The sequence below is a fragment of the Saccoglossus kowalevskii genome, chromosome 1, assembly GCF_978046115.1.
Source record: "Saccoglossus kowalevskii chromosome 1, keSacKowa6.1, whole genome shotgun sequence".
Classification (NCBI taxonomy): Eukaryota; Metazoa; Hemichordata; class Enteropneusta; family Harrimaniidae; genus Saccoglossus; species Saccoglossus kowalevskii.
The window spans coordinates 4,837,770-4,909,858 of record NC_140641.1 but is presented as its reverse complement, the minus strand read 5'-3'; the positions used below and the strand labels follow the sequence as shown (position 1 = coordinate 4,909,858).

The 72,089-nt window shown below is 34.9% G+C and overlaps 1 protein-coding gene across 1 annotated transcript; it reads left to right on the top strand.

Moving 5' to 3' along the window:
• Positions 1-13,047: 13,047 nt before the first annotated feature.
• On the top strand, positions 13,048-48,594 carry LOC144349700 (uncharacterized). The gene is made up of 23 exons (XM_085502937.1): positions 13,048-13,413; positions 19,491-19,632; positions 21,826-21,945; positions 23,877-23,999; positions 24,943-25,062; positions 25,467-25,676; positions 25,924-26,136; positions 28,968-29,189; positions 29,816-30,019; positions 30,608-30,835; positions 31,437-31,652; positions 31,956-32,243; positions 34,287-34,421; positions 34,677-34,977; positions 35,159-35,262; positions 36,275-36,438; positions 41,663-41,764; positions 42,721-42,826; positions 43,719-43,791; positions 47,518-47,575; positions 47,958-48,028; positions 48,214-48,289; positions 48,403-48,594. Exons 1-23 carry the CDS (start codon positions 13,048-13,050, stop codon positions 48,592-48,594), a joined length of 3,834 nt encoding a protein of 1,277 aa, XP_085359063.1.
• Positions 48,595-72,089: the final 23,495 nt, after the last annotated feature.

Below are 72,089 nucleotides of genomic sequence, written 5' to 3'. Positions count from 1 at the left end.
TTCTGTTGGCTGCAGTGTTATTAGTGTTCTGGCTTGACATGGTAGAAATCATTCACTTTTCACATATACCTGCTTAAGTGGCAAGGTCTAAAGACTATAGAAAGATATTTCTAACTAATCCGTTTATAATTTACTAATTTATCGTCAACTATATATTTTTTGTTTTACAATGGTATTGTTTAAACTAATACTCAATGATTCGATTGTGGCGAAGTGCTTATCTAGGGACTGCAATTGTACATTACATAAATATGCTATTATAGCGACATATAATAATTTATTACATACGCATCCGTAGTGACTAATACTAATATTACTTCTGTTATTGCGCCCTCGCCGATCTCATATCCAGTTGAACTTTACAATTCATGCGAAGCAAAATAGCTCCTTATCATGGCTTACACAATGGTTGTGCGCCCTCTGTAAATTGGGTATGTTTGTCTATGGAATTAACACTTTAGCGACTATTGACATTTTGTGAAGTGGCCTTGGATAAGGTGTGGGTTTAACCCGCACCTTCGCTAATCCTACGAGCTCAAAATATGTTTTTAGGTTAACCTGAATTGCAGATTTACTGGATCCCGGCAGAGCAAGATCCCGGCGGACATTATCTCAGAAAACATGTATTTAGATAATGTACTTTTTAAGTTACTGCCAACACATTGCAATAGAACAGGATCGACAAGGAACGTTGGTGATCTAAAAGGTCACCAATTTCAATCTTTATTTTAAAATACAAATAGTCCTATTGGGGCTTTATAAATCATAAGAAATAATATATAGCTAAAAAATAGGTGGTTTAACAATTAACGGATTATGGTACGCTCACATTAAATGGCCAACACAGCGACAGGCGTATTTATTACTGTTGTGACGTTGCTTCTCTTTCATGGGCTAAAAATCGTTCTACGATTACATCACTTCCGCTTTAAGATCTCGTAATCGTGACAAGCACTACGGTTAACGTTGACGCTGTGACATCACGTCTATTCAGTCTTTCTACTTATAATTCATAATTGAGATTGTTCTAGCAGTTACTAATATTGTTGACGTTTATTATTTGGGCTTAAATGTAATATTCAAAATATAAATGTTGTTGTCAGTAGACTGGAGGGTCTATGCCTAACTTTAGCACGATCATGGTTAAAGTATTGGAGTGGGGGGCTCAAATAACCAGAATATTTTTATATATTTTAATTATATATACATCAAGTATAAATGAGAAAAGATGTTATGTCTTAACATATATATTGAATAATTACGACACCACGATTATCTGGACTACTACATTTATTTTCTATATCGGTCTTAGCAAAGAACCACAAAATGCCAGTACCGAGGATTGGTTCCGATATTCTGATTAGTCCACCACTGTTCTATCTCCCTTTGTTCTATGTCAAAAATTAACGCTGTTTCGTTTGTCATCACTTTGCACAAAATAACGACAAATGCGCAACCATATCAAGTACGAAGTCTAAGCAGGTAGTGTGAATAGATCTGGTGTCGTGGCCTTGGGTGCGAAAACGAAAGGGGCTCGCCAAGGAAGTAGTTTACACCATGGAAGGTCCATGCTTTAACATTGGTCATGTGAGTGAGGTGATCATGTGACCGGGCGCGTCATCCGACTTCATATTGGAGTGCACGCCCTGAGCTGCTTGTGCGTGGATGTTTTTGGCCGAGGTGAAACTTTACATTCTCGAGATTGAATAGTGTAACGAAAAAGACGCTTGAAGCAATGTCAGAATTGCTTCGTCGAAATGAGTTTGAGAACCTTCTAACCGTTTGGGTCCGCTTCTTGGCACATACCAATTTATGTCCGTCTATTCGTTTGGCTCGGCTCTGTTAACAGGGGAAAGAATTTACAAAAAAAGAATAGCAGACTGCATATAAACTTGAATTTTTTTTTCTCGTTGTCAAACCGGTTGCCATGGTGTGTATGAAACAATGCATTCTGGTGGTCCAAGTACGGAATGCGGTAAACTTTTTTTTATTTATTTATTCAATTAACAATACATGAAAAGGAAACAGAACTAAAAGTACAACACAATCACAAATACAACAAATTATCAGAGTAAGGTAAAGAACATAAAATTTGACCTATTCGACTGGAAAATCACCCTATTTATTAACATGATGCTCCATAATATTTTTACGAGTTGCAATATATTTTTCAATTTTATAAATATTCAACACTAAATGTTTTAATACTATGAAACTGGGTAAGGTATCTTGGCATCTAGCAGTGTATATAGCCCGTTTAGCAAGTAATATAACCTGATTTATAATAGTACTAAAATTTCCATCCCCAAGTAGTAATTGATGTTTATCTGGAAGACTGTCTATATTTAAAAATTTGCCCCAGTTATGAAATACTTTACCCCAAAGCTCCTTTGAATATTGGCAGTCTACAAATAAATGTAGTAAAGTTTCATCTGTTTTTTTTTCAAAAAGTACACAGGGGAGATGATGCATAAGCTGGGGACATTTTAAATAAAATAAAATTAATATATAGAATATTTCTCAAAATTTTACAATAAAACGCACGTGACTTGGATTCTATTGTAACCTTGTACGGAAGTGCATACAATTTGTTCCAGTCTAAAGTTATAGTTGGAAAGAAATTTTGGTAGTATATTTCGCTTTTCGGGCTGGAAAATTCCTTTTTAACTAATATTTGGGTAAATATTCTCGTAGACATTTTGCTAATAACTATAATTTTACCATCACTAGGAACACTTACCGGGAGAGTGCGTCTAACAACATGAGAACATTTAATTAATTTAACAAGACCAAACCATTTTAAAAAAATTGCCGTGCCTTCCAAACGATTAACCAATAGATCCCAAGACAGAATTTTACCGTTCTTATCATATAAATCCGTAATATAAACTATACCTATGTTATACAATTCCCTATAAAAGATAGATTTTCCTTGAATAATAATATTTTGATTGTTCCAAATAATCTCACTTGCGATTTCTTGAAGATTTTCCGGGGGTTTATGTAAATTTACTGACGACCATACATGAAGAACAGACTCATAAAAGGGTGGCAAGTTTATCGGTAACATTTCCCTATTAAAATTACACTGGAACAACAAATTTGCTCCACCTACCGAATTAAGATACCAATCAAAAACTTGTTTCCATGGATGGTTATTTTTATCAAAAAACTTTTTAACCCAATTTGCTTTTGCTCCAACACACATGCTCAATAAATCCGGCATAGCCAAACCCCCCTTTAACATATTACCAATCACAGTGTTTCTGGCGATCTTATCAGGACCGTTCCAGAGGAAATTATAAAACATCGAGTTGAGTTTAACTAATACTGATTTAGGAACGGAAATAAGATTAAAAGTATACATTAGTTTGGAAATAGCTAAAGATCTAATAACTTGTACTTTACCGAGTAAAGATAAATTACGACAAACCCAAAAATTTAAAAGCTTTCCAACTGACACAAGATATTTTTCACAATTCATTGAAGTCGCAAAATCATCGTTATATGAAAAATATATACCGACAATTTTAACAAAATCTGAACACCATTTTAATTTTAAAGGTTCGTCTTTTCGGTGTCTCCAGCTACCTATCCACATTGCTTCCCTTTTATTCGCATTTACCCTCAGCCCAGATACAGCACTAAAACAGTCCAATTTGCTAAATAGTTCCGTAGCAGAAGCCAAGTCTCTAACAAACGTGGTGAGATCGTCTGCATAAGCAGTGTATTCCACTTGATTTGGACCAATCTGAATACCATTTATTTTATTATTTTCAGATATAGCATTTAGTAAAGGTTCCAAACTTAAAATAAACGCAGGAGATAAAGGGTCACCTTGTCTTACACCTCGATTCATGTTAAAATACCCAGTTGAAAAGCCTTTGTCCATTGCACAACTTGAAATATCAGAGTAGAAACAATGAATCCAGTTAATAAATGACTCCCCAAAATTATATTTCTTCAGAACAGTAAAAATATATTGCCATTCCAAAAAGTCAAATGCCTTTTCAAAATCAATGCAAAATAAAATTCCAGGTATATTCCTGTCTTTTGTGTAGTTCATAAGGTCATCTATCAGACGTGCACAGTCACCTATATATCTACCTTTAACAAACGCGGACTGGAGTTCAGAAATAAGGGAGGGTAATACTGTCTCCACTTTCAAGGCAACACATTTAGCCGCAATCTTATAATCCAAATTTAACAGCGATATGGGGCGCCAATTTTAATGTATCTGAGGTCCTTTCCTTCTTTAGGGAGTAATGATATCACTGCCTGTCTTTGTTTAATTGATAATTTACCCACCTCATACCCACAATTCAATGCTTTCACCACACAGGGTCCCACCAAAGCCCAATTTTTTTTATAAAATTCTGCACTAAGACCATCATTCCCCGGTGTTTTATTATTTGGAATTTTTTGCAGAGCTTCGTAAGCTTCCTTCAATGTAATTGGACCCTCACAAAGATTTTTGTCAGATTCTTTTAAATGGGGAAGTCTCAATGGGTTCAAAAATGTCTCAATGTTTGTATTATCAGTCACAACTTTTGATCGGAACAATTCTGGATAAAATTTCCCGATTTCTGATAAAATATTCTTTTCCCCATGTATATATCCTGATATATCAATTAAATTATTTATCTGAATTTTAATCTGGTTAGCTTTTTCTAGGCCTACAAAATATTTTGAATTTGTTTTCCCCAAATTCGTAGCAATCTGCTCTCGACCTAATTATACACCCTTCCGTTATATAGTCATATTCTTCTTCTAGTGATTTTCTTTTGCCTTCAAGCCTATCCAACAGCTGTTCCGATGGATCCGAATTATATTCCAATTCCAAGGCTAGTATTTCAACATTTAGTTTCTGAATCTTCTTTCTTTTTTCTGCAGCTCTTTTCTTTGAATATTAAATCCCAAATTAGAAGGGGATTTCTCAGATTGTTATATTTTTGTAACCATAATGGGAAATTGTATGTGATTTGTTAGATATACACGCTATCATTCACTAAACTAGAGTTAAATTTCCAATATGAGGGCTCTCGTTTTGATGTTTTTATTGAAATGGAGAGAGTTATTGCCAAATGATCTGACTCCAATCCTGGTTTCATTGAAGAGGATAACACAGAAGATTGCAATGATTCACTAATCAAAAAATTATCGATTCTACTCTGTGTGAGTTCAGGTCTGTAACGATTCTATGTAAAGCAACGAGAGTTTGGGCTTTGTATACACCAGATATCAATGAGGTTAAATTTTTCCATTAATTTCTTATACCAATCTAATGATCGTCGCCATACGCCATACCCCCCTTTACGATCCAAAACAATATCCAATGCATAATTATGGTCACCTCCCCAAATTATTTGAGTATCAGGGGTAATATTCATTTTGTGTAGATTTTTGTTAACGATGTTTAAAAGATTACAATGATCAAGTTCGTAATTCGGACCATATGTATTTATAATAAGAAAATTATTATTTTATTATTATATTATCTGAATAATTAGTAAAGGACCCTCAGAATCCCTAAAAACACTTTTCACCTCGCATTCTACATTTCTGATAATTATTATGAAACCCCTTGATCCCCCCGTCCCGTGAGAAAATATCACATTACCTTTAATCTGTGAGCACCACAAATGATAATTTTTTTCTAGACTATGCGTCTCTTGAAGCAGAATAATATTAGCTTTCGAGTTCCTAATCCAGCTGAAAATTTTCATTCGTTTTTTATATCCCTGTAATCCCCGTACATTGAAGGAGATAAAATTCAATTCTGGCACAAGTCACAATGATTACATATTTCATAAAAAAATACTCTGATAATAATACACAGACTACCACGAAACAAAAACAAATAAAACAAAAAGAGAAAAAAACGAAACATTAAAGAATAGAATGGGTTTAACTATCCATCCGCTAGGCAAAATTTAAACATAATACTGTAAAACAAACCAGCAGTGATAATAATTACACCCGTCTGGTAATTAATATAATAAACTCCATACAAAGCGAAGACTGTATTTTTGTTGTCCCCAAAATCAAATCAGCAGTGGTAAAAATGCACAGATAATGATTCTGAATTTAATTATTTGTCACATACAGCTTACCGTTGATAAATAAGCGACCATTACTGAAGTATGGTTTCTGTCCCGTTTTATACGCATTTTCCATTACTGATCTCAACCCACGCTTTAATTTATAATCGGCTTGGCAGTAATCTTCCGTCACGAATATGTTACCACGGAGACACGTTTTCGCCTTTTTGAACACTTCTAAACGCTGAGGCCTACGCAAAAACGTGACAATAATATGGCGAGCAGGTCTATTCGGATCCGCATTGGTAGTTGCCCGTTTAACTGTGGGGACTCTGTGAGCGTTTTCCAGCATGTCTTTAGCATTTTCAAAACCACACTGATCACATAATATGTTGGCAATAGTTTGTAAACAGTTTTCGTTTTCAGCTTCTTTTACCCCTCCGAAACGTAAATTATAACTCCTTGAATATCTTTGTTGCCGTATATCCTCTTCTCTAATCTCTTTATTTTCGGTTTTAAGGTGACAAATTTCTTCTTCCATCCTTCTAACTTTCTCCTCCAATGCTATTTTATCCTTGTTTAACTGTACAACACTGTCGTGAAGAAATTCCACAGACTTTTCAACTTCGGACTGCTGTTTTTCAATCGTATCCACTCTGCTTGTAACACTAATCTGCTTATGTACGCCTTCTTCGATTTTTGTTTCTAAACGTTCAAACGCATTTCTCACAAATGTTTGAAAATCTTCATTATTTCCGACCTCAGTATCGTTGCTAGAAGCAGTAGTACTCACGCTGGCTTTGTCTTCACCGGCAGCAGGTGGGAATGACCCACGTGGCACATTTACAGGACTGGTAATGAATGGCGTCAACGAACGTGCACCACTCAAATTTCGCAAATTTGTCCTTCTGCCTGGCATAATTGTTGCTAAAATACAGCTTCGGGTATCTTCTGGTGTTATTCAGTGTCTATTGAAATACGCATTCGCTTACTGATATCACTGTTGGTACTGGTTAATGGTTAGCCAAATTTGAATCAACGCGGTTACGAGACCCACTGAATTTTGGGCCCATAATAAGAAAGATTTTTGCTGGTCACCTTTGTTTTGGCCAATTAAATTCCCATAATATTCAAAATTATTGTTTTGAAATACAAAAATTAAATGTTCATCATTGTCGTTTGTAAAATACTGTATAATTCTCATTGAAAGAATTTCATATCCAAAAACAGAATGTCTTCATCATAGTGTTTTGTGAAATATACCTGAAAGTCCCGACAATCTTCAATGACAATGTTTAATGAAAGGCGTGTAATTTCGACTCTGATTCAACGGGCAGTGTTAATGTCACAGATTACTCAGTAACAGTTTTCGGGGAAATTTGGTTGAAGCGTTTGCATTTTCTGAAAAGACGACCGACAATTATATTATGGTCAACGAGTTGAGTTACGAGATTTATAAATACTGCAGTCATAGTTTTTGGTTTTGTTAACCTATTGTCCGATTAAAATGGCCTTATGAATAATAAATTCTTTGTGTCAGCTATCAACATCTTATAGCTATCGATTCGTCCAAACTATCGAACAGTAACTTATACATTGTAGCAGCTTTGTGGTGCCCATTACCGATGCAGGTAGATGTATTCTTTTTTCAAAGCGTGTTTTGTGACGACATATCTGTATGGCGCCAGCGGTCTCTGCTTATGAATAATAAAAGCTCGCTCCGTATCAACAGCATAAATGTTTCCCCCAGAATATTACATATCAGGTATCAACGCAATCTGCTTAATATTCGAAACATATTTGAAATTAAAGTATAATGAGCTTGGAGTTGAATATGATGAATACATAGACGATCTCAGATCAATGTAACTTGTCTGACGTATTCTTCAGGATTTTTTCAAAGAAATTATTTGGTGGGTACCACAAATGGAAAATGTGCTCAAACATTTTTAAACATCGGACATCACCATTTGGTTGTCAACCATGTTTTCTGATGTTTTGATAAACAATTTATTTCTGGATGAGTTTAAGAACACTATCAGGGGGAAATTTCTGTACTCTCTCGGGGTCTCCACACTTGTCAGGGGGGGAAACTCGTCTCGTCTCTCTATCTCGTCCCCTTGAGGTACGGGATCGGGAAAGTCACTTATACTTTACAGTCAAATAAGACACACACAACGAAATACGTTTCAGCTCTTGTCTTAGTCGATCAATCGAGCACTCTATAAGACACAGCGCCCTGGGGAAAAATCCCCAAGACTCTCGCAAGGCTGAACCAAGACTCGCCCAGGACTGGACTGCCTCAAGGCTCGCCCCTGGACTCTCTCGGACTCTCGACTGCCCAGGACTGCAATCTCTCTCTACTGCGTCTATCGTGGAGTATTCGCCAAGACCAACTCAAACTCTCTTTATTCATTTTCAAAACTCTAACCAATTACAATGCAGTAAAAAGACTCTAAGGCGTAAACTTCAATCATAAAGCCAATCACACTAAGTACTGAATACGTCATATCTTTTGATTAATCGTTCACTACATTAATAACTACGGATGTCAGAATAGCGACGGTATCTTGTAATTAGTTCCAAACCACTGAGCCAAGTTCCGTCCAAAACTTCAAATAGACCTAAACGATGACAGACATAACACAGCAATTCAGCTAATAATCAGTTAATTAAGTCGGTCAACAGATACGCGAAAACAAATTCATGACACATCCCTTCACCCAAACTGAGATATGCCTCTTGGCATTGCACGTTCATAAATCAAAGATACCGTCCTCTACTCATCGTCATACGGGTTAAATACAATACTAATAAAAGGTATAAATCAAAAAGAGTAAAACACACTAATTAAGTACAATGATTATAAAGTCTAAATACAATGGTTATAAAGTCACAAATATCAACGGTTATAAATCAAAAACAGGGAAAGGCTACCAATCGACTCACTTTTCTCAAACTGTCCGCTGAGGGTAACCCGTCGCTGCACTGTCTCCGTTACTAAGGTTACAAACTCTATATCAAAAGGTCAAAAAACTAAGGCGTGGCGGTGTAACCAAGCGATCAGCCAATCGCTGCAGTCGACAGCATGATCACGTGATTACCAGGGATGCGTCTCTCGGTTAAAGCATTGCAAAGCAGTAACTAATAAAGAATGAATGAAAAGCTAACATATACGCTTATAAACTTCAACTGAACTCACAATTCGTTAATCTAAACAAAAGTCATACGGCGGGGAAACAGAATGCAAAGACAAATTCGCTTTCATAACACATTACTCCTCTGGCAAAAAGACGGAAAAGCAAAACGATAGAAACTACTAAGTTACATATAATCCTGTCAATCATGAACAAAAGCTTGCGTTATCAAACAATACGTATATAAGCGCACCAAACTCTCACCTCAAAAAGACATTAAAAAACGTTACAAAGGCGCTCTCAACTCAAAAAGCGTCAGAAGTATTCCGGAAACAACACGTAAACAAAAACAACTCTTAAAACGTCGATATCTCTGTACTCGACAAATCTCAAAACTCTTAAAAAAAACACATGGGGGCATCATTCCTCCCATCATAATACGTACTCATAAACTCATTAAAACTCCATAAAACATCACACAACTCAAAACACTGTGTTGCAAATACTAGTCCACTGAAACGCGCTTAAATCGTTATAAAGGACCTCGCACGTCACTAAATATCATTTCAAAACAAAGATCTGGGCGCTTACATACATACAATTCAACATCACAAAAAGAAAACGGTAAAAACAATAGAAAAAACCAGCAATACATTACATTACTGAGCAATAGGGTTAGGGTTCTGGAAAAGAGTTCAACGTCCTTATTGAGTTACACAGTGTCAGTTACAGTGTCCAGCGAGCAGTTCTCTAAGCAATACACAGATAGCTAAAGTCAAAGTCTATAAGCGTCTCTTCTCTTGTCGTCGCGTTAGTCCGGGTCGTTCTTTCATCTTCTTGTCTTTAATGTCGCTCAATTCTTAATTATACAGTCCTATCCGATACGCGTCCTTCAGAAGGGGTTCAGAAATCTTCATCTCTTCAGCGTTGTACATCGGTGTCGTTCGGGTAAAGTCGTTAGTCGTCAAGCGCAGTTTCGTCTCTGCCATGGAGCCAGTTAGTTCGGTTCACAAGAAAGACACATCTTCGCCATTTCACTTCTCTTCACAGGATGTCAATGTGTGTTAAACACCTGCCCGGGTTCTCCACCACGTATCAGGGGGAAATTTCTGTACTCTCTCGGGGTCTCCACACTTGTCAGGGGGGGAAACTCGTCTCGTCTCTCTATCTCGTCCCCTTGAGGTACGGGATCGGGAAAGTCACTTATACTTTACAGTCAAATAAGACACACACAACGAAATACGTTTCAGCTCTTGTCTTAGTCGATCAATCGAGCACTCTATAAGACACAGCGCCCTGGGGAAAAATCCCCAAGACTCTCGCAAGGCTGAACCAAGACTCGCCCAGGACTGGACTGCCTCAAGGCTCGCCCCTGGACTCTCTCGGACTCTCGACTGCCCAGGACTGCAATCTCTCTCTACTGCGTCTATCGTGGAGTATTCGCCAAGACCAACTCAAACTCTCTTTATTCATTTTCAAAACTCTAACCAATTACAATGCAGTAAAAAGACTCTAAGGCGTAAACTTCAATCATAAAGCCAATCACACTAAGTACTGAATACGTCATATCTTTTGATTAATCGTTCACTACATTAATAACTACGGATGTCAGAATAGCGACGGTATCTTGTAATTAGTTCCAAACCACTGAGCCAAGTTCCGTCCAAAACTTCAAATAGACCTAAACGATGACAGACATAACACAGCAATTCAGCTAATAATCAGTTAATTAAGTCGGTCAACAGATACGCGAAAACAAATTCATGACAACACCATGCCAAACAAAAAAGCTTGACAAAAACGTAATACTAACACTGTAAGAGTAAGGTTGTTCATCACTTCAGCATCTCCATCTAATTATGCCTTGAATATGGAGAAATTTTATCGCTCAGAGAATTTATGAAAGTGATGTAATCATTTTATATTGACTATATCTGTGATGTATTATATCAAACTGACGCTTTTGCAAGTGAAACCAATTTAAAACTTGTATTGATCATGAGACTATTGCTTAGTGTCACTAAATAATTGATTTGTTATTTGAATACCCGAATGAAATGAAAGTACAGTTAGTAAACGATTTCAAATTCACCATGCCATATGTATATCCCAGAGCGAATTCGGAGGCGCCTGTGCATCTCTACTGTAGAACATGTCTCAGGATTGACTCACATCTTCCTATACATCATATAGCGTGATTGGTAAGACACAAAATGTGTTGGTGCATGTGTTATATATGTAATGGCGGTTATGTCTCATTGTATTTGATATTTAGATTGTATATTGCGAGTCCAGGACTTAAACCACAGTAGCTGGAGTAGTTTCTATTGCTTGATGGCAATTATGAAACACATAGAAGTAATACTGCTATTTAGTAAATCTGTTTGTGATTGTGAGCTTTGTCTTTCGCCTACATGTGCAAGCCACAATATCGCAGTCAGATGAGTAATTTCAATACTTTTGAAATGAACTTTATTTAACTGGATTCAGTCAATGTGTTAGATACTACTTTTTCGCATACATGTTCCTGTTCAATGTTACTACAATGGAAATTAATTTCTAGAACTATTTACATTTACATCTCATTGGGTATTAGTTGTAATAGGAACTCGTTTTTATTTTGTTGTTATAACACCATTTTAACCTAAATAACTTATCCACCTACATACCTACCTACATCTAAGGCACAAATATTTTCGTGATTCTGGGACATTTTACAGAATAATTAGTGAGAAGTCACAAAATAATGAAAATCAAGGCTTAAAAAAGACAATTATCATTAGTGAAAGTGAAGAGTAGTCTAACAATTGGCTGTATTGGGAACTATTTTCAACAGGCAAGTTTAATTGTGCTAATCGGTCACTGGTAGCATAGTGGTTATTGCATCAGACTCATGATCGGTAGACCCAAGTTCAAATCCTACCATAGGCTGAACGTCAAAAAGGTCGACCCCTACCCTGGGTGAGTGTGCCACAGACTCAATGGGTAGGCCAATTCCACTGGCCGAGATTCATTCACTAACGAATGCGACTTTGGGGGAACCTTGGTTAAGGTCCGCAGGTGCTTGTGTTCGACCGGGCCTGGTTGACGCCAGGATAGCGCATTACAAATTGCCATTTGACAGAGGGATGGCGACACAGCCCTGTCATGTAGTCCCAAACATGAATATGACTTCTGTGGCAAAATGCACTATGTGTCGTCACTAGCACTTGCAATTTGCACATACAAAACAAAAGTCAGGAGAGACAACAGTGACACTCAATGTCCGGAACTGTCGCCTGGCACAAAAAATATAACTTACAAAAAAAAAAAAAAAAAAAAAGTTTAATTGTGCTTCAAACTTGAATGAAGTAAATAACATCGAATACGGGGCAAGGTAAATACTATGTTATATGAAATTAACTTTTTGTACGGATCTCAAAGATGTATCAATACATGAAAGCTAAATATTGAGCTCATAAAGTAAAAAGCAGATGGCAAATAGCACTTGTCAGAATGGTTTCATAATCTTATATATATGTTCTACTAATTCTCAGTGATGATCCTGTGCTGTGCTTGCATGCTTCAACTGAAATGGTTACCATGAGCACATGAAAAAACTTGAGCAACAAAGATCTGAACCATATACTCTAACTTGGCATTACGTTTCTACTATTACGTAATAGACATGCTTTTGATAAAAGAAATGACATTAATTTAAATTTATATGTCTTACAAAGCTTCTAGACAACACATAATTCTTAGGTAATCGCCCTAAAATCTTACGATTAATTGACGATTGCCCCAAAAAAGTACACGATACATGACTATTCCAAATGTTTACATTAACATTAATTATGTCAATTTATATTTATAGGTATTTGTTCGACATGAGTGCACGAGATGAGCATGGTGAAATGAATAATTCTAGACAATCATTATTGACAATTATAAGTTCAGAAGCTAGAGAACAACCACTAATGCTGCTTAAGAAGCGCCCTAAAGACACGGGAAATACAATGCATTTGTGTAGCACCAGTCAACCATGCACTATTGAGAAAGGGACAACTTGGAAAGACGTTGTTAGAGATTTTGGACTGAACACGACTGCCCATGGCATTCCTCACATCGTGACGGCCTCAAACCGCTGTGGAAGATTGGCTTGGATTACTATCGTTTTCATTTCATTTGGTGTTCTTACGTTACAAGTGGGCCTATTGATACAGCAGTATTTTGAATACAACGTTAATGTTCAGGTAAGTTGTATTATCTATAAAATAATTAAAAACAATAAATTAATACAAAGCAGAGACTCGTGTTTACCTATGATATGTTTTTAATACATCACCTGTGAGAATGTCATTGTTGTCACATTGTACATTACAAACTAAAATTAAGGGATAAAACCAATGAGCGAGAAAGTAGTGAGAAATGAAATAATAATAACACAAGGAGTGAAGACGTTTAAGGTGAACATCCTTTATCAGTGACAGTTATTTATTTGTTACCCACATCAAATAGAACAAATATTTGTGTTTTTGTATTGCTACAATCCTGCTCAAATTATAATAAGGTCACGGCGGGTGGGTTGTATTTATAACTCAAGCTTGTGGACACATAATCCTACAAATTAGGATTGATTTATTCTTTAGCTATATCTATATTTCAAGAACCACATAATAGTATCGATGACGTTATTAATGTAACCTAATCTTCTTCTTTTTTCAAATAATTAATTCAATATTTATGTGAGGATTAGTAACAAATTGAGCCTAAAATTCAAATAAATAAAAGTTCAAATCGAATTAATTACACTTGTTATTGGCAAAATTTATTATATATTATTTTACGTCAATGATAAACATTAGTAAACAGTCATATTCAAAACAACGAGATCACGTTCACATTTCTTGTATCACGGTTGAATGTCACTTCACAATAGTTCAAATATTTTTTATTGTACTACCTGATCCACAATTGTCCCTGTCATTTATGTCTCAGGATCAATGATTATCTTACGTCAATCAACTAATTTATTTACTCATTCATCATTTAAATTAGAAATTATTGATGCATGCCTGTAATTTACACATACAATTAAACAACTGCCCTAAGGGCCGTCAAAGTTCCTACCGGGAACCTTGGCCCATTTTCTTCATTTGTTTGGGCACAAATACCACTTTTATGGGCGCTTGCCCGGAAAATTGGTTGCATACATTAATTGCATGTGCATAGTTAATCATCTTTTATTGCTTTTGCTCAATGTCGAGGTTGTTACTTCCATGTTAGGTAAAACAAAAACATTATTTTGAAAATTGCATTGCTTGCATAATCCTGTGTTAGTAATATATTAAATGCGATACATGTGCATAATGGCTGAAACTTTAAATTCACCTAACTTATTTGGAAAATTGTATAGACATGTATCTAACGTTGAATAGTTCAGTGACTCATAATCAGTAAGGGACTGGATAGAAAAAGCAGGGGGATGTGCCGGTGTTTTTTTAAAAGTCGCGTATATAAAAATATATGACCCTTCTAAAACATGAAATTTGCTAACCCCCCCTTCAATGGTTCATGACAAATTTGGACCTCCCCCTCTAAATGTAATGATAGTACATGTATTAACACTATATATACATACTAATTGATGTTTTGCTACACAGCTTAGAACTTTTCTATTTTAATCATTTAGCCCAGCTCTCTCTGAGAAGAAAACAATGTATGATACGGTTTATGAACCACATTAGGGTAATACATAAACAATTTTACTGACACCTTTTATGATTGTTGTGTGGTAAATCGTGTACATTCTTTAAATATTTGAGATACACATGTTCACTGCCACCATTAATTAATATTTTTACTACAAACTCTAGATATAAACTTTTTTTATAACAACACTGAGGTTCTGCCAAGTCGAACGGGTTCCAGTAATATTTGCAAAAAGTATCGCAAAGCCTTTTATCCAAAGCTTGTTGGAAGACTTGCCCACCACACAGTATAAATATGTATATATAAAAGTGAGAAAAAGAATCTTATTCACCAAATCATCTTCAGTGTATTTCCGTCTTGAATCAGTGTGATGTTGAATAAAATAAGACATATGATTCAAAACTAACTTAAACAATAAACCTGTAAAAATGCACACGATACCAAGATATAAGTTTGGCAACCAGGAACTGCAAGCTTTAGAATTTTGTCTCCGTCTGTCCACCCGTCCGTCCGTCCATCCGTCCGTCCAGAGTCATATTTCAGAACCCTGTGGACCAAATCTGTTCATTCTTTGTACTTTGTTCGTACTTTATCTAGGACATATGCACATACGGTGGTTTACTGTTCACTCTAACATTTCTAAGTGGCAGCCTTTTTGTTATATGAAAATCTGGTATTTTATGCTTGCTTTGTAAGTTTTTGTTCTAATTTGGGACATACATTACATATGATAGGATACATATCTATGTCGATTCGTTCCAGGATTGAATCAAAGATGGCCGACTAGTAGGCATTTTGTTTTTTGAAATATGGTATCTTATGCATGATGTACGAAAATTTGTTCCACAATCAGATTATAAATGGCCGATTGGCGGCCATCTTGCTTTTTCACCATACTACTATATCTCCAAGTCTTTTAGATAATTTTTATTCATGTTTGGCACATACATCATAAATATAAGGGTACATGTTTGTATAAGTTTGTCCCATAATCAGATCAAATATAACCGACTGGCATCCTTCTTGTTTAAAAAAAATGTGCTTTCTTCGACAGAATTTGGCGGTTTTCGTTTAAATTTGATACAAACATTGTATATGCTGAGATACATGTTCTTTAGGATTTGTTTCAATCGAGTCAAAGATGATTGACTGCCTGCAATACTACTATATCTCTGTACATAAGCCCCGACAAAAAATCAGTTTGGATACGAGCAATGCATGAATAGCATATTCTGTTTAATTTCTGACTATATATTTCGATTCTGCTAGAGTAATTTAATACTATTTTCTGTTGATACTAAACCAACTATTTATTCACTCTGAACTACTAATTATACTTTTGGTCCGTAACTTTATTTTTGGCATGAATAACATTTCCCCTAATTCCAACAGACACTATGTTAATTATGCCAGCACAGCCACTATTCCAACAAAAGTTTCCCCTCGCTTGGGGTAAATATATACCTGTGAATTAAATTCTACAATCATACTATAAAAACTACACTGAAAAAATAAAAAGTATAACAAAGATAGCCAAATATACTGTGAAGGGAATGGTGAGTGGGAAAAAAAGGCCTGCCTGGTAACCAAACATTGCAGTGGAATGAGAAAGGATAACCATAGGTTGCACCTTTATAGTAGAAAGATGCTTGCAACAACACTGCTAGATCAAATATTATTATTAACTAGTACTGACTGGGTTTAATTCCAGGATAATTACATTTTAAAGATCATATTTGAATAATCATGGTATTAAGCAATGCTGTGTACACGTTATATTTCCATATTAATTACAATCTGCTAAAATACATGTAAACAAACAGTGGTTATTGATATTGTAAACACATATTATACCATGTATAATAAATATGTGTGTTTAATCCAGTAATACTCGTACATAAATATTATTGTCCCCCAGTGGTGAATTGGTATTCGCCAAATAACTTTCTATTTCATTAACTTATTGTTCTTCTCCCAGATCTGGTGTATAGTACGGACTGGAAACTTTCATTTTCACTGTCAGATGGATCATTATTAGAATCATCAGACAGGGGGTCCTTACCATAGCTCTGAATATAAGTTGAGTTTTAAACATGTCATTCAATGTAAATACAACTGTTGAATGAGCAATAAGAATTCAACAACAATGTGTTTTTACTGTGGTGTCATGAGGCGTTGATTACACCGAAAATCGCGACCCCTCTCATGCCAGCACAGAGTGTGAATGAATGAATTTAATTACATACATACACACCTCAGTGTTCACATTTTTAAATGCCATAACCCGATTTCGTATTAAGTGTGCTAAAGAATCATTCATGAATTTGCAGTGTATTGTCTAAATATCTGACAATACAACATCATTACACATAATTACATTGTACCATTGTTTAACCCAATTAAGCTATGCAGTGTATGTAGCGCAAAATTGTCCAAGTTATCTTTCATTATATTATATCGACAGTCTGAGTAAGCCTTTCTTATCTAGGTTGATTATTTATAGTGAATAATTATATCTTATCACACTACAAGAAAATTATTAGACATATGAATGTTAAAGTAAATGACAATTTAACTCAAGTGCGCTCAACTAGGCTCGAAAACTACAGACAGACTAGACGTAGACGCCAAGCGGAATAAAAAATGAAAAAACAAACAAACATATAGTTGTTGACAAATAAACTTGTTCACCCCTATCCCATGTCTTTTTTAATTGTTTACTTTACTTCTTTTTTTTAATATTTTTCTATGCCAAACGACAGCTCCGGACATTGAATGTCACTGTTGTCTCTCCTGACCTTGTTTTCCTCTGTGCAAGTTGCAAGTTATTGTGGTGACACAAAGTGCATTTTTACCACAATCAATCAAGGTCCCCCAAAGGCGCATTTGATAGTAAATGAATATCGGCCAGTGGTAAATATCGGCAACGAGATGCTGTTTTTAAACATCGGGCAATTCATGCTCTTCAGATGCTGTATTTATTACCTTGATCGGAAACCCTTCGTTGCGCGTCGTGTTCGTCGACCACTGGTATTGGAGCACTCTTTGAATAAGACATTTTCTAAGATCGATGATCCTCTCATTTTTATCGGCCCTCTCGTCTGCAGTTGAATAAAACCTGCATCTCTTTAGTGTAGTTTTATATATTACTGCCCGAATATGGGCGTTGTTTTTTGTCCCTACAGAGGGCCCAATGAAAATTACTTTATTGTATATTGGCCTACTTTCTTTAAATAAAGTGTTAAATAAATAAATAAATGCTTCCAATGCGACTTCATTTCGAATTTTTGTCACCGGCGTTTGAGGAATTGAGTGGTAAAAACTGCAAATAGCTGTCGTGTAGCAAAATCGTACTACAATATTCTGTGTAACGGAATACATTACGACCAACAAATCAAACTGTATTACATTTTTCTCTGCTTTTTATACGATCCAGCTCCAGTCCATTACAACAGGTGTCTGACTGAAACTAGAACGCGTTTTGTTTCACCGGGAATCAATAAAAACAGTGCGACATAGAATGCATGTTCTTTATCATTAACAATTTGTGGAAAGGTAAATGTGGACTCACTTTTGAAGGTAAACCACATTTGGCGATCGTATCTGTTCATGTGACTGTATAGGGCCGTTGATAACTCTACGCCATGATGTTCGTCCGTTTTCCTCAGCATGTAAATGTTTCTATTTTAGTGTTTAGCTGACAATTGAACATAAGCAAGCATTTTGGTCGTGATGCGATAGTCATTGTTTGTGGACGAGAAAGCTTCATTTGCATAAACGGTTATTATCTCCGTCTATGTTTCCCAATTGGTCAAAGAGATTGATACTCAATTAGCTCTCATAATTTTTTTGTCAGTTTAAACTGATTTTTTTCGCTATTGCAGCCAAGTCTTCACGAACAAAAGAGCTTCCGGGCTAATTTTTAAAGCTTCGTATTCTCGTGCAATCACAGTATGTGGCGGCACGAAATTTTGCACAGGGGAGGCGAGATCTGCTCACCAAGCAACCACCAACTAGGGGATCCGGGGCATGCCCCTCTTCAAAAATATTTAAATATATACCCTCTGAAACGCTATTTCCTGCATTTTGAGTATTTAAACAGTATTTAGCCAAGTCTGTCTTAAGTAGGAAAACGCCACAAAAAAGTACTCACGAAGCTACATTAATACTATAATATTTCCTGCGGGACATGTATGTGTCAACCATCCATGCAAATGGCAATACGAGAAGGTTGTGATTCAGCATGACACATATTATATGATTTCATTACTGACACATACAATGAAAAATGACAGAAAATATGAAATAACTTTGTGACATTTTTATCACATCACGTCAATGCATGATTCAATTTGTTGGCCATGAATGAACAATCTATCTGCGAGTTTTCTATGTGATATTTTTATATATTTGTCATTTGCAATCGCTTTTAGCATTGTGTGATCCAGCATGTTATGGTATTTGATATGAACACAACATATAATTGAAAATACTTGATAATCGTTATTCTGACTTATTACACGTTTCGGGCATAGGTTTCAGTAGCATATGAATAATTTTGACAAAACTTATTACGTTCTATTTTATTCAATGTTCCACAATTCTCTGTATATTTCAGATTGCCGTTGTATCATCTAATCAATTGCAGTTTCCCAGTGTTACCGTTTGTAATACTAACAAACTACGACGATCCGCTATACGTGATTCCATTTATAGTGATCTACTGATTGTGGATACAGACTTAGTTTTACCATACTATGGCAAGTTATGCTACACACTTTGATAACGATTGTCCGTTTTCAATATTGTGAAATTCTTTCGTTTTTATGCAGAAAAATAGAGTATTTTTAGGAAATAAAATCATATTTATGAAAGTTATTGCTCATACATGAGTTCTTGAACAGGCAACATAGTTTGTAATTTCATTAAGCTTTTTTCAGTCATAATTCAAGACAAATAAATAGCAAAAATATAAATGATATAACAAATTATCTTTTTCTGTACCATTCTTGTGTAATCGGCAATTATGAAAAATTTATGGGTGCACAGGAAATACATTTCGTTATGAATTATTCTCCCGAAAAACGAAAGAATTTCACAATGTCGAAAACGGAAAGTCTTTACCGTGATGTTGCCTATTAAAACACCAAGAGTATTGCAAAACAATGCAAAACATGCAATATTCCTATCACAGTCTTGAACTTGTTGATTGTGTCACTAAAATAACGTCCCGTCACAGTAACTCGTAGTTATAGTAATGAGTTGTAAATACATGGAACAAGCGAGAAGAAATTTATATTTCGCAGACACTACAAGCGAAATATGCGAAAAGTAACCCAACAAAAAACTATGCGCCTATTCGAATATGCTTGTGAGACCTGTAACCAACCACTAACTTGTCTCCTGACCCCAAGACAGACGTCTCAAACTGCGATATACTAAATTGTAGCAAATAGACTTAATCGTCAATATAGTCTTCTGCCTGCCCAGTCGAATGAACAGCAAACACTTGGTTACACCCCGCGTTAAGTGTAGAGAAAACCCCGGCAGATGGCCTCAACCACGTGGCATAATTTCCACTATACTCCATGACGCTTATTTATTATTTAGCAGATTTCATTACCCAGCTGTTTGAGTTTTCTACATTATCTATAAACAAAGAACACAGTTATGCCACACAATGACATCATGAACTCTCAATTGTCTATGCACAGAATGTGACGGTTCTCCAGTGAGCATGTTATTCAAGAGAGGTTGTGCGCAGATATTCATCAAACTGAATCAGAGATGGCAACCAGATAATGTTCTTGTTCCCAGACAATTTCGAACAGACACACAAGGCTAACTGTTATGAAAGATGCACTGGCAGAAATGCGCTCTCACTCCAGTTACAGGAATACTATGTAGAAACTGACAAATTCCCCATGTAAGATATCTACTGTCCAATGCATTATTTGACGCACAACACTGTAGGCAAATGAGGCTTGGTATTTGGTATTAACAGTCTCAATGAGTGCGAATGTATGTACTTAACAATAAAATAGCAGCGCAAAGTATTCGACTAAGAACTAATTTGGTGTGTATTTAAAGCTATCTAGGTTTTATTACAACACTACTAAACTATGCAAAGAAATGCACACTTTGACAGTGGACTTATCAATGTTGATGATGGAACACTTTTTAAACACGGATTTTCTCTATTTCTTTGCATACACTGGAAACTGTAAACACTTTTGAGTCTCTGACAAATGAACAACTCACTTTCCTCTGTCGTCTGCAAATATAAAAAGATAAACAAATATTACAGAACTGTAATGTGGACAGTTTTGTCATAATCCAATTGCTTCAGACAGCTCTACCTACTTGTTCACATATAACCCTTGTTGGTGATGATTGATATTGGATCTGAACGATACATGTATATTCATTTGCTTGCCTGTGATTACATGTGTAAATCATATTATTTGAGTGCCTTTTATTTTGTTTTGTAAACACGAAGACATTGACGACTTGCTCAACTTGTTTTTTATACCCTTACCCAATAAAACACCAACAAAGGCTAGATTTATTGCTGGATCATCTAAATGTTCAACCAAGCATTTGTCTAAAATAATAATCTAATAATAAATCCATTTTGTCTTCTACTAAAGAGGGTCTCAAAATACTGTGATGCCAAATTTGCTGGAAGTCGCATAAAATTGAAATCAAGAACATTTTAAATGCGACTTTGATTAACACTTTTGATTCCACATAAAATGCTAGATGGAAGCAACATCTACCACGCCACTGTATATTGACTATTATGTTATGTGAATAAATTCATACGCTGTGAACTAACTAACTTCAAGACTTAGAATGTTAGAATGACGACAGCTATATGGAATAATAAAAACTGTGTTATTCCCGTTACAACGTGTATACGGTACATTTCATAAAATGTTTTATTTACACAGTGCCCTGTATGGATGGCGATTTCAACTGTTCCAATGGAATACATTGTATTAAACCATATCTGGCATGTGATGGAATAATTCATTGCGAAGACAAAAGTGACGAAAATGATTGTTTTTATGGTAAGAAAAAAAGATTTTATTCAAATCTTGCAAGGAATAATCTGTAACTAGGTCGTCTCAGTTTACAAATTGCATATACTGAAATGATTATCGAGGTTAAACACGTAGCGGCTACTATATTAACGTTCATAAAAAGACGTATCTCTACTATCCCATTTGTGTTCTTTACAACCTATAGCGGCAGTAAAATAGTATGTTGATCTATTTAATAAGCTAAGTTTAATGCAACGCACAATCGCGCATTGGAACGCACTATTCAATTATTTATTCGTTGGGGAATTTAACCTTTCATAGATCTTATAAACGCATTTCCCTGTGATGTAAATTGTGAGATTATTTGAATATATGGCACATCTGTGAAGGAATTTGATTATACACATAGGTCATGAGTTCAGTTATTTTTACATCTGCATCGCTTTTTACAGATTGTGTTTTTGCTGTTCACTGAATTATTATTGTCCTGCTATGGTATGGCATATCAAAACATCAACTATGTGTCTCGAGGTTCCTAATAATTTCTTTCTCGAAAATCTTCCTTGTGGGCACTTTTCACTCTGCCAAGTTGATACGACTCCACTTGCCGTGGTTGTGGGAACTATAATAACAATGACAAACAATGCACCTAGACTAAAGCTTTGCACATTTTGAGTTAAGTACTTTACAAAAGAGGTTGACATTATCGGTTTAGAAGTAATATACAGTTTAATATAGTACTCTTTGTCTTGTGCCCAGTGTTCATAGCATAGTGTTTATTTTTGGTATTTTTGGTTTTCGTCTATCATTGTTTGTCAGAATTTACTAATTGTTGCCAATTTACTAGTCATTTACTAATGACCAGAATGTTTTGTTCGCATACGATCAAAGTGAAAAGTGTAACTTTAACTCTCACTATTTGAGCAATATGAATTTGTTGTGCTACATGTAGTTCATTAAGATACATACATATATTAGGTGAGATATATACAGCCATTGGTCCATTGTTCTTCTGTACAAAATGACTTACATAACACACTACACTATGACACTACACAACATCGGGATGGAGAAAAAAACATAATTAACTTCCAAAATGTGTGGTTTAAGTCAATAAGAGTGCTTTACTCGGATGTAAAGATGCAGTAAGGATGTAGTAGTAGGATTCTGGAAGTAAAATCCATAGAAATCGTTTTAGCATAAGAGTTTGTTTAAACCATATCAAATTATATATTCACAGTTCAAACAAATTAAAAATCGTTAGATGCAATCTGCATGTGGAATCTTAAGTAAATGAATCCGACTATACCTTTTTGCAAAAATATTTTGTTCATTTTTACCTTTTATTTCTAAATTAACAACAAATGCCGACAAGGTATCATTCATATTGATATCACATCTTCATTCACTGGAACAAGTGAAGAAATCTTATTAGTGCATGTAAAGTAATACTCATATATATATATATATATATATACGGACAATATACATTACTTGTTTCATCGATTTGTACTTAAATTATACCAAACTTGACTATGTTACTAATTAATCATACAAAACACTTGCAAATTTAGTCAACATAGCAATAATTTTAATGTTTTACCACTGTTTTTTGTATGTTTCCTATATAAATTTAATAATTAGATATGGTTATGGATTCAATAAACCATGTATTAACACTTGCAGAATTTTAATAAATTGACTGTTGTACGTCGCTTATAAGTCGGTTATGCTTAGCATTTCGAAAAAGTACTCACAGTTATTTTGATTCCTTGTAGCCTTTCTAACATTTCAGTGCATTCTCTATCAAATCATGTTATATCGTCAATTTTTTGGCATTAATTATTCTGATCTACGTCTTTTGTGTCAACTCTAATTAATCAGTATGTTAAATGTAGGTAATTTATGTTTTGCAAAAGCTATAATATAAACAGTAGTACATGATTCAATGATTTCAGAAGAGTGTGGACAAAACAAATTTCACTGTGAACATGGTAGCGAGATAGGGGTGTGTATACCTGTAAATCTGGTTTGTGATAAAATAATCGACTGTTACGATGGTCAAGACGAAGATAATTGCGGTAAGATATAAATGATATTATATGCGTTATATATATAAACAAATGTAACAAAATACAAAAACCTACGTATATTATCAAAACCAAACTACCTTAAACTAATGTAACACATATTTTAGCATAAAAATATCTGAGCAGACGATGGATAATTTAAGAGTCAACGTCAAACTGTTTTTTAGATGTTTTACATAAATAGATGTCATTATATTTAAATCAAGTGCAAATTATGTATATCCATTCTAAAATGACAGGATACATGCCATGAAACAATGTTCAAGGTGATGACACGAGTGACTTCACACATATGTAATATGTCATGGTGCACTAATGCTTGTACTTTTGTACAGATTTATCTTTGTACAATCCACATACATAAATGCATAGATTTGCTATAAGTGTGATGCACAGTGGGAAAGTAGAATACAACCATCTATGACACCTCATCCCGAAAAGTGACATACAGCATTCATTGTATCAATGAGAAAATAATACCTGTTCTGAATGTTAGAGTATGTAAAGTCAAGGGATATATTTACCATGGAAAGTACTATAATTTTCAGAGCATTAAACAACAACAGAAATAGTGCCCCTATTTTCAAATGGAAAATGTTATTAAAGTCCGAGAATATAAATAATGCCATTATGCGAATTGATCTTTCGCAATGTGCATCTCATACAACTTGCCTCCGCTATTGTGACCAGATAGATTATATATGCAAAACCTGCATAAACATCAACTTATAAATATCAATAATCTTCCTAGAAATATCATATAATCCATCAGCCGATAACATACATTGTGTTTCAGTTAACTCCATAAACAACACTATTGTATACAATCCTTTGGTCGATTAGTCGATACACACTAAGTGTGTTTTACTAAAAAGTAATATCCAATGTCAAGGCGTATATTGAATATTTCTAAATATTATTTCAATAATTTTAGAATGTGACGTGACAACAGATTATAGATGCATTCTGTCATTAGAGTGTATTTCCAATGTGAAAACATGTGATGGTATATATGATTGTCGAGATGGCAGCGATGAAAGCAGTAATGTATGTGGTAAGAGTTACTATTTTAACATATGTCTGGAATCGTACAAGCAGATCACAAATTAGTTCGGCAGCTGTTCACCACGGTTTATTTGTTTGGTCACCTCACTATTATTCGCAGAACTCCCAATGAAATCCTGTATTCCTGTATTCCTGAAATCGGTGCATGATCTGGCGCATAAATGGAACACGAAGTCAAGTGGTGTGGCCCGTTTTGTTCAGAAAATCGAACGCGAAGTCGTGTGATTTTTTTCAGTTAACATATAACTTTTTTTAAAATTTGAAATAGATAAATAAAGGAATCGAATCATTCAATTGAACTTAAAACCAATTGAAATGTTTCCTTTTCATGAAACAAATATATTAGTACGTTCTAAAATGAATATTAAACAATGTATACTTGCTTTTAAACAGAAACCACTTTGGTAAATGTTTCTCCAATGAGTCGGTTCACATGGCAGAGTAATACATACTCAAGTAATACAATAGCTGATCTGGCGAATGATGGAGATATTAAAACGTGTTCTATAACAATGTATACATATGAACCCCATTGGTCGATTGAAATTGGCATGAATGTATTGATATACGAAGTAATTATAACCAATAATGGAGATTACATGTGTAAGTATATCTGTTTGGATGGAAACTGAACAAACTGATAAAAAAATTCTATCACCTTAAATTGCGATTCATATTTTCAATACAACATAAATGCATTGCTAATGGCTGTCACTGAAGTAAAATATTTATACAACAGATGACCTTTACTCATTTACAGACGGGCTTAGTGTGGGACAAAAACTGATCTTATTTTTCTTGAATAATATTGACATATATCATTGATATCGGATATAATTATATATTGAAGATGCAAGCCTGGCTGGCGCTGAAATAAGAGCTGGCGGAAACATCAATATCATGGACAATGAATTGTGTGCGGACAGACTTACGGCAACTCAGACTTCAGCCGTGACTTTCACAGTGGTATGCAATACTCCACTGTATGGTCAATTTCTAGGTATCGTTGTTAAGGAAATGACCCAGTTTTTAATATTATGTGAAGTTGAAATTATGGCTGTGGGTAAGTTTGTAATTATTATAACTAGATGTAGTCAGATTACACTACTAACTAATATATGGATACGTTATAAATGGGAATACATCGCTTTGGGTCATAATATGATATATATGACGCAATACTGTCACTATCTATTTACCCAGTAATAACTTTGATGTTAAACAGTAGATTATATATGCTAATTGTCTCCGGGGTTCTGCAAACACGAAAGTACAGCAACAGGTGTGGATTAATTGTCCTCAAAACTCACTGGTCCCACCGCAGTGATACAGTGCCAAGCACTTACTTGTATAATATGCGGGAATTATGCTACCTGGTATTTCTTTTTATAAAAGATGCCTTGTAATAGAAAGTATTGTGGGCAGGTTGTTGCATATGCTTGTTTGTTTATTGGCTCTACAGCTCCAAGTATAGTGGATATGCGTGGATATTTCATGTATAATTGATAACAATTAACTTCGCTTATGTGAACACTGTTCTATTCTTTATCAGTGTTTTACTTATACTGTCGTCATAGAGACCAGGATGCTATTTCGTGAAATATCATTTCTCAGTACAAGACAACCATATTTTGATAGCACCTATTTGTAAGCAAGATACTAATTTAAAATGTTGATACACCATATCAAAGTCTCGAAATCCACTAGTTGAGTAAATATCGCCGAATGAACCATTTCGCAATACATACTTTTAGTCTCATTTTATTATCATGGACGTCACCGGATAGGTTTCAATTCTTATTCTATCATTTTGGAGACACATTGAGAACCCGACACTTGTGATTGTGATTGATTTAGATTTTGTGACTCCTAAAAACTAATTTTTTTTGCAGTATGTCTGTATTTCCAGGTTCCATCATGTCATCACTCAATTTTCATACTACTACTGTAATACTTGTCATTGTTCTGAGTACATTCCAGTTCTGGTAAATCTAAGTGGTGCTAGATGCGTAGCTGACGCACATCCAATTCACTACGCTGTATTACGGTGAAAGTTATTTATTGTTTTGACAATACTGGTGTGGTTGACAACAATAATTAAAATCAAAATCAAATTAAAACTGAAAAGTAGAAAGCATGAATACAGTACTAGCATGAATACTATTAAACAAATGACATGGAACCCGCTCTCCAAGCAATATTGACATACTGTTTGTTAGAATTATTATTTATTAGATGTGTGTATTGGACAAAAGGTTGGCATAAATATGTGGGATGTATTTTGGCACGTCATATAATATTATTATTCTAGGACGATCTAGCTACGAGTTTACTCAGTCATAAAAGTAATAGGATGATATCATGGCCAAGTAGTCGGACAACAGTGTGCAGTTAGTCGATAGCCAATTGCTTGTAGTAATTGAGAATTGGTCTGAACTTTAGTATATTTAGATTGTCTATAAAACCGGGAATCGGAATAAGTGACATTAGATGAATCGATTATTTTTGGTCAAGATAATATGATTTATACTTATAACACAATAATTTTCAGTTTGGCCAATGACGTAATAAGGTGTCAATCCATGTCAATCACTAATTTACGCGTATAATCGGTAACAAAATAATGACTACTCGAATATCATTCAATCCCGCATTCGTTCGACAATGTACCTGTTATTTCTGGTAGAGTGGAACATTGTATAACACTTTAATAGTTTCCGCTTCTTCGCTGTTTTTCTAAATGATTTGTAGTTACGTCATTGTGATATTATTGTGTTATTATTTGCCGATTTTGAAGGAAAAGAAAAAAATTGCCGTGAAATTATGCAGTTTTGCCCTGACAGAATTGAAGTGTGCCTTGCAATATTGGAGTTTTACCGTAAAATGGTTTTGCCGTTATCTTATTAGATTTGCCGTTCAATATTGTAATTTTGTCCTGATGAAATACACATGTGTGATGTAGCTTGTAGGCCACCGTACTAAAACACTGGAAACCATTTAATATACAGAGGGGACAGTGTATGCTAGTTGTTCTATTATATTTATGACCACTGTGACGTAATACATGTTTATATACACTTTCTGACAGGACACTCCTATTTGCAAATGTACTTCTTTGGAGTAATTTGGACTTTCTCTAAATTGCATTTGACCATAGACATCGACATAGCCATTGCCTATTACCGCAAGTGCGTAGTAAAACATTTACACTTACTGACGAGGTATATCTGCTAATGCCAAGTGTAAAGTCAACAGCTATACATTGTATTGCTCTAGAGGTTAACAGCATCTCGGGTCGCAGAGAAACATATAAATCTTTTTTGAGAGATTTCGAAATTATTAAATTTGCACAAATGTCGCAGACGCATACATACATACGCTCAGATTGATGTCATATGCGGATACTTGACAAATTGAAAGTAGCGCGAATTGTTTCGTATTTATCTAACGCTATTTCTAAAGGTAACATGGTGTAATAATATTAAGTAATTATGTAATTATTATTATCTAATTCAAGTGTAAAACATACACCATCTATCAAAGATTATCCAATCAGAACATGCATGTGATTCATGCGACATGTCACACAATGGTCACGTGACACATATATATGTATTTGAAATTTGAACTCAGATTCAGTTACACAAGCAAGATATGGTCGTCCTCTCCGAGCACTGGCCATTCAATAAATTATCAAATATTGCTTTCGAATACGGGCAATAAAGGTTGATTTGGAACATGAAAACGAAACAGAAAACAAAGCATTAGCCGAATCCATTAGAAACTTCACGTAGATCACATTTTATTGACACATTATATAACATGAAACGTGGATTATAGTTGTATGTAAATAATGAAACCCCACTGACGAATAAAAAACACTCCTAATTTCAGTAAATAAGGCTTCAAATGTGGCATATGGTAAACATGCTGAACAAAGTAGTCAGTATAGAGATGGAAGCGCTATTAAAGCAGTAGACGGCGATAAAAGTAGTGATTACTCTCATCATAGTTGTATGCATACTCAGTTAGAATATGAACCGTGGTGGAGAGTTGATATTGGATATCAATGTGAAATACAAGATATTGTGATTACCAATAGACAGGATTGCTGTAGTAAGTACATATAACGTTCTGAAATTATATTGACTATAGTTGTTCCTTTAATTAATACTCTTCCATCATTATTTCGTCAAGCTTTTTGTATATGCTATTGGGCCGATCACCTTCAAATTTGGCATGTTGTTCAAGGTTGAGATCTGGTGAATATCCTAAATTCAGCTACAGTTATATCTCATCTATGACAATGCAACCAGTGCAATAATATAATAGTCATTGGGAAAGATGGTCGTCATTACAACTGTTGCCATGCGATATCATTAATAAAATCTTGATGATGTTAATTTTGTTATATTTCTAATAATCCACACTAGGCTCGAAACCTGAAATTGCTGTAAGGCAGCTATATTTTAAAAATATAACTAATAATCTTATAGAGATTCTCCCAAACGAGTAAAGAGAAGGTAACTGATTCAATGAATACGTGATTTATGGGTGAATAAAACACAGACCTAATGTATGTCGCAGTCATACACGATACAACTAGGAAGCGCCTGCACTGAACGACCTATCGGCCTGGATGTATATTAGTTGTTACGGATACAAACTACCTGGGAATTTGATTAAGTAATTGTGAAAATTGTGTAAACGAAAGATTGTATGTGTGGCATATATGTTTATAGGTGACCGTTTAATTGGAGCTGAAGTGAGAGTTGGAAATAGTAAGTCGCTGAACGGAAGTAACATATTATGTGGCACAGTGACGCGTGATAATATTGATGAAGTTGTCATTTCCTGTGAAGATGTTGTAGGACGATACGTCAGTATTCAGATAAAGAACAGAACAGATCAATTACATTTATGTGAAGTGAAAGTACTTGGAAAAGGTAATCGTGTTTAAGAGCATGATTATTTAAAATATTTCATGTTGATAATTTAACTTATTGCCCTTCCGGCTCACCCAGCCCGATTCAACATATCACAGTCCGTTTCAACACATAGGTTACGTGGATGGATTCGTTACATGATTACTAAATCGGTAATATATTCAAACCGAGATCATTTCACATGACAAATCTTCATTAGACACAGAATAAAACAAATTTCTGTGAGCGAAGAAATTGATATAGGGATAATTTCAGCCATTACCATATTCTCGGTTTCGAGTATGCGTTAGTAATATAATTACTAGTTTGGGAATAAACTCAAACCATAGGCGTTTCTCAGCCACTATACACGAGTAAAAGCCATTTTTGTACATGGATTTTTATCACATTTGAGTTTCAGTTGGCATTTGAAACTCACAAACGTTTTCGGATTATTATTTAAACATAGTGTGTCAGTATGTTTGCATAAACCAGAGAACTAGGATGTTTATTACAAAGTAAGGAAATATCGAATTATTATTAGACTAAACTGCCATGATATATAGGTATACATTATTGATATTACATCCCGTTTTTTTATTTTTGCAGTTTTTGTTTATACACTTTCTAATGTGGCGTTAAATAAGTCTGCGTATGAAAGCAGTGTTTGGTATGGAAATACAGCTGATAAAGCCGTAGATGGTGACACCACCCCCGATCTTCATTCAGGAACGTGTTTCCACAGTGCTGAAGAGAGTGAACCATGGTGGAGAGTTGATCTTGGTGGTATTCACTACGTGTACAAAGTGTATATCTATAATAGACACGACTATGGTAGTATGTAGTAGTAATTTGTAATAATGTAATTCACTATTCAGAAAATGTGTGCTATACAAATTGACACTTATTATATATAAATTTCATAGACCCTTCGTTGTTGTATGTTTATAAGTTTATAGTGTAAATGATACACATGTAACTATATGTTTTATTACGCCCATCTAAATACGTATCCACACACATATGATCATTTTTAAGGCGTATGGCCCTATTGTGCAAAATAAGCTCATCGAATTCAACATTATTTGATACCAGTCCCGCCTGTTAAATATGCATGACTATATATATGTTATTATTAGTGACATGGATGGGGCATGAAGCGTTAGTTGGAACATCATTGCATATTAATCAATGTATCAATATTGGGTGGACGTTCGTCTGACTCATTGCGTACTCACAGTATCAATACATGTAGGGAGGGAGTTCTAATAACTATTTGATTTATAATTTATAAACTGGCAAATTAAATTCAGTCTGTATATATGTCCTATACATTCTAGTCTGTGTGAGTAGACCCAATGAAAATAACAACTGTAACATCATTATACGTTTAACTGCTGTTTTTTGTGTTTATGCGAACCTTTACTTTTTAACGTAGATTGGCGACTAGCTGGAGCTGTTGTACGTGTTGGATACTATGAAGATCCAAAACAGAATTTAAGATGTGGTGAACAAGTAGTCCCTCAAATTACGAATTGGAAGAAAATACCGAGAACATGTTCTGTTCCTATTTTGGGCAGATATGTTAGTGTGCAATTGGAAGGGGTCGATAGTGAAGTGTTGCAACTATGCGAGGTGCAAGTACTTGGCAAAGGTATGTGAAAGTGAACATTACTTGATTGTAAAATACAGGCATATGGCAAAGAAATATGGACAAATTATTTATTAGTATATTCAATCCGCATTTGACAAATATGGAGATAATGTGTACTTTGTAATCAAAGCCATTTGTTATTACTACCCATGTTAAACTAATGGGGAGGTACATTTGTCTGTTCAGTATGTAGTGTTTTATTAATGTGTTTATCTCACACTTGAATTCGAACAGTGATTCAGCATGTATTGTACTGTAATGCACGGGTCTATATTTATATCAAACATTATTTATTGATTACAGAGCTACTGATCGACCCTATTGAAAAGATAAAACAACGTGCACTGTTTGCACTTTTCGACAAAAGACAATATAGACGCCTTATATCGGATGATGGAGAAGTTTATACTGATGTTTCACTTGAAACATGCTTAAATAGATGCTACTTCCGGAAAGCGTTTGCATGCAAATCATTTGATTACAATGATGTCACGCACGTATGTACAGTATATAGCGTTGCCGCCGATAATATGAATACTGACTTGATAGTTGATGCTAATGTAAATTACTATCAACGGCTTTTACAAGGAGGTAAGTACACTCTCATAATAATATAATATTAAATACGATAGGCATGCCTCATGACAAGATTAGCATTGGGAATAAAACAATCAATGCGAATGCACAGCCCATCAATAGTAGCGATTCACAATTAATGGGGTTATTTGTGGCTATACTGAGGTATTCTGTTGTTCAGAAAATATTTGTCTTTATTGAGTGATAAATGTAATGTTTGCATCTCAAAAACAAATTGGTGTGCTCCTGTACCCCAAAATGCATGATTATGAATCAAAGTTTGAATGAAATCGACCTGTCCATCTTCGATAAAGAGTTCTGGACATGTTTAGAGACTGCGTATTGCAAAAGATAGCCTGACAAGATGGCCGACCTTTGACCGAATCTGCATATCTATTGTGTAACGGATGCAAGTCAGACGCCATAGACATAACATTAATTGTCAATGTTTATAGAGTTGCATATGCGCTTTTTGTCGGCTTGAAATGGATAGCCGAAAACCCTAGCAATCCTGTGATAACAATCTTTAATGCATAAAGTGTTTTCCCAAATGCCCATATTGCCTTAACTATTCGTGTCTTGTTTGTGCCTTATTGCAAGGAATTCCTGTGTTAAGCAGATGCGTGGTGGTAATTTTAGGCGAAATATGTGATTTTAAAACTGATTTAATATGGTTTGGATCTAGATACTCAGTGTTTGATCGGCTCTTGATGTATCAAGGAAGTGACAGCACACACAGCTGGTTTTGCTTGTTTCATAGCGGCTATATTCGTAGCCCAAATTTTCTTTTAACTTTGTCGATTATTTAGGGTTATCGAGTGCAGTTCGTCATTTTAGAATTTAGTTTATAATTGGATTAGCAACAGGAAGTGACAACAACTGTATTATGAACCGCTGTATTTAGAGAAGCTTAGCAAGAATTGTTCAAACTCTAGGACTACTATCGCCATCTCCTTTCTGTCATTGGCATGTGTCGGCATACTCGGTCTGTATTGATGATCTGCTTTAGTAAATATTCATTGTTTTTGGCTTATCCCCACTTGAGGACTCAATGGATAGAAACAAAAGACCGGTGTTTTCCTTTTGGCGGGTCATTGGTGGAAACAAAAAACGGTCACCTATCTTTAAGCTAGTCATTGTCCTCGCTGTTACGTAACATCGACCTAAGTTACATTGAGAAGATTTCGCCAGAGTTGAGCAATACCGTATACCAGTGCCACATATCCTGAGATTCGTTTGTGCTTATTTCTACATCAAGAAGATTTATTCACTTCTCCAAGCACTCTTGTAGCAGCAACATTTGACCCATCTATGCGCCATGTTCGTCACAATTATTCTAACTGATGACTGTAGTAATACAGTATATGCACTGAACAAAAGATTACCTCATCCTCTATTGTTCACAATCCCAAGCTGTGCGCTATTTAACATGAAAATCGAGAGGAACAAAAGATCTATAGAAATCAACAACTTTTTCTGTTTATTTGAATAAATTTGCATGTAATTAAAGACCCAGCATTGGAAGGGGAAGGAAATCGCTAGTTGACCAAATTCTAATGTTCATTTCTGACGATGGATTAAACGATTTTATACAAACTGGCCAGTTCGTCAAATGTAATCAAAACTTACAATACTATCTGTGAGGATAGTATTTTGTGTGCAAACTTTAAGCTGAATCATATGATGTATTAGTCATGAATAGATACAAAATGGGAGCGCCAGTCGTTAAATTAAAAAAAAACTAATTGACGTACTCCTGTTACCCAATATGCATGATCATGATACAAAGCGTTAATGAAAATAGGAATTATTAGATAAAAATGGCCACCAGTCGGCCATATTTGAGCAAATTGTCATATACACTGACGTGCATATGTAAGTCCTTATATATTATCTTTACATTAAGCTTGGTCACAGCATGTATGAGAAATGGAGCCGGACGCAAGGATACACAGACGCACGAACACATGGTCGGCACCAAATTAATAGTCTCCTATTTCGGACTTCGAAAACAAACAAAAATACTTACACATATGTTTCTAGTTTTCATTTCATCAGATAACACCTATAATTGTCCATCTGGTATGTGGCAATGTAAATCCGGCGAATGTCTCCATCCATACAGAGTATGTGATATCATCAAAGACTGTCTAGACGCATCTGATGAAGATGATTGCATTTCAACAGAGAACAGTGAGCAAATGATTTTTCCAAAAAGATATAACATATCTTATCTTATCTTATCTGATCTGATCTGATCTGATCTGATCTGATCTGATCTGATCTGATCTGATCTGATCTGATCTGATCTGATCTGATCTGATCTCATCTTACAATTGAAGACCTCCTTTTCGAAAAATGTTTGACTAACTATTATTATTTATCGTTCAACTGTAATATCTCCAAACACCTATTTCTATTAGAACATTATTGAATTGTCACTTACAGAAACAGAAGAACTCGGACATAAACGTCTCTCATTGTGGTTGGATATTTTCAAAGATATCACGCTGGATCAATCAGTGTATCATCGCTTCCTCGAAAATATATATCAAGACAGCCGTTTTCATCGTGTCAAAGGTGAAAATCCGCCTGACTGGACCCGATTCAAGACTTTTAGCAACATACCAGATCATAGTGACCTGAGACATGTACTTAAACCGACAGGAGAAGAAGTTTCCAGATATGGGCATCAAAAAAACAACTTTATTTTGCAATGCACTTTTGCATCAGAGCAATGCGGGCCGAGGTATGTTTATTCTTTGTCATCTTTTACTTATGTAGTCCCGAATGTTTAACATTAAAACATGTAACATGACGTGTGGTATAATATCATATTTAAATTGCTAATAACCAATTGACGTTATTTCAAAATGAATGAGATGATACTGAACAGACCTGAATTGAACTAAGAGTATTTATACTTTCAGTGACTTCACACAGTTCCAGGATGACTTTTATGGAAACTGTTTTCAGTTTAATATTGGAAGTGATGAACAGATAAAGTGGGTTATGGGAACAGGGCCACAATATGGTACGTAATGAACAAATTAAATTGTCAAGGCGGAAAGGATCACAATACCATACAAACTTAAGCTGGTGATTGGAACGTTATTACAATGTAATAATGCGCAAATGAAATTTGTCAATTTTAAAACAGATGTAATTAACCGATGAAACGCTCAGTTGCTAAAAAGTAAAATACATTTGCCATTGGCATGACAGTTTCATAATCACTGTCCGGTTCATTTCTCAAATCAATTTCTGACTTCAAATCCAAACCTCAAGTCTGGTTCATTATCTAAAACATGCACAAATCCTGTCAAATCGAAACACCGAGTCAAATACTAACATTGGGACTGGCTTCTAAATTCAAAATATGTTTTCCATCCCGAAATGCAGTTTCCAGTTTCTTGAATGCAAATCATGAGTCAAGTCTATAAATTCGGTCCACGCTTTTAGTCTCTGAATGGAAACCATTGGTCCAGTATGTATATTACAACCATGTTTATAGTCTCTTAATGCAAACCTTGAGTCTGTCAATTCGACCCATGGTTATAGTCTCTGTATGCAAACCATCTTTATAGTATGTCAATTCAAACCTTATTTTCTAGTCTGTGAATGCAAACCATGAGTCCAATATATAAATTCAAACCTTCTTTTCTGGTCTCTGAATGCAAACAATGAGTTCAATATATAAATTCGAACCTTGTTTTCTAGTCCCTGAATGCAAACCATGAGTTCAATATATAAATTCAAACCCTGTTTTCTGGTCTCTGAATGCAAATCATGAGTTCAATCTATAAATTCAAACCAAGTTAGTTTTCTAGACTCTGAATGTAAACCATAGGTCCAGTTTATAAACTCAAATGATGCGTCAAGTCTATAAATTCAAACCATATTTACTAGGCTATGAATACAACCGGTGAGTACAGTCCTAAACCCCAAACAATGAGTACTGTCATTGAACCCATACCAGACGTCCATTCCCTAAATTCAAACCATAATTGCATTGATTTTTAAAATATTTTTGTTGTTCATTTCAGGTTTACAATTAACGCTTTTTACTGAACAAGAAGAGTATCTCAGTATATACGGACAAGATTCAGGTGCTAGGGTTTCAATCCTCCCACGTGACATTTTGTCTTTCCCAGTTGATGAAGGTATTACTGTAAAACCTGGAACGATCACTTCCATAGCAATAAAAGAGGTATTGTGTTATAGTTTACGAGTAATGCGATTTTTTCTCTTTCTATTTGTCTACTCTAAATTTTAATGTTATATTTATTTCTGAGTGCTCTGAGAGAGCTTGTAATTCAACAAAATATTTTTGCAAAGCGCATTTACTAAATCATCTCTCCGTCCACTGACATACCGTTGCCGAGAATAGATTTCACCTGTCAGTAACTCAGACACTACAACTACTAACTAGCTAGTGCCTGTTTTATTGACCTTCGAAAAACGTTTCATAGTGTTTGGCATGGTGGTTTGCGTCTGACATTACTCAAGTACGATATTACATTGTACTTCATACTGCTTCACCTAATTGATAACATTGTCAAATAAAATATAAAGTTTTCTGTAAAGAAGTTTAACATAGCAATTGTAATTCTAATGTGGAGTTAAACAGGCAGACTTCTTTCAACCCGTTTCTAGATGACTTACCTATCAGCTTTAGCTCTAAAAAATGTGACCTTCAAGTACTAGATAACTCATCTGTCAGTCTATGGTCATGACACTGTGATACTTTGCAGGACAAAGCAATGTCTATAGAAATGTATTGACAAGAATTTGAGGCTTACTCTCAATACAAAGAACCAAATGTCATTGTTTTCAATAAATCGATTGGATGCTTGTATAACTCATTCTTAATTGAGGGTAGCGAAATTAAAACAGTGAAAGCACGAAATAATCATGGTTTAACTATTAGCGCTAATTGTGAGTTTAAGGAAGGGCTAAACAAATTGTGGTAATTCCAAACCTGAGTATCACTTCATCTTCATATATTTATATGATGAGTTTTCGACTACATTTCAATTAAGTATCTTAATGTTGGATTCTGCCATTACGTTCTCTATATATAGGAGTATCTCAGTCAATCATGGGGCTATCAGAGGCTCCATTGGCGCATCCCGCTAAATAACAGAATTTATGACATGTTTAACGAGAGCTGTATTGAGAATGAATTATTACTTGTTGTTGCCAAAAATAGGTTTATGTCAGTAAAAGTATGGGATGTTTGATTTTCTTGTTTTTTAGCTCCCATAAAACGACTGTGACTCTGTGACTCAAATTTATTCCACTGATAACTCAAGATCTACAATTTCAATTTAAATGAAATTTGGCACATACCTAATATATGATAAGTAGATGTGCTGATTATATTTTGGTGCCCTTCCATGCATATTAATTAGCTAATTGTTGCATTAAATAATTTATAACTTAGTGGTTTTTGAATTGAACAAATAGTTGACTTGGGTGAATAGCCTAATTTGAATATAGCGATAACACATTCTGCCGCCAAATATACTGGTAGCATTTCATTGGAAGGTTTGAAAATTTGCAAGTTTTAATATATAATCATTTTATATGTTACGATGGAAGTTATTTACACAGCGACTAAAAACATCAAATGTATGTTCCATGTGTGTCTTTGTTTTGAAAGGATGAATAAGTGATTAGCGTAAGACAGTTTGTTTTAGGTGACTGAACAGAACAATACGTGTGAAATGATCGATGCTTAACAAGTGTCCTGATACCGGTATTCACCGCCAAGTTTGTGGACCCTTCGGCCTACTTTCAAGCGCGAATATAGAAAACCGTTGACTTTTTCAGTTCCAGACATTGCGATATATATATATATATAATAATAATAATAATAATAATAATAATAACAGTGATCACTACTATTTTGTTCACAAATTATTCACGATCATTTAACTGACTGTACTGACCTTCACCGCTATTGCGACGCCACGAGCAGTAAAACAGAAGGCTACACTCCATGGATTAAAACACCCGACAGCAACGACAAGGAAGTTTGTCAGTTTTATTCAAGATATGAATTTGCTGTTTTATGCATTGGAGCTACACAACGTGACAGAAAACCTTACGATGTGATCTTATTTGTAAACAATCTATTTGCACACGACTCCAAGTGTCTTCTCCCCGAGAAGCATTTCCAAAATCTCTGGAAAAATTAACTTGAAATAAATAAATTTTACGTTTGTCCGTAAAAAAATGTAGAGAGTACCGATAGCTCTATACAAGCAGCTGTTTTTACGGTGATAGTGTCCTCACATGTTTATTATTTTTTGTTCTTTTTAAAGCGATCTTTCAGATTTTGTCTCTATTACAGTAAACTTTCACAGTGCCCTTTGTTTACAAGTATAGTGTTCTCACATGTTTTTTTTAAATACCCACATCAAAATCTATTGTTTCCATATATGTCATAGTTTCTCATACATCTTGATCAATTTTATTGATATTTGGTAAAAGTATGGATCGACCTACACGCAATTACATTCACTTATTATGCAAAGCCTATACCTTTATAATACTCGCTCTGATCGCACGGAGCTATTTACAGTTTAACTTTGACTGTTCATTAGTTGGAACTATTTCTCTTCTGGGGATGAATTAAGTGTTAATAAAGATTGATTTGTATGCGCATGCCGAGACAGCGTACATTAGCTGTTTTAGACATAGATGAAACCATATGAGATTTTTTTCTTCTGCACTATGTTTCCGGTCACAAACCAAAGAATTAATTGCTCATTTGTGCCTGCACAAATAACCCCTGATCCATGATCAATGACTTGTAAACGTCGATAGCATGTCTGTCCTAGATAATTGCGTCGCAAAATTCGATGTTCATTCCTCAGCTGATTCGACCAGCTTCACAGGATGTAATGAACGCTACTCCAAGCGGAAGTTGAATAACGAAATCACAAACACAGACAACGACGTCAAATGTGACTTTCCATGAGCCGCGATCGGGTTTTGCCTTACTGGGGAATTTCGTCAGAGGACCTAGCCTATATGGAGCTCGTTTTATCGACAATTCGGCGGGATATATTGACAGGTAAGAACATTGATCTAGCCTGCCTACTTATCCCTGGATTTAATCATAGTGCGACTCAACGCCACGTTGTCACTTCGAATGCCCTTCCGGGTAACAAACTCTCGTGTTCTCTGTCTATTTTTGAATTTATTTACAAAAACGTGATGCGTGATGCCTATACTTTACGCCGACAATAGCTAGATGGCACGAACGTGACATTGTGGAAATGAGTTCCCGTTTTGGTGGTGCAACCTTCTATCAGTATTGTCGTGAATTCTGGGCGAGAGCTGCAGCACTATTGTTAAAGCGTAATATGAATTTACTGCTCTATTTTATTGTTCTACTTGTGGGAGTGTTGGTTATTCTGTAAGAAGATGATGCTATCACCGTGATTAATAAAGCTGGTGCTTGAGCCATGTTATGCAAAACAGATATGGTGGATGCATTCAAGCTCATCTAGATTTATCCCTCCTTATGGCATTTATATGAAGTTTATTGGAAGGAGATATACTACTTTTTGTGCGTTTGGCTTACGGGTGCCAAGAATTTTGATCACCTGATCGTGGAAAACAACTATGACAACGTCCATCTGCTTGATGACTTCCTCGCTGTTGACTTACCAACTGCCGATTCAGAAATAACCATGGCACGTCTAGGCATACCACTAGCACCCCACAAAACAGTAGGCCCTAGCTGCACGATCAAATATGTGTTTTAATTCGAATCGAATCGAATTGGACATGCAAGCCCGCTTTCTCATGAACACATTTACCCATGCTCGATAAATGTTACTTACATTTATTATTACGAGTCTGAGTCTACTTGTCACTCACGGCCTTGTCATTCTAGCAGCCACTAATTTCAGGCTGAACATATTCGTTGGCCCATTAACATTATTGATGATTATCTATCACGTTTGCAGGTTCGTCGTTTCCAAAAAGCAGTCCTTTTGTTGCCTTAGCACCTGCATATATTTGCATCTTGCTCCACTGGTGTTCGCACCTTTGTCACCTGTATCATTGACCACACATGGCTGTCCCACAGGCCCCTGTGTTTCACAGATTAATGCCTTCTCACCATCATTCCTCTGCCGCCTTTGCTTGCTACGTTTCCCTATGTCCCTCATTTCATGTCCCCTGGGCTGCAAGAAGTTCACAGTTAAGTTATCTTATTTTTGAGCAGATGATGCAGACCGAGAACGTCTGTTCCTCCTGGACCACTCCCTGTTCTGTTCAAGTTTGAGTCACCCCTACTAACCGTTCATTTCTCTTTCAGGTGTTTTGCTTTTGAGTGTTTTATTTTCATGCAGGGTGGGGTGGGGCTCCACTAGTTGCCCGTTATCGTTCGGGCATTGGATTTCATCCTGAAATCCATTTCTAGGTTGGCGGCCTCATGCAAGCTTCCCCCCTTATTTTGATCTCGAAATCCATTGCTCAGGGGGATGAGGCTGTCTTGGTAGGCAAACGTTAGCCCCCTGCCCAATTTTGTATTTTATTGATTCTGTAAATTTATTTGGCGTGCAGTATTTATCTGCGTCCGTAAGCTCGTGCTGATGTTTGGTATTTAACTTGCCTTTTATCAATTATTTTGTCTTGGTCATTGGCCTGAATTCTGCGTGGAGTGATTTTTACAAATGCAGTGGGTAACGTTTAAACATACTATAAAAGACACGTGTTTAGAAGCAATAGTAATGATATTTTCATACGGTACGACTTAAATCACAGTTCAAATGCAGCTGCGTGGCGCTGTGAACATATGGCAGTACAGTGACTGGTGAAGCAATGGAGCTTTACCGTCTGTAAGCAAATCTGCCAAAAATATTATAACAATTTGAAGCAATAAATTATCAAATATTTGTAAATATTTTCTACTGTATTTTTCGGAATACTGTATGTATGACTTCACAGAAGAAACATCTTAAACTAGAAAATAAATAAAAAATGTCATGTGGTACTAGCACATGTATCGATGAATTATACCATGTGGAACTTTTTAACACTAATTCACTTGTTAGTGATGCACATTGTTATATTAAATACTAACAGTGTTTCTTTTACATCAAGTAAATACAAATGTAATAGTTACTGATTACAATGTCATTGAATTTTTTGTCACCTCTAGAACACTATTCCCAATAATACCAACTTACCAAATCATTCGGAATGTTAAAGTGACTTTGTTTTCTCATTAATGGTTGCATTATGGCAATAACCGTCTAAATTGACACATAAATTATGTTTTGGGACGGGTTATGTTGCTTTAACTTACACCAAATAGTTAGCATTGATTATTGCATTGCATACCCGCAACATATATTTGACATATTTGAATATAATTGATGCACGTCTTTGGTATGCTACACACTTTTCAGAAAAACACAGCTCGTAAGGCATGGCCATATGGCAATTGTACACATGGACACACCGAACAAATTGTGCATGACAAGCAACGTAACACTTCATACTCAGTGCTGGTAAGTATGTATTCATAATTCCATTGTGTTCAATTATAGAAATTAGTAATAGCTGAGAAAGTATGGCCTCATCCTGATGCTTGTTGTAAAGTATTATTTTGGTACAAAAATATCGCAACTCATCGATTTTTACTTTTGACTGATTAGTGGCAATATTAGACACAAGTTTTGAACATGCCATCAATCGTTTCATGGGCATGCGTACATGTATTTTACATATATACTGCCCACGAATGCATGTCGATTTGTTTCGTTATTATTGAGTCGTCGACTGCACCCCTGTTAATTTCATTTGCAAATAATGTGTTTAGTGTTGTACGCATTTCATTTCAAAGTTCTCAGGCGAGACATAATAATATATACATGTTGATTTCTTCAGCTTTTTAACAATTTTTGGCTGGCAGCCGCTTTTGCTTGTTTAACTGCATTTGAAGATGCCAGCAATCGTTTCTTCTGCATACATTTAAACATTAAATCCTACAATTTACATGCCCCATGATGCATTTCTTATGCATGTTATTTTGTTTCTCGATGTTTTTTAAAAATTACCAACTGGTGGCCATTTTGTTTACTAATAAACCGTTTTTCAAGCATGTCCAGGCCGATTGCATTCAAACTTGGTATGACCATATAAATAGAGCAAATAGTGGCCTTGTTTTTATTTGCATGTGTTCTTAATCATTTATCAGATATAGCTTCACATATAGTGTTAATTTGTACTACGATATTTTGCTTAATGTGTCAACGCATGTACCACATTATGATCATCTGTCTTGTTCTGACCACGTAATTGAACCTCGTATGTTATATATCCATGCTAACACAGTCTAGAAATGTGTTTTACTAAAGTTTTGTATGACAGTATGTTATTTACCATATTATGTTTTATTCAGGATTTTATTGCGCGTGATAGGTCACGTTGTAATACTACTAATATTTTGAACTTTTGTTACTAGTCATGTGAGAAGGCATGCTCAGAAAATGCATTGATACGCTACTGTGGTTGTGCTGAGTACATATTCACTGAAGCACCACGCTGTCAACTTCTTAATAAAACGCAAGGTATGTTAGGTTGAGTGTTGACGCGCACATTCGGCTGGTTCCCTCCTCAAGTGTTATGGCATACCAAGTCCCAAGAGACTAGTAACGAATCCTGCATTTTTATTGGTCCATCACTTTGTTGTTGCTTGTTCTATTTCCTTTGGTTACTTGACGTCAGCGCTTACGCTCGTGGCCGTTTAGGGTTTCTTTTTACTTTCGTAAGTTAGGCGTATAAAAACTGTTTCTTTTGTTATAAATTTACACAGAAACATGTAAATACGTAAGTCTACGCAGGCGGAATGTATGAGCATGGCTTTATTGTCGTATTACAGACACATTTACTCAGAAAGGAACTTGGAATGTTTTCAAATTACGTCACTCAGACACGTGGAACAATATGGCGATTACTAGTTACGTTCGTCTTACTCGCAAGGAACGCCGGGAACCAGTGACCGTGGACATACGGCGACGAGCCGAATCTGTGACGTAGCAAACGATTACATATGTAGTCAAGTAGTCATGGTCAATATGGTCTACTCAATTACGATTGGCCGGGAGACAATTATATATCTAGTAGCAGACAACAATCTATTCTTGATTCTCATTGCAGGCAAAATGTTGTTATAAACAGACGAACAATATTTCGGGCAGTCTTCAATAATATTTGTTTATACATAATTTACTGAAAAATAACAAAAACAATAAATACTGATATGATGTACAATGCGGACATAACCAACAAACCGCAAAAGTTACATTCGATATCAGGTAGTTCGCCTAACAATAATGTACAATAGGAATCATATTGATATAATACGTAGAAAGTCGCACTATAAAATGACATGGATTCAAAAGCTTATTTATTTGAGAAATGTTATATAATATTATATATCATGTTGCAATTATTCAACAGAGTTATGTCGACAGTTGACCAAATATTTGAATAATATCGGTAAAATTAAATGCAGCTGTCCTTCACCATGCAAGTAAGTATTACATTTCACCAACAGATAACATTAACTTGTAGTCATTAACACAAATTGTTAATTAAACATCTAGATATAATGTAAGTGGAGTTTTGAAAAAGTTAACGTGGTTTCCAAAATATGGACGTGGCCATTGTTGTAACTCATAACATATCATCTCGGCATTTTAAGAAACAAACGTCGAGAAACACACTTACTTATATGAAATGCGTAACATTTGACCTCATTTTCACTGTATAATGGTATAAAAAATACACATATCCTTATAATATATTATCGTAAATCGAACAGTGACATCCTTTGTACCATATAATAGTTTACAGGTATAAGGTTTAATTTGAATTGCAAAATAATTTATTAGCACCACCCCCCCATTAAACACACAAAAATACACTTTTCTGAAATGAAACATAGGTGTTTTACGGTGACATAAATGTGTAATTAAAGTGTTTATTGATAGAACATTTAAGGACTAATGCATACACATTTATACAAAATTGAGTGAAAAGTCTCTGGACTCGCGAGGAAACATTATGGTATATATGCCAACTAGACAATCATGTGACGTAATGATGCGATGCGATGTCACGCGCCAACCTATATGGTCTTGCCAAGTACAACTAAAAATATAGACACGTGGTGAATTAAGTACCTCGTTGCCTAACGGATTTTATTAATCTGCATTTGGTGAACATTAGTTGTAGTTCCAATCACATCTGAGCATTCTCACATGTTATTGTTCTCGACAAATGTTAAATTTGAACCACTTCAAAAAGCAAAATCACCAACGATGTTTCAACCCAAAACACCAAACTATTAATGTTTTCAAAGTGTTAATGTATAATACACATTTGTGTTCATGAGAGTAACACACTAAAACACTTTTCTTCCAAATTGTTAAATTGTTTTATTATGGAGCACTTTCTAAAAAGGAAAAACACTCGACTATGCATGTTTTATAAGTGTTTATGTATAAGACATGTACACAATTTCATCAGTGTAACTAAAACACTTTTCTTACAAATTGTTTTATTTTGAAGCACTTTCTAAAACAAACACACATGTAATGTTTCAAGGTAAAAGACTCGACTATGCATTTTTCATAAGTATTTTTGTACACGACATGTACACAATTTCATCAATGTAACTAAGGCACTTTTCTTACAAATTGTTTTATTTTGAAGCACTTCCTAAAACAAACACACATGTAATGTTTCAAGATAAATCACCCGACTATGCATATTTCATATGTGTTTACATATATGACATGTACAAAATATAATAAGAGTAACTAAAGCACTTTTCTTTGAAACTGTTTTTTTTGAGGCACTTCAGAAAACAAACAAACATGCAATGTTTCAACCTAAAACACTCGATTAAATACAGGACACTTTTGTATGCCGTCTACGTTATGCATCTATAATAGACACACTACTTATTATCGACTGTATGCAGCATATTTATTGGAAATAAATACTCACACACGTCAAATTTGACAGCAAGTCATACTGTGCATGTAGCGATAAATTCACCGATTTTTGTTAGTGTGCATACCATGTACCTTTCCACAAGTTTAATAATCGATGGAATTAAACATGCACGGTGTTGTTATCAATGTTCGAGTTAGTAAACTGGACGACGGTGCGCTAGACAAGCAATTATTCCCTGTAATCTAATCATTAGATTCAATTTCTTAACAGCTCTTATTCTATTGGCGGAGCCTCGGTGTTGAATTCCATTATGGTGATTACCACGCACATGTGCAAATTGTCGCCTAATTTAAACGAGCTCCTAATAATACATAACCAATGAATTGTTATTCAGAAATTTAATTAATACAATAAATACAACATGAAAACTAATATTGAACAATAAATAAGTTTGCTACTTCTTTGCAAATATTTTGAGATACCATTCCTAAACGACGGCTGACATTAATGTGTCACGCAACGTGTTCTAACACGCAACGTGTTCAAGTAACTGGTAACTTGTGTCGTGCGCACGCTCATTCATGATTAAATTATACTAACGGGAGTGTGTGGACAGGTGGCATATTCGTTGAAGAAGCAATAACAACTTGAACCGAATGACGTCTTTTTTGAATTTCTGAAGAAAGAAGGGAACTGGAAGCTATTCTAAACAAATCTGAAGGTACGATGATATTGTTACTCCGTTACGAATCGTGTGGAAATTGTAATTGATAAAGCCAGCGTCGGCAGTTGTGTACTACATTGATATTTGCAGCGGCCTCCATTCATTTCTTCATGTGCGGGATAACTGATTAAATCAAGTTCATGAATTTACAGGACCAGAGAATTCCATACCCCATTACGTCCATGCCAACGACCCCCAAATCAAGATCTGAATTACCAAATAAAATCATAGAAATGTTGCAGAATTGAACAGGAAATTCCAGTTCAATTTGTTTGTGGTCATATTCCCGTCTTCTCATTACATGCGCATTAGTTTATAACAACAATAATATTTTCATCTTATATCGCATTGTTTGAAACAATAATGATAATTATTTGAATATTACTCACTGCATTTTGATAATATTATACTTTTCAGAATTTAAGATAGCGATTGTAGCGAACAAGATGAAACTGCTAATGTTGCGAATTAATTTTGTCCTGTTAATATGGGTTACTACTGAAAGGGTTCAAAGATGTTATTGTTCGTTTCAGTTAATTACTCATCTGTTTTGAAATTTCAATTTTCGCAAATATTGGGTATTATATCTACGAGAGGTTTGAATTTCAGTACTAGTAAACACACTTACTCACGCGATTGATAATATCTTTTACAAGAAATATACATGTTTGTTTTTCTTAAATGATACACTCGAACTTACCTTATTAATGTTTATATTTATGAATACATTCTTACTTGATTATTTGATTTGTTTATCGTTTGTTATGATTACTGTACAATAGTGCCTCATCATGAAGCAAATCACTTGATACATTTTGTTTTCAAAAATGATAATGTTAAAGTTTTTTTACCATGTTATCAATGTAAATACATTTTGTGTCTCTGTTACGAGCACTTGTCAATATTGTTTTTACTGTTCAAAATGCTGCGATGATAAACACTTTTTCAATACACATTTCAGGTAGAAACTCTTTTCAATGTGTGACCAGTGAAATCACTTTATTAAAACATGTCTTCGGTTGAGACATTTTTTACGTGTCTAGTAGAAACACTTTAAAAAGTGTTATGATAATAAACACGTTTTATACATGTTCCTGGTGGAAACACTTTAGAAATGTGTGACCAGTGAAAACACTTTTAAAAGTGTTGTGATAATAAGCACTTTATATACATGTTTCTGGTGGAAACACTTTTAAAAACGTGTTTCTAATGTGTTATGAGCAAAAACATTCCTGAAATGTTCCACCAAAAGTGTTTTCATAATATACACTTCTCGCAATTATGCAGCTTATAAACACTTTAAGTGTTTTTAAAGTGGGGACAAGCTTATAAACACTTCAAATGTTTTATCACAAAACAGTACAAATGTTTTATTTTAAAACAGTAGTGTTGTAAAATAACTCATTTGCGATTTTAAGAAAAACACTTAATGTGTTTAAAAAGGGATTTTAAAGAGGGGACAAAAATGTGTCATATTTTGAAACACACAGATTTACAGTGCATTTATTAACAAATATGCATCAGTTCTATAACATTATTTTGCTTATATGTATGTAAACATTTATTTTACAGGGAAACCAATTATGACATAACTTCATCCCAGTCGCAGTGGCCATCAGATGTGTATCTAGTATGTAGTAACAATACAGTAATATAATAATAGAGTAATTACTATGAAATTACGTAATGAAGAAAACACATTTCAAGTACTTCATTAGACAACAACACGTATTTATGTTATTCGATATAGTACTTAGAGATATATATCATGCCTACTTACTTACTTACTTACTTAAATGATCATTATGAATTTTGAGTATAAAAAATAGAAATGGTCGGTCAAAAGTGGATGTAGTCGGGTAAAACAGGGACAATTAGACAGTGGACATGGTGTCTATAGTCGAAGTATAGCAGCTCCGCATTTGATGAATAGCCTTAATATGGCATTGAAAACATAAACACTGTAATTATTGATATTAGGGATGAACAAATACATTTTAATTTTTTTTCAGGACAAGCTACTAAAAACTTTAAAATGGAAACATTCGAAGTTAAAGAACGTGAATGATATGCAATCAGCGAGGTAACGGACAAATATTTTATGACTATTATATTCATTTTTGTTTTGTATGTTAACAAATCACGTGCTGATATATTAAGTTGACAAATAAAAACACAATAGACCATGTATTTATGTGTACTTACTATATATATTATATATAACCTGTTAGAGCTAACTTTTCATCGTTTTTCTGTAATATTCTTTAGATCTAACCTGGTGCGACTGGAAATATACTTTGAGACTTTAAACTACGAGTCAGTTTCTGAACAGGCTGCGTATAAGGTATTTTTATTTTAACAAACTATTCTGCTGGACAATACATTTTGACACAAAAAAATTAAACCAGAACTATATATCATAGTGTATATTTAACCTCACTCCTGTTATTATTGTAGTGGGAAGACCTTCTCAGCGACATTGGTGGAACATTGGGACTTTATGTTGGAATATCAATTATATCCGTCTTCGAATTTGTGAATTTTATTCTTCTGCTTTGTCGGCAATGTCCCAAGAGGAATAGGAACAAGGTCGACCAATGGGTTCGAAGACGAAAGTCACGTGTTGGAGAACAACCAGTAATAATATAATTAAAGTGATAGCTTGATATCACTTCTTCGACATGTACATTAAGGGCCAATAGTAACTTTATTTTTGTAATAGTTTCTTTGTTTTTACTAGCATACTGTTCGATAGTAGATCTAAACTTGACACTGATGTACATTTTACTGACTGCATCCCAAAATCCATCTTATAGTAATAATATTACGTCGCTTTGACTAAACATGATTGACCTTCTCCAATGAGAAATTTTGTATACATTTGTGAGTGTAGTTGCCAGCCAAGTGGCAGTAAAATACCAAACCATCCACTATAGAACACAAGTCGTAAAGAAGAATTTACGATCCAAATCACAAAATTTACCTAGAAGAAATGTCAAATACGTCGCCATCTTGAGATGCTATATTACTCTCTGACGGTCTCTTATTGGTGAATTCTCATAATAGTATGCTTAATTGTCGCCGGTTTCTACCGCGTGAACGATTTCAACGAAATAATGACTACTCGACTCTCAGTCTTCAAATCACATTTCACTTATTTAGTGTAATCATGTCTAAAACAATATTTCAGTAAGATCGAGTCATTTTATGTGATTATATTTAAACAAACAAATAGGTAACAGTTGGACGAAGTTTGTATATATAGAAGAATAGTAAAATAATTGATTTAAATATGTGAACAATTTATTTCAGTAAATTTAAAATCAAATTTATTGTCATAGTCTGGGGAAAGCTGAACCATAGAGTGAAATTCGTGGCACAGATCTACCCTCATCAGTAGGGTAAAACTAACCTGTCTCACGACGGTCTAATCCCAGCTCACCATTGTGTTGTCTCTGTATTTTTAAGTTTAACTGGGTATATCATTGGTATATAAATCATTAAATTCAGGATTTTTGATGGAAAGTCTATCATCAATATATATCTGAATGTGAAATTTGGCTTGTACCTTTTGTTTTAACTAATTTTTGTAACAATTCAGCGCTCCATATGAATTACGGAATACGTCAGCCAGCAAACTGATAATGCCATATTCAGAAAACAGTCGTATTCATAACACTAGTCTTAGAATCGTATTCAATCCCTTTGTATTTGTAGCAACTAGAGCCATTTTTATTGGGAAAAATGTTTGATAGTTAATGTTTTCAAGACGTACTACAATTTATTATATTATATTTTTTCTAGATTACATTACTGTATTTTTGAATAACTTTTGTTTTATGCGACTTTCTCTACTGTTACATGTTTATAATCATACCAATTTGTTCATACTTGCAAAACAATGTGTGTTGATTGGTGCAATGTCTGTCGATGTGCATTGTAGGTTGTTGACTAGTTTTAACAGTTTGGCATGATTCAGATCAAAGAGATTATTTAAAGATTAATTTAATAGTTTGATATATTCAAAGATGAAACTCGTCTGGTATACTCTACAAATTATAACTAGAAAACATCCACCATTGTACTCACATTTATATAACCAGTAGATGTAGCTCAACATTAGTTATGGATTTGATTGTGAGCCACCTAAATAATTGCAATTAACGAACTGCAATAAGTATTTGTAATCGCTGTGTAAATAGTTAGTTTCTAGTAACCTAAATTACACAACCTGGATTCAGAATAAAGGCAATGACAAATAAATTATTAACGAAAATACAATTGTAAAACTTATTGTAAAAGTTGAACAAGAATGCAACATATGCGTATAACCTGGTGTGTGTGGACAGACAGATAGTAGATTATAATTTAATAAGATAATCAATATAGTAATGTTTTCCCTATACTATAGTTTGAATATAGCTGGGACAAGTATTATATGCATTGAGTGTTATTAAAAAAACTACCAGACGCAAATAGTGTACACTCAGAAACGGAATACATTATAACAAGCATAGTTTCTTATGTTTATTGTAGTTTTACTAAGCCAACTAAAACAATAGCTTATCATTGCAGTATTCAATATCACTTAATGCGTGCAATGTTTGCTTATGGGATGAACGCAAGATGTTTACACTCGCTGCACAAAAACATGGCTAGGTAAAATGGCCATGCAATTGAAGAAAACGTCACGTAGTTAAACACCGTACTATTAAATAAAAACATTGATACGAAAAGCGATAAAATTTCTGACAAAAGTCAAATTCCCGTTAAAGTAACTTTACCGTTTCCACTTTACTTCATTCTGTCATATTTGTACGCCTAGTAAGGGTTTGACAAGATGTAACTCATGCAAATCATGACCGAGTATTAAATGTTTAATTTAAAGAGTCATAAGGTTTAATTTCTGTCAAGAAGGTGATTTGTGATCGAAGGTTTGATTGGTTGACTTTTTAAAAGTACACAAAGTAAACGAGAATAGTAATGATGAAAAACAATGTAACGCAAGACAGTATAAGCGTGGCACGCATGTGACGTCTGATACTCCAGATTACACCTTCAACAATAGGCGTTGATAATTTAACCACTGTGATAAAATTGTATATGTTGACGTTTTTGTGAACTCAAGTTAATCAAATTACAGGTGTAACTAGCAACAGTGTACTGTAAATACAATGACTGCATAAAATATTGTAGTTAACTGAGAACATATTGACAACTATAACAATCTACACTTTTGTATTTTTTAAACCAATCATCTGTATATATATATATATGTGTATTGTTATTACATATATAGTACAGTTCACTGTAAATATACTTAGTATTCCCACTGTCGATTTGCAAAAGTTGTGACGTGACCTACCTGTATTTGTACTGGCGATATGCAAATTAGTACTTTATTTAATAATTGATATGCAAATCCCATGAGCGGAAACTGTACACGTTGGGATCGATGTATTTAAAATGTCGATGCTCAACCACGTTTAAATATGTTCACCATGTCTTACGCAATGGTAGTTTATTGCTGTTTTTATTGAAAGTTGTTATTGAAACTATTTTTGCAAATGTAAAGGCCACAGCCCTTGCGAGCACGTAAATGACAATTTTAGCTGCTGAGAATATGTGCGATAATATCAGAACCCCACTAGGAACTCGCCTATTTGCCAAAAAACTAATGCATTTTCAATCAAAGTTTCACATGAAAAATTGTTTAACCAAATTTATTCATGCATGTGCACAATGCGTAGTAACTAGTACATGTTTATGAATGATATATTTATGAAAATTATATATATTCTTATAAATATTGAGATTATGTATTAACCAGAGGGTTAACACATGTAACAGCTCTTACCGAAATCCCTGAAACACAGTGAACAGAAATCAGAAATAATGAGCATAGTCAAGGATCAAAGAAAACACACTTGTTTGCACACAATAGCACAGATCTGTACTAAAAATTACACGCTGTCCCGCCGGAAATATTAACGTGTGATCCACACAGTAATCGGCTTTTCAAAATAAGGGAGAAATTTTTTGATGTTGCAAAATACATCAGGCAGCTGTCAATAGACTCATTTGAATACCTACCGAACAGGCCAATCAGTAACCATGGCATTCATAATAGCGTCCTCGGCGTCAAGAAATAAAGAGGAATAAAGCAACTGTTCTCAACCATAGAGGGCCTCAACCACAGTACAAGGCCATATTTATAAGAAAATGAAAATGTGAAAAAATACTTAAGTAATATGTAAGTAATCAAACGCATTACTCATAATACGAGTCAAAACAAACCCCACATGTATTTCAGAACGCGTACCTTCCAGTTTCGTGAAAAAAACTGGCTCATGTCAATAAAACATCCAAGCAGACAATTGTTGTGTAATAGCTGATGTTACCAGAAGGTAACCTCATAAGTCGGTTTAGAAATGTTATAGGTGGACAATTACATTTTGATAGAGTGGGACTTTAATTAATTATTTAAGTAATTGAAACAAATTAATTAGCAACAAGACGACGTACGTAGGCTAACTACAGTGTATATACATTTCATTCTAGATTATTGAAAGCAGCAGGTAAACCATGTGTGTGAAAGGTCCATTCCCACCACACAAATGTCCACTGACAACGACCTGAATATAAACTACTTTGCAGACACATGCTTCAATTATCTCCCACACACAGTTTAACATTTAATTAAATACACAATCTTACCTTGTCGTATACAGTACACATTTCAGTCAACAATTATATAGTGGTTGCTCAACCCGAGATTAAAGTTCAAAATTATATATTTTAAAGTAAAAATGTCGGGATTAAATGTTGAGATTTAATATTTGTTGGCATGGCCTTAATGGGCTTCCGTACATATTTACTTAAATAATGACTTACTCGTATTAATCAACCTACTCAAAAATATTATGCAATATATAAAGTACTTCAAGGTGGTACATTGATCGACGAACTGATATAATATTAGGGAAATTAAGATTGTTCTAAATCGTTGTTTATAAAACAATGGAAATTGTAAATTATTCAGAATACACTAAACACTGGAGTGATATATAGCACAATCAAAATATTTTATGCGAAAATGTATTCTACAGACAACATCAAAATTATTGAATTTTACTTATGGTTATTATTAGCACATCGTAAATTTATGGATGGAAACATTTTAACCAATGCGACGCGTAAGTTTAATGTATAATTGCTTCTCATTTCTAAATTAGCAAAAATAAGAAACATTACCAAACTGCAAATTGTTTGCTAACATTTTGAACAGTCAAAATGGGCTATCATACATCTGCCTTTAACTTTGACTAAATACATTTCACACTCGTACTCGCAAATTGTCAACCTCAAACTTGTGATAAAAACAGGAAAGCCTAACAATCCACGAATTTCTCGTTTAGAGTTTGGAGCCAAATTTTCACATTATCAGTATATACACCATTATTTGGTACACCTTGTATCACTCTATCCATTACACGCTGGAAGGTGGCTTGGGTGTTTTTCATACCTTACAATGAAATATCAGTCAGTAACAGTGAAAGCATTCATCAGGTTTTGGTATGAAACAAATAAGAGAACTCCAGCTGTTCTGACTGGATTCGATTATATCATGCTGCAACTTTAGCCAACTTTTTAGGGTTGACCCAGTATTCAGCTTGCTTAATGGGATAGCTTTAATGACATTCATTGGAAAACAAAGAGCTCAACACAGACGACAAGTTGAATTAGGTATCAAACTCCCCAGGGTCTGGTTCCTGCTCACCCTGTACTCAGGCCCACTAAACTTAGCAGCTAATGGTTCACTCACTAACGACATTCTTAACATTCTGGGATAACTTAAAGTGTCCAGCAGCCATATGCCTAGTTTACAAAGTCGTTCTTAATATGTGCACATATAATCTAGCATATTATCCTCTGGCTCAACGACCAACATATTTTCTTTAGGGATCTTGAGAGGACCCCTGTCATTATGACCACGTATAAGTTTAAATAGACTAAATCCTGTTGATTCGTCCCTATTGGCAAAAAAGGTATTCCCTTATCCCAATCCTCCTTACAACAAGACCTGAGCATGTTATGGTGAAACATTTCTAACGCCCCCTGTGATAAGCAAAAGATTTAAGCAGACTTACTCCCAAATAATGCATGACCTTCTGAAATAATCCACACATATAATTAGACCCTTAGTCATAATGAATGTGCTTAGACAGCCCACAACAAGTGAGCAAAATATAACAGGGCATCTCAAGACTATACTCAGAAAGAGTATATACACAATAGATATATTACAATGGGAAATAATTAAATTGTATACCTACAATATGTATAAATATATTAAATCGTAAGGAAATTATCAGTATGGTTTGTTTGACCTACAGACATACAAAGGCACGAATTCATACAAATCCATGCGACATAATCAAACAGAGATCAATACAATTTATATGTACGACCACCAAACGTAATTCAAGCATTCATGTAATAGAATGCACACTAACAGGATGTAATACAATTCGTATCCTGGCACGCTCGCGAATATCCCACACTTCGGAACGCAACACTGGATTTCAAACAAAGGCACACAGCCAGAATATGACAAATAAATGATACTAATTTAATAACTACTTAAGACAATAACCATTAACAATATACATTACAATACTAATAATGATAATAGCCGAGCTGAATTGTCTAGTCCAAGTGTCTATTCGTACCGTGTAGTTCCAGTGAGATTTCAGTAATACACAGCAACGTTGGCACGGAGTCAGTTCTATAGCTTCAAAAGACGAAGTCTCAATGAATGCATAGTACAAAAAACCGTAATTTCACTCTACTTGAACAATGTCCGTGTTAAGAAAAGATCAATCAGCAAACCACTATTTCTTTCAAAACAAATGTTCATAAATACCGTTGTATTTACAGCGTAGAACCTCTGCGGGCTGGCTTGCATCTCTCAGTCTCGCTTTAAATATTGGATAGGCATTTTCTTGAATCATGTGCTAGCTCCCATGCCGACATTTGTACTGGACTGCGCGAGAGCTGGACTGCAACACACAGTACTGGCTTTGACTTGGGCGAAAACTCGTGTTTACGGTCGTTTTACACAAGGAAGAACAATAGAATATTAATTAGCGTTGATAATACACGCTGACAACTCCAATTCCAGGCAAGCCTCGCTAGCTAACTGGGCAATATCACAATATATTTATATTACAAGAATAAAGATTATCACAACATATGTAACATAGCTTGATATATTATAATTATGCATATTAATGTGATCATCTGATAGTTCTTTTGTCCAATGGCTTCAACATTGCACTGGTTGCATGTCCCTATCAGTAACAGTGCTTGACATATTAAAGTTACGTGTATTAATCAGGTCACATTACTATATCTGGTCACATCTTTTGTCCATTGGCTTCAATATTGCACTACTTGCATGTCTTTATATGTAAGTGTTTGAGATATTGCTGCAAATGTAACAGCGTGTGATATATTGCAATTGTGCATGTTAATGAGGTCACACGATTGTCCATTTTTACTTTTAAATGATGCTGATTTGTTATGCAACAATATTTTATTTCAAAAGATGTAAAAATACTTAGTCAGCAGTGATTAGACTACTATTTCAAATATACTCATCGTCACCTAACTTACTATTTGAGAAATTTAAATATATCGTGCAGCAAAGTGACAATGGTGATAAATGTATTTATAAAGTCACGTGTAATGTAGCCATCAGAAAGAAATTTAAAAACAATTCAACCAAGTAAATATATAACAAAGTATTGCGTGTTTACTTCAACATGCACTAGACACAAATTCATTGGAATTAAATGGCACCAAGAATTTTAAAACTAAGGTATACAAATTATGTCATATGCGATGAAGATCTCATGAGAATTCAATTGCGAGACACGCAAATTGCACGACAAGCCATTAGTTAGAAATAAGTTCTCATAACTTTTCCATGTGTTTGATGAAACCAAATAATAAAAATCCAACCACTTTGAACAACTCTGCAATCTAAGCTTTGCAAGGTGTATTAACAGCTTCACATTCACTATGTGGCGACGGCATCAACAAATTGTTCATTGAAAATTAGAGGTAATTTGAAAACTTTCTATTAGTTAAAAAAATTTCGACAATTTCTAGATTCTCTACTATAAATGATTGACATCACAATAACAAAGCAAAAACTGCGTGTTTCTATATGTCAACAACTTAGGTCATATATATAAATACATCTAACAACTTTGCTATAACTTTGCACAATTTTGAATTCACTTTGCACATCTTTGCACGGTGTGTTAACAGCTTAAAAAAATACTACGTGCCGACAGCATCTACAACTAGTACTTGAATATTCGAAGGAATTTCGAAACTTTCCATTAATTCAAAAAGTTGCAAAACATCCACGAATTTTCACTATAAATGAGTGACATCACAGTAAGAAAGAGTGCAGGAACGTTGCCTCATACATTTTCCATGTGTGTGATGAAACAAAAAACATAAATTCAACAGCTCGTTTACTCAGAGAGTCTTCCATGCAAGTACTAACCACGCCCGATAGTGCTTTACTTTAAACATTTATCGGTCACCAAACCACACAACTAAATAGATCATTTGAAATTAAGCCAAATTCGCGGCTATTTCAGGTTTTGGGATGTTTTAAAATCGATATCGTTTACACAAGTATCTTTTAGAATTGACCGATGACCTCTACATACTTGGAGTAAGACTACGGTAATTTAACATCAATTTACGAAATATTTACTCACATGTTCGAATTTTATCTACGGGACTTGTTAATATGATATCACAGAAAAAAATCCCGAATGAAACTACCAACTTTGCAATCGCTTTTCACAACTTTGTAAGCAGTTTGTTGTCGACTCTTAGGTTATTGTTGTGATAATCTGCATATATATGAGGCATTCTCGGAACATGTATACAAGCAACCCCGCCAACATTTCTTTCGTTTTTTCCAACTTTGCACGCTGTTTTCTAATATTTTACAGTCAACTCACGTGAACATCTATAAGTTGCTTTCAGCTGGCTTTTATTAAATTTGTCGACTTTACAACTGCGCGTTTCTATAAGCCAACAACTTAGGTCATTTATACAAATACATCTACCAACTTTGCAATAATTTAGCACAACTTTGCAATGACTTTGAACAACTTTGCATTGAGGCATTCTCGGAACATGTACTTAATGTTTTCGAAATTTAACTGCGGGCTGTTTTGATAATGACTTAGGTTATATATACAAGCAACTCCGCCAACATTTCTTTCGTTTTTTCCAACTTTGCACGCTGTTTTCTAATATTTTACAGTCAACTCACGTGAACATCTATAAGCTGCTTTCAACTGGCTTTTATTAAATTTGTCGACTTTACAACTGCGCGTTTCTATAAGCCAACAACTTAGGTCATTTATACAAATACATCTACCAACTTTGCAATAATTTTGCACAACTTTGCAATGACTTTGAACAACTTTGCACGGTGCGTTAACAACTAACAACAACGTTAACCCACTACGTGCCAACAGCATCAATAACTTGTACTTGAAAATTAGAAGGAATTTCGAAACTTTTCATAAGTTAAACAAGTTACAAAAATGCCACGATTTTCTACTATAAATGATTGACATCCCAGGAAGAAAAAAATGCGGAAATGTTGCCGTATATCTTTTCCATGTTTGTGTTGAAAAAAAAATTCAACAGCTCGTTTACTCGGGGAGTCTCCCATGCAAGTACTAACCACGCCCGATCGTGCTTTACTTTAAACATTTATCGGTCACCTAACCAGGCAACTGCAACGATCATTTGAAATTAAGCCGAATTCGCGGCTATTTCAGGTTTTGGGATGTTTTAAAATCGATATCGTTTACACAAGTATCTTCTAGAATTAACCTATGACCTCTACATACTTGGCGTAAGACTACGGTGATTTAACATCAATTTACGAAATATTTATTCACATGTTCGAACTTTTAACTATGGGACGTGTTAATATGATATCACATGTAACAATCCCGAATGAAACTACCAACTTTGCAATCGCTTTTCACAACTTTGTAAGCAGTTTGTTGTCGACTTTCCAGTGACTGTTGTGATAATCTGCTTCTATATGAGGCATTCCCGGAACATTTACTTAATGTTTTCGAAATTTAACTGCGGGGTTGTTATGATAATGACTTAGGTTATATATACAAGCAACTCCGCCAACATTTCTTTCGTTTTTTACAACTTTGCACGCTGTTTTCTAACATTTTACAGTCAAGTCACGTGACCATATATAAGCTGCTTTCAACTGGCTTTTATTAAACTTGTCGACTTTATAACTGCGCGTTTCTATAAGCCAACAACTTAGGTCATTTATGCAAACATATCTAACAACTTTGCAATAACTTTGCACAACTTTGCAATGACTTTGAACAACTTTGCACGGTGCGTTAACAACATAAAACCCACTACGTGCCGACAGCATCAACAACTTGTACTTGAAAATTGGAAGGAATTTCGAAACTTTCCATTAGTTAAAAAAGTTACAAAAATGCCACGATTTTCTGCTATAAATATTTGACATCACAGCAAAAAAAGATGCAGAAATGTTGCCGTATATCTTTTCCATGTTTGTAATGAAAAAAAACCCAACAGCTCGTTTGCTCGGGGAATCTCCCATGCAAGTACTAACCACGCCCGAGTGTGCTTTACTTTAAACATTTATCGGTCACCTAACCACAAAACAGCATAGATCATTAGAAATTAAAGCGAATTCGAGGCTATTTCAGGTTTTGGGATGTTTTAAAATCGATATTGTGAACATAAGTATCTTCTAGAATTGACCTATGACCTCTACGTACTTGGAGTAAGACTACGGTAATTTAACATCAATTTACGAAATATTTATTAACATGTTCGAACTTTTAACTATGGGACGTGTTAATATGATATCACATGTAACAATCCCGAATGAAACTACCAACTTTGCAATCTCTTTTCACAACTTTGTAAGCAGTTTGTTGTCGACTTTCCGGTGACTGTTGTGATAATCTGCTTATATATGAGGCATTCTCGGAACATTTACTTAATGTTTTCGAAATTTAGCTGCGGGGTTGTTATGATAATGACTTAGGTTATATATACAAGCAACTCCGCCAACATTTCTTTCGTTTTTTCCAACTTTGCACGCTGTTTTCTAACATTTTACAGTCAAGCCACGTGACCATTTATAAGCTGCTTTCAACTGGCTTTTATTAAACTTGTCGACTTTATAACTGCGCGTTTCTATAAGCCAACAACTTAGGTCATTTATGCAAACACATCTAACAACTTTGCAATAACTTTGCACAACTTTGCAATGACTTTGAACAACTTTGCACGGTGCGTTAACAACTTAAAACCCACTACGTGCCTACAGCCTCAACAACTTGTACTTGTAAATTGGAAGAAATTTCGAAACTTTCCATTAGTTAAAAAAGTTACAAAAATGCCACGCTTTTCTGCTATAAATGTTTGACATCACAGGAAAAATAGATGCAGAAATGTTGCCGAATATCTTTTCCATGTTTGTAATGAAAAAAAAATCAACAGCTCGTTTGCTCGGGGAATCTTCCATGCAAGTACTAACCACGCCCGAGTGTGCTTTACTTTAAACATTTGTCGGTCACCTAACCACACAACAGCATAGATCATTAGAAATTAAGCTGAATTCGAGGCTATTTCAGGTTTTGGGATGTTTTAAAATCGATATCGTTTACATAAGTATCTTCTAGAATTGACCTATGACCTCTACATACTTGGAGTAAGTCTACGGTGATTTAACATCAATTTACGAAATATTTATTCACATGTTCGAACTTTTAACTATGGGACGTGTTAATATGATATCACATGTAACAATTCCGAATGAAACTACCAACTTTGCAATCGCTTTTCACAACTTTGTAAGCAGTTTGTTGTCGACTTTCCAGTGACTGTTGTGATAATCTTCTTCTATATGAGGCATTCCCGGAACATTTACTTAATGTTTTCGAAATTTAACTGCGGGGTTGTTATGATAATGACTTAGGTTATATATACAAGCAACTCCGCCAACATTTCTTTCGTTTTTTCCAACTTTGCACGCTGTTTTCTAACATTTTACAGTCAAGTCACGTGACCATATATAAGCTGCTTTCAACTGGCTTTTATTAAACTTGTCGACTTTATAACTGCGCGTTTCTATAAGCCAACAACTTAGGTCATTTATGCAAACACATCTAACAACTTTGCAATAACTTTGCACAACTTTGCAATGACTTTGAACAACTTTGCACGGTGCGTTAACAACTTAAAACCCACTACGTGCCTACAGCATCAACAACTTTTACTTGAAAATTGGAAGGAATTTCGACACTTTCCATTAGTTAAAAAAGTTACAAAAATGCCACGCTTTTCTGCTATAAATGTTTGACATCACAGGAAAAATAGATGCAGAAATGTTGCCGAATATCTTTTCCATGTTTGTAATGAAAAAAAATCAACAGCTCGTTTGCTCGGGGAATCTTCCATGCAAGTACTAACCACGCCCGAGTGTGCTTTACTTTAAACATTTATCGGTCACCTAACCACACAACAGCATAGATCATTAGAAATTAAGCTGAATTCGAGGCTATTTCAGGTTTTGGGATGTTTTAAAATCGATATCGTTTACATAAGTATCTTCTAGAATTTACCTATGACCTCTACATACTTGGAGTAAGACTACGGTAATTTAACATCAATTTACGAAATATTTATTCACATGTTCGACTTGTTAATATGATATCACATGTAACAATCCCGAATGAAACTACCAACTTTGCAATCGCTTTTCACAACTTTGTAAGCAGTTTGTTGTCGACTTTCCGGTGACTGTTGTGATAATCTGGTTATATATGAGGCATTCTCGGAACATTTACTTAATGTTTTCGAAATTTAGCTGCGGGCTTGTTATGATAATGACTTAGGTTATATATACAAGCAACTCCGCCAACATTTCTTTCGTTTTTTCCAACTTTGCACGCTGTTTTCTAACATTTTACAGTCAAGTCAAGTGACCATTTATAAGCTGCTTTCAACTGGCTTTTATTAAACTTGTCGACTTTGTAACTGCGCGTTTCTATAAGCCAACAACTTAGGTCATTTATGCAAACACATCTAACAACTTTGCAATAACTTTGCACAACTTTGCAATGACTTTGAACAACTTTGCTCGGTGCGTTAACAACTTAAAACCCACTACGTGCCTACAGCCTCAACAACTTGTACTTGAAAATTGGAAGGAATTTCGAAACTTTCCATTAGTTAAAAAAGATACAGAAATGCCACGATTTTCTGCTATAAATGTTTGACATCACAGGAAAAATAGATGCAGAAATGTTGCCGAATATCTTTTCCATGTTTGCAATGAAAAAAAACAACAACAGCTCGTTTGCTCGGGGAATCTCCCATGCAAGTACTAACCACGCCCGAGTGTGCTTTACTTTAAATATTTATCGGTCACCTAACCACACAACAGCATAGATCATTAGAAATTAAGGCGAATTCGAGGCTATTTCAGGTTTTGGGATGTTTTAAAATCGATATTGTTAACATAAGTATCTTCTAGAATTGATCTATGACCTCTACATACTTGGAGTAAGACTACGGTAATTTAACATCAATTTACGAAATATTTATTCACATGTTCGAAATTTTAACTATGGGACGTGTTAATATGATATCACATATAACAATCCCGAATGAAACTACCAACTTTGCAATCGCTTTTCACAACTTTGTAAGCAGTTTGTTGTCGACTTTCCAGTGACTGTTGTGATAATCTTCTTCTATATGAGGCATTCCCGGAACATTTACTTAATGTTTTCGAAATTTAACTGCGGGGTTGTTATGATAATGACTTTGGTTATATATACAAGCAACTCCGCCAACATTTCTTTCGTTTTTTCCAACTTTGCACGCTGTTTTCTAACATTTTACAGTCAACGCACGTGAACTTCTAAAAGCTGCTTTCAACTAGCTTTTATTAAACTTGTCGACTTTATAACTGCACGTTTCTATAAGCCAACAACTTAGGTCATTTATGCAAACACATCTAACAACTTTGCAATAACTTTGCACAACTTTGCAATGACTTTGAACAACTTTGCACGGTGCGTTAACAACATAAAACCCACTACGTGCCGACAGCATCAACAACTTGTACTTGAAAATTGGAAGGAATTTCGAAACTTTCCATTAGTTAAAAAAGTTACAAAAATGCCACGATTTTCTGCTATAAATATTTGACATCACAGCAAAAAAAGATGCAGAAATGTTGCCGTATAACTTTTCCATGTTTGTAATGAAAAAAAAACCAACAGCTCGTTTGCTCGGGGAATCTCCCATGCAAGTACTAACCACGCCCGAGTGTGCTTTACTTTAAACATTTATCGGTCACCTAACCACAAAACAGCATAGATCATTAGAAATTAAAGCGAATTCGAGGCTATTTCAGGTTTTGGGATGTTTTAAAATCGATATCGTTTACATAAGTATCTTCTAGAATTGACCTATGACCTCTACATACTTGGAGTAAGTCTACGGTGATTTAACATCAATTTACGAAATATTTATTCACATGTTCGACTTGTTAATATGATATCACATGTAACAATTCCGAATGAAACTACCAACTTTGCAATCGCTTTTCACAACTTTGTAAGCAGTTTGTTGTGGACTTTCCGGTGACTGTTGTGATAATCTGCTTATATATGAGGCATTCTCGGAACATTTACTTAATGTTTTCGAAATTTAGCTGCGGGGTTGTTATGATAATGACTTAGGTTATATATACAAGCAACTCCGCCAACATTTCTTTCGTTTTTTCCAACTTTGCACGCTGTTTTCTAACATTTTACAGTCAAGTCACGTGACCATTTATAAGCTGCTTTCAACTGGCTTTTATTAAACTTGTCGACTTTATAACTGCGCGTTTCTATAAGCCAACAACTTAGGTCATTTATGCAAACACATCTAACAACTTTGCAATAACTTTGCACAACTTTGCAATGACTTTGAACAACTTTGCACGGTGCGTTAACAACTTAAAACCCACTACGTGCCTACAGCCTCAACAACTTGTACTTGTAAATTGGAAGAAATTTCGAAACTTTCCATTAGTTAAAAAAGTTACAAAAATGCCACGCTTTTCTGCTATAAATGTTTGACATCACAGGAAAAATAGATGCAGAAATGTTGCCGAATATCTTTTCCATGTTTGTAATGAAAAAAAAATCAACAGCTCGTTTGCTCGGGGAATCTTCCATGCAAGTACTAACCACGCCCGAGTGTGCTTTACTTTAAACATTTGTCGGTCACCTAACCACACAACAGCATAGATCATTAGAAATTAAGCTGAATTCGAGGCTATTTCAGGTTTTGGGATGTTTTAAAATCGATATCGTTTACATAAGTATCTTCTAGAATTGACCTATGACCTCTACATACTTGGAGTAAGTCTACGGTGATTTAACATCAATTTACGAAATATTTATTCACATGTTCGACTTGTTAATATGATATCACATGTAACAATTCCGAATGAAACTACCAACTTTGCAATCGCTTTTCACAACTTTGTAAGCAGTTTGTTGTCGACTTTCCAGTGACTGTTGTGATAATCTTCTTCTATATGAGGCATTCCCGGAACATTTACTTAATGTTTTCGAAATTTAACTGCGGGGTTGTTATGATAATGACTTAGGTTATATATACAAGCAACTCCGCCAACATTTCTTTCGTTTTTTCCAACTTTGCACGCTGTTTTCTAACATTTTACAGTCAAGTCACGTGACCATATATAAGCTGCTTTCAACTGGCTTTTATTAAACTTGTCGACTTTATAACTGCGCGTTTCTATAAGCCAACAACTTAGGTCATTTATGCAAACACATCTAACAACTTTGCAATAACTTTGCACAACTTTGCAATGACTTTGAACAACTTTGCACGGTGCGTTAACAACTTAAAACCCACTACGTGCCTACAGCATCAACAACTTTTACTTGAAAATTTGAAGGAATTTCGAAACTTTCCATTAGTTAAAAAAGTTACAAAAATGCCACGCTTTTCTGCTATAAATGTTTGACATCACAGGAAAAATAGATGCAGAAATGTTGCCGAATATCTTTTCCATGTTTGTAATGAAAAAAAAATCAACAGCTCGTTTGCTCGGGGAATCTTCCATGCAAGTACTAACCACGCCCGAGTGTGCTTTACTTTAAACATTTATCGGTCACCTAACCACACAACAGCATAGATCATTAGAAATTAAGCTGAATTCGAGGCTATTTCAGGTTTTGGGATGTTTTAAAATCGATATCGTTTACATAAGTATCTTCTAGAATTTACCTATGACCTCTACATACTTGGAGTAAGACTACGGTAATTTAACATCAATTTACGAAATATTTATTCACATGTTCGACTTGTTAATATGATATCACATGTAACAATCCCGAATGAAACTACCAACTTTGCAATCGCTTTTCACAACTTTGTAAGCAGTTTGTTGTCGACTTTCCGGTGACTGTTGTGATAATCTGGTTATATATGAGGCATTCTCGGAACATTTACTTAATGTTTTCGAAATTTAGCTGCGGGCTTGTTATGATAATGACTTAGGTTATATATACAAGCAACTCCGCCAACATTTCTTTCGTTTTTTCCAACTTTGCACGCTGTTTTCTAACATTTTACAGTCAAGTCACGTGACCATTTATAAGCTGCTTTCAACTGGCTTTTATTAAACTTGTCGACTTTGTAACTGCGCGTTTCTATAAGCCAACAACTTAGGTCATTTATGCAAACACATCTAACAACTTTGCAATAACTTTGCACAACTTTGCAATGACTTTGAACAACTTTGCTCGGTGCGTTAACAACTTAAAACCCACTACGTGCCTACAGCCTCAACAACTTGTACTTGAAAATTGGAAGGAATTTCGAAACTTTCCATTAGTTAAAAAAGATACAAAAATGCCACGATTTTCTGCTATAAATGTTTGACATCACAGGAAAAATAGATGCAGAAATGTTGCCGAATATCTTTTCCATGTTTGCAATGAAAAAAACAACAACAGCTCGTTTGCTCGGGGAATCTCCCATGCAAGTACTAACCACGCCCGAGTGTGCTTTACTTTAAACATTTATCGGTCACCTAACCACACAACATCATAGATCATTAGAAATTAAGGCGAATTCGAGGCTATTTCAGGTTTTGGGATGTTTTAAAATCGATATTGTTAACATAAGTATCTTCTAGAATTGACCTATGACCTCTACATACTTGGAGTAAGACTACGGTAATTTAACATCAATTTACGAAATATTTATTCACATGTTCGAACTTTTAACTATGGGACGTGTTAATATGATATCACATATAACAATCCCGAATGAAACTACCAACTTTGCAATCGCTTTTCACAACTTTGTAAGCAGTTTGTTGTGGACTTTCCAGTGACTGTTGTGATAATCTTCTTCTATATGAGGCATTCCCGGAACATTTACTTAATGTTTTCGAAATTTAACTGCGGGGTTGTTATGATAATGACTTAGGTTATATATACAAGCAACTCCGCCAACATTTCTTTCGTTTTTTCCAACTTTGCACGCTGTTTTCTAACATTTTACAGTCAAGTCACGTGACCATATATAAGCTGCTTTCAACTGGCTTTTATTAAACTTGTCGACTTTATAACTGCGCGTTTCTATAAGCCAACAACTTAGGTCATTTATGCAAACACATCTAACAACTTTGCAATAACTTTGCACAACTTTGCAATGACTTTGAACAACTTTGCACGGTGCGTTAACAACTTAAAACCCACTACGTGCCTACAGCATCAACAACTTGTACTTGAAAATTGGAAGGAATTTCGAAACTTTCCATTAGTTAAAAAAGTTACAAAAATGCCACGCTTTTCTGCTATAAATGTTTGACATCACAGGAAAAATAGATGCAGAAATGTTGCCGAATATCTTTTCCATGTTTGTAATGAAAAAAAAATCAACAGCTCGTTTGCTCGGGGAATCTTCCATGCAAGTACTAACCACGCCCGAGTGTGCTTTACTTTAAACATTTATCGGTCACCTAACCACACAACAGCATAGATCATTAGAAATTAAGCTGAATTCGAGGCTATTTCAGGTTTTGGGATGTTTTAAAATCGATATCGTTTACATAAGTATCTTCTAGAATTTACCTATGACCTCTACATACTTGGAGTAAGACTACGGTAATTTAACATCAATTTACGAAATATTTATTCACATGTTCGATTTGTTAATATGATATCACATGTAACAATCCCGAATGAAAGTAACAACTTTGCAATCGCTTTTCACAACTTTGTAAGCAGTTTGTTGTCGACTTTCCGGTGACTGTTGTGATAATCTGGTTATATATGAGGCATTCTCGGAACATTTACTTAATGTTTTCGAAATTTAGCTGCGGGCTTGTTATGATAATGACTTAGGTTATATATACAAGCAACTCCGCCAACATTTCTTTCGTTTTTTCCAACTTTGCACGCTGTTTTCTAACATTTTACAGTCAAGTCACGTGACCATTTATAAGCTGCTTTCAACTGGCTTTTATTAAACTTGTCGACTTTATAACTGCGCGTTTCTATAAGCCAACAACTTAGGTCATTTATGCAAACACATCTAACAACTTTGCAATAACTTTGCACAACTTTGCAATGACTTTGAACAACTTTGCTCGGTGCGTTAACAACTTAAAACCCACTACGTGCCTACAGCCTCAACAACTTGTACTTGAAAATTGGAAGGAATTTCGAAACTTTCCATTAGTTAAAAAAGATACAAAAATGCCACGATTTTCTGCTATAAATGTTTGACATCACAGGAAAAATAGATGCAGAAATGTTGCCGAATATCTTTTCCATGTTTGTAATGAAAAAAAAACCAACAGCTCGTTTGCTCGGGGAATTTCCCATGCAAGTACTAACCACGCCCGAGTGTGCTTTACTTTAAACATTTATCGGTCACCTAACCACACAACAGCATAGATCATTAGAAATTAAGGCGAATTCGAGGCTATTTCAGGTTTTGGGATGTTTTAAAATCGATATTTTTAACATAAGTATCTTCTAGAATTTACCTATGACCTCTACATACTTGGAGTAAGACTACGGTAATTTAACATCAATTTACGAAATATTTATTCACATGTTCGAACTTTTAACTATGGGACGTGTTAATATGATATCACATATAACAATCCCGAATGAAACTACCAACTTTGCAATCGCTTTTCACAACTTTGTAAGCAGTTTGTTGTCGACTTTCCAGTGACTGTTGTGATAATCTTCTTCTATATGAGGCATTCCCGGAACATTTACTTAATGTTTTCGAAATTTAACTGCGGGGTTGTTATGATAATGACTTAGGTTATATATACAAGCAACTCCGCCAACATTTCTTTCGTTTTTTCCAACTTTGCACGCTGTTTTCTAACATTTTACAGTCAACGCACGTGAACTTCTAAAAGCTGCTTTCAACTAGCTTTTATTAAACTTGTCGACTTTATAACTGCACGTTTCTATAAGCCAACAACTTAGGTCATTTATGCAAACACATCTAACAACTTTGCAATAACTTTGCACAACTTTGCAATGACTTTGAACAACTTGGCACGGTGCGTTAACAACATAAAACCCACTACGTGCCGACAGCATCAACAACTTGTACTTGAAAATTGGAAGGAATTTCGAAACTTTCCATTAGTTACAAAAATGCCACGATTTTCTGCTATAAATATTTGACATCACATCAAAAAAAGATGCAGAAATGTTGCCGTATAACTTTTCCATGTTTGTAATGAAAAAAAAACCAACAGCTCGTTTGCTCGGGGAATCTCCCATGCAAGTACTAACCACGCCCGAGTGTGCTTTACTTTAAACATTTATCGGTCACCTAACCACAAAACAGCATAGATCATTAGAAATTAAAGCGAATTCGAGGCTATTTCAGGTTTTGGGATGTTTTAAAATCGATATCGTTTACATAAGTATCTTCTAGAATTGACCTATGACCTCTACATACTTGGAGTAAGTCTACGGTGATTTAACATCAATTTACGAAATATTTATTCACATGTTCGACTTGTTAATATGATATCACATGTAACAATTCCGAATGAAACTACCAACTTTGCAATCGCTTTTCACAACTTTGTAAGCAGTTTGTTGTCGACTTTCCAGTGACTGTTGTGATAATCTTCTTCTATATGAGGCATTCCCGGAACATTTACTTAATGTTTTCGAAATTTAACTGCGGGGTTGTTATGATAATGACTTAGGTTATATATACAAGCAACTCCGCCAACATTTCTTTCGTTTTTTCCAACTTTGCACGCTGTTTTCTAACATTTTACAGTCAAGTCACGTGACCATATATAAGCTGCTTTCAACTGGCTTTTATTAAACTTGTCGACTTTATAACTGCGCGTTTCTATAAGCCAACAACTTAGGTCATTTATGCAAACACATCTAACAACTTTGCAATAACTTTGCACAACTTTGCAATGACTTTGAACAACTTTGCACGGTGCGTTAACAACTTAAAACCCACTACGTGCCGACAGCATCAACAACTTGTACTTGAAAATTGGAAGGAATTTCGAAACTTTCCATTAGTTAAAAAAGTTACAAAAATGCCACGATTTTCTGCTATAAATATTTGACATCACAGCAAAAAAAGATGCAGAAATGTTGCCGTATAACTTTTCCATGTTTGTAATGAAAAAAAAAACCAACAGCTCGTTTGCTCGGGGAATCTCCCATGCAAGTACTAACCACGCCCGAGTGTGCTTTACTTTAAACATTTATCGGTCACCTAACCACAAAACAGCATAGATCATTAGAAATTAAAGCGAATTCGAGGCTATTTCAGGTTTTGGGATGTTTTAAAATCGATATCGTTTACATAAGTATCTTCTAGAATTGACCTATGACCTCTACATACTTGGAGTAAGTCTACGGTGATTTAACATCAATTTACGAAATATTTATTCACATGTTCGACTTGTTAATATGATATCACATGTAACAATTCCGAATGAAACTACCAACTTTGCAATCGCTTTTCACAACTTTGTAAGCAGTTTGTTGTCGACTTTCCGGTGACTGTTGTGATAATCTGGTTATATATGAGGCATTCTCGGAACATTTACTTAATGTTTTCGAAATTTAGCTGCGGGCTTGTTATGATAATGACTTAGGTTATATATACAAGCAACTCCGCCAACATTTCTTTCGTTTTTTCCAACTTTGCACGCTGTTTTCTAACATTTTACAGTCAAGTCAAGTGACCATTTATAAGCTGCTTTCAACTGGCTTTTATTAAACTTGTCGACTTTGTAACTGCGCGTTTCTATAAGCCAACAACTTAGGTCATTTATGCAAACACATCTAACAACTTTGCAATAACTTTGCACAACTTTGCAATGACTTTGAACAACTTTGCACGGTGCGTTAACAACTTAAAACCCACTACGTGCCGACAGCATCAACAACTTGTACTTGAAAATTGGAAGGAATTTCGAAACTTTCCATTAGTTAAAAAAGTTACAAAAATGCCACGATTTTCTGCTATAAATATTTGACATCACAGCAAAAAAAGATGCAGAAATGTTGCCGTATAACTTTTCCATGTTTGTAATGAAAAAAAAAACCAACAGCTCGTTTGCTCGGGGAATCTCCCATGCAAGTACTAACCACGCCCGAGTGTGCTTTACTTTAAACATTTATCGGTCACCTAACCACAAAACAGCATAGATCATTAGAAATTAAAGCGAATTCGAGGCTATTTCAGGTTTTGGGATGTTTTAAAATCGATATCGTTTACATAAGTATCTTCTAGAATTGACCTATGACCTCTACATACTTGGAGTAAGTCTACGGTGATTTAACATCAATTTACGAAATATTTATTCACATGTTCGACTTGTTAATATGATATCACATGTAACAATTCCGAATGAAACTACCAACTTTGCAATCGCTTTTCACAACTTTGTAAGCAGTTTGTTGTCGACTTTCCGGTGACTGTTGTGATAATCTGGTTATATATGAGGCATTCTCGGAACATTTACTTAATGTTTTCGAAATTTAGCTGCGGGCTTGTTATGATAATGACTTAGGTTATATATACAAGCAACTCCGCCAACATTTCTTTCGTTTTTTCCAACTTTGCACGCTGTTTTCTAACATTTTACAGTCAAGTCAAGTGACCATTTATAAGCTGCTTTCAACTGGCTTTTATTAAACTTGTCGACTTTGTAACTGCGCGTTTCTATAAGCCAACAACTTAGGTCATTTATGCAAACACATCTAACAACTTTGCAATAACTTTGCACAACTTTGCAATGACTTTGAACAACTTTGCACGGTGCGTTAACAACTTAAAACCCACTACGTGCCTACAGCATCAACAACTTGTACTTGAAAATTGGAAGGAATTTCGAAACTTTCCATTAGTTAAAAAAGTTACAAAAATGCCACGCTTTTCTGCTATAAATGTTTGACATCACAGGAAAAATAGATGCAGAAATGTTGCCGAATATCTTTTCCATGTTTGTAATGAAAAAAAAATCAACAGCTCGTTTGCTCGGGGAATCTTCCATGCAAGTACTAACCACGCCCGAGTGTGCTTTACTTTAAACATTTATCGGTCACCTAACCACACAACAGCATAGATCATTAGAAATTAAGCTGAATTCGAGGCTATTTCAGGTTTTGGGATGTTTTAAAATCGATATCGTTTACATAAGTATCTTCTAGAATTTACCTATGACCTCTACATACTTGGAGTAAGACTACGGTAATTTAACATCAATTTACGAAATATTTATTCACATGTTCGATTTGTTAATATGATATCACATGTAACAATCCCGAATGAAAGTAACAACTTTGCAATCGCTTTTCACAACTTTGTAAGCAGTTTGTTGTCGACTTTCCGGTGACTGTTGTGATAATCTGGTTATATATGAGGCATTCTCGGAACATTTACTTAATGTTTTCGAAATTTAGCTGCGGGCTTGTTATGATAATGACTTAGGTTATATATACAAGCAACTCCGCCAACATTTCTTTCGTTTTTTCCAACTTTGCACGCTGTTTTCTAACATTTTACAGTCAAGTCACGTGACCATTTATAAGCTGCTTTCAACTGGCTTTTATTAAACTTGTCGACTTTATAACTGCGCGTTTCTATAAGCCAACAACTTAGGTCATTTATGCAAACACATCTAACAACTTTGCAATAACTTTGCACAACTTTGCAATGACTTTGAACAACTTTGCTCGGTGCGTTAACAACTTAAAACCCACTACGTGCCTACAGCCTCAACAACTTGTACTTGAAAATTGGAAGGAATTTCGAAACTTTCCATTAGTTAAAAAAGATACAAAAATGCCACGATTTTCTGCTATAAATGTTTGACATCACAGGAAAAATAGATGCAGAAATGTTGCCGAATATCTTTTCCATGTTTGTAATGAAAAAAAAACCAACAGCTCGTTTGCTCGGGGAATTTCCCATGCAAGTACTAACCACGCCCGAGTGTGCTTTACTTTAAACATTTATCGGTCACCTAACCACACAACAGCATAGATCATTAGAAATTAAGGCGAATTCGAGGCTATTTCAGGTTTTGGGATGTTTTAAAATCGATATTTTTAACATAAGTATCTTCTAGAATTTACCTATGACCTCTACATACTTGGAGTAAGACTACGGTAATTTAACATCAATTTACGAAATATTTATTCACATGTTCGAACTTTTAACTATGGGACGTGTTAATATGATATCACATATAACAATCCCGAATGAAACTACCAACTTTGCAATCGCTTTTCACAACTTTGTAAGCAGTTTGTTGTCGACTTTCCAGTGACTGTTGTGATAATCTTCTTCTATATGAGGCATTCCCGGAACATTTACTTAATGTTTTCGAAATTTAACTGCGGGGTTGTTATGATAATGACTTAGGTTATATATACAAGCAACTCCGCCAA

Excerpts from the sequence above, each read along its gene's own strand:
- LOC144349700 (XM_085502937.1), top strand. The coding sequence starts at position 13,048 with ATGAGTGCACGAGATGAGCATGGTGAAATGAATAATTCTAGACAATCA. Across the intron at positions 25,063-25,466 it reads TGAAAGCAGTAATGTATGTG|AAACCACTTTGGTAAATGTT; the intron begins GTAAGAGTTACT and ends GCTTTTAAACAG. Across the intron at positions 48,290-48,402 it reads CTGAACAGGCTGCGTATAAG|TGGGAAGACCTTCTCAGCGA; the intron begins GTATTTTTATTT and ends TTATTATTGTAG.